The sequence below is a fragment of the Poecilia formosa genome, unplaced genomic scaffold (genome assembly GCF_000485575.1).
Source record: "Poecilia formosa unplaced genomic scaffold, Poecilia_formosa-5.1.2 Scaffold2, whole genome shotgun sequence".
In the NCBI taxonomy this organism is placed as follows: Eukaryota; Metazoa; Chordata; class Actinopteri; order Cyprinodontiformes; family Poeciliidae; genus Poecilia; species Poecilia formosa.
Window position 1 is genome coordinate 4,390,160 of NW_006799941.1, and position 61,864 is coordinate 4,452,023.

Here is a 61,864-nt window from a genome sequence, read left to right on the forward strand (position 1 = left end):
AGGTCAAGTTTAAGTCATGTTCTTCTAATCCTTCTTGTTTAATGACTAAATCATGATGCTCCATTAGTGCTGACATTTAATCCCTGTTGTAGCTGCCATCACACCTGAGCTGACTTAAGCTACTTAACTTATTACTTTTATACAAGCAGCAACAGCAAAGAACATCAAACTTTTTTTACAGGCTGAAGCCTGATAAAAATGTCTCAATCTGTAGCTCTGTTGTAGATGAGAACAAAAAAAAAAATGGCTGTGAATGAATCTTCAGTTGTTCCTGTTTATATTTAAGTTATTGCTTCATTCGCAGCAGAGACATAAAATACTAGAAATGCCTCAGATTATGGACACGAGCCATCGCTGCTGACCGGCCATTTATTTTGTCATCATAAAAAAAAACTGAGTTATCTTTTCAATGTTGAACTATGCATGGTGATATTTGCAAACTACAAAAAGTTAAAGTAAGGTTTGCATTAGCAGCAACAAATATCAATATCTTTAAAAATATGACTAAGTGCATTTATTATCTTAGTCTGATGTCAAAAAATATCCCATTTAGTCATAACTAAGTAGTTATTTGTGGATTTTTTTGTAAATTTGTGTAAGTGCTTTGACTACAGTGACATGCAGATTTCCAAATCAGTTTCTTTCAGTATAAAACTTATGAAGCTTTAACAAAAACTGCAGGGGTGTGTCTGTTTCTGGTGAATATTTGATTAAAACAAACTTGTTCTTAATTCAGTGAAGTTACTGAGAAACCAGAAATTTTACTCTAGTAAGAGGAACAGTACTTCATACTAAAGTTACCCAAGTAAAAGTAAAAAGTACAATGTAGTAAAAATACTCTGAAAAGTATTTTTTTTTCCCAAAACGTAAAAGTAATTGGGTAAATGTAACTATTGCCAGTACAATCCAATTCTGGTTTTTAGAAACTGCATTGATTATAGTTTAGTTTAATATTTGTCAGTCTTTTTGGGAGATAAGGAAATCAACAGTGGCGCTTTTTGCTAACTAAAAACGATTTTAATGAACTGTATGAAAAATGTTTCAGAATGTCTTCTTTTCCCTCCAGCTCTGTCTACTTGAATTAATGTCTGCCTGCAGCTCTCTATGCTGTATTTTATGGGTTTGTTTGACAAAAAGGCTGAAAATGTAACTCCATATAATTTTCCTCTAACCTGTTACTGGTCTGCCATGTTCTTAATTGCATCTCCTGTCACTACAGGTCCTTGTTCCAACAGTTTTTATACGGTTTGGCTTATCACAGCTGGTTTGTCACAGGTGTGTGTGAGCAGAGCTTTAAATTCACCATCATCGGACATGTGCAGAACCTCGGGTGACCAACGTGTCTCTCTCTGTTCTGCCGATGTTGCAGACGAGGTGGAAGCAGAAGTAATAGAGTCAAAAGAGAGGAGCTGCGTGATGATCCAAACCCAGTACTACTTCAGTAACCTCAGCAACTCCTACAACATCCTCCAAGACTGCGGAAACTGTTCCAGGTCATGCACGTGTCCTTTCACGCAACTCATGTGGAAAGACAGAGGCGCGGTTAGCAAGCAGCTTGAAAAGCGCTGCAGACTGTAAACCTGCGTTGTTTTTAAATGAAATGGTCACATTATTGGCTAAATGAGCCTTGTAAGGCTGTCTCATAAATCTTGCTGATCCATTAGCAAATGAGTGCGAGATGCGAGCAAGCAGAGGGAGGTTGTTGACAAAGCTGTCTTTTTCTCTGCAGGCTGATTCATGCCAAAAGGATAAACAACACCAACTTGCTGTTTGTGGTAGCAGAAAAGCTGCCGTGCAGCTCCTGCGAGATAGAAGATCTTTCCCAGGACAAGGAGGAGTGTATCCTTTCCGCAACAGTCACAGTAACAAACCTGCCTCTCCCTCATTGCTGTTGGGTTTTTAATTCTTAGAATATTTTAGATGTTCCTTAATGGAGTAATAAATCAGTCAAGGAGGAAAATCCGTGTGAAGAAATAACGACTGCACGGTATCGAAAAGGACCTTCCACCTGCTTCGACAGCAACATAGCTGTAAGAGTTTTAGATGTTATTCATTTCCGCAGCTACTGAGATTTATTCAGTCAGCCAGTTTTACCTGTTCAGGAACAACCGGACAATAACACATTTGGAAATCATAGAAAATTCCATTATTTTCAAGATCATCACTTTCCTAAGATAAGGGCACAAGTCATTTTTACCAAAAGTGATTTTGTCAAAAATAATTAAAAAATCACCACCTCTTTCTCTTTCTTTCCAAAATATTTTAGGCAAAAAATAAATAAATCACTTTTGGCAAAAACTTCTTTTAGAAAGGTAATGATATGCAGCTTCACATTATTACTTTGTAAAAAAGTAATAATGCAATAACTTGTCAACACACTGGCATAAATTGGCTCAAGAAAGCATGCAGTCTCCTGCTGTGAAAACGTTTTTATTGTCCCAAATGTGTATTAATCCACACCTGAAAATAGTCCCCTAAAATGTGTCATAATGCAAGCTGCAAAACTGAGCGCAAATTCCAGAATATGAGCAATCATTAAAGCAACAACCTTGTTTTATCATCAAAACCTGTTTTTAAAGGCTTCAGACAACCATAAAATCCTGTTATTATAGGCTCAGTTTGACAACCTAAATGTAAAAAGATATGCAAGATGAAGTACATAACATGCACTAACATGTGTAGAGTGTATTTTATTTTATGTTCTGTTGTGTGAATACAGACCACCTAATTTTCTGCTTTAAAATATTTTCCCATAAAACTGACTTTTTTTGCACCGTTTATATTTAAGCTGCATGTCATGTTTTCTTGTCTGCATGTGTCAGACTGTTATCACACATTCAACTTGAAAACATGTTTTAACGTCATCTTCTTGGGAGGAATAGACAAAGTTATTTTATGCATAACAATGCAGAGTTTCCTGAGGGAAAGGAAATGTAGGACACGTTAAAAATGTCTAAATAAACTTGTCATCACTTAGGAAAATGACACTGTGAGCTGCAGCACTAAAACAGATGTTTTTTGGTTTCCTTATTTTCTCCTGTTGTAAGGATTATGCATGAAGCCTTAATGCTCACTTTGTGTTGCAGTGATGTAAAAAAGTAACATCAAATTTGATACCTTTAATTTGAGAACACTGGACCCAGGTATTTATGGAGTTTCAGCACCGAATAGTTAAAATCAACAAATTCTTGAGATCCCCTCTAAAACATTTACAACTGTCTATTTTGATAGTTCTAACACCAAATATACTTTAATAAACGTTAATACACACAGAGAAAAAGCTTTATTGCAGAAGCTAAATGGAAAAAAATGAATGACGATCCTCAAGTAGCACTGCAGCTAAATATTTCAGCTATACAAGCTGCAATTTTCCTGATATTTAGGATGCGCTCTGCAGAGAAATCTGTGAAAAAAACCAACGTTAAAAATAATAAATAACCCAATAAACTCAACAAAATGATTCCAAAGCATCTTTTCATTGATTGATCGGCGTCAAGGAACTTTTGATTTGTACGCCGTCACTTCTTGTTTCCTTTGGGTAAAACTGTGATGCAATCCATATTTCTATTTCTCCCTTTAAAACTGGAAAGAAAAGAACCTAAATGAGAAAGTTTATAGCATCTCTAGGTCCTCTGATAAACAAGACGAGGGCGATAAGAGAAGCAAAAGTGAATTTCCACGCCTCATTACGGCGAAGAATTTGATCTTGGAGTCGACGATGTTTATTTAAAAGTTTTAGATCTTCATCTGGGGTATCAAGTATTCTATGTGTTTTTGTATTTTTCTGAAATAATTAGTCTGCAGGAATTTTTTTACACTTCATTTTGATTTCAAACGGCTGTTTACTCAGAGTCGCGTCGTCAAACTGTTCCCTTTATAGACAGAAATAGACTTAAAGCAGATTCTGACTTTACGTACATTTTTTCCAAAAAGTTATTCAAGTAAATGTAACTGGTTACTTACTACCCAGTTCTGGTTTTTAATAACCACATTGATTATAGTTTAGTTTAATATTCGTCAGTCTTTGTGGGAGTTAAGGAAATCAGCAATGGCTTAAAAGATGCTAACAGGTGACACTCATCACCTGTGACTGTGACTTTGCAAATGTTGATGTAAAACTGGCTGCAACTTTTCTATGTGAGTTTTGCTGCTCACTCAGCATTTCAGGTATTTATTATTAAAAACCTGACTTGTTCTGCTTCCCCCTGAACACTTTCCAAAAATGTCAGCTTGAAAGTAATTAACGGAAATGTTGATTAAGTAGATTCAGATACAAATCTGAAGCCAGAGAGGGCAGAGAGAGGTAATTTCTGAAGATTAGTCCAACTGATTTGGTCAAAATGAAAAAAGCGCACGCTCCAGGCTACAATTGGGGGCTATAATTTACATTTGCAGTCAGTGTTTTGGAATAAAACGGGATGTGTAAGTGTGATATCTTTTCTGTCGATTTGCAGGAGAACACGTCAGACTGTGGAAGAGGTCACTCCTTCCGTCCGCCTCTCTACACCCTCCTGCTCATTCAGCTGCTGCTGCTTTATCCAGCTCTCAGCCCCCATCATCACTCTCTGTTACATTAACTTCATTCTCCTCATCCTTGCTCCCTTCCCTTAAAAAAAAAAAACAAAAAAACCCTTCGTCCCTCCCGACTCTTCGCCTCCATACCTGCGCCCTGATGTTGTTTTAGTCATAGATAATTGCGGGACCTCCAGAAGCCCCGAGTGCGGCGCCGTCCGGCTTGGACGCTGGTCGTTTGTGTCCTCAGCCCGACCGACCCACATCTGCAAGCTGAGCTGTCGTCAAAGCACCCCAGAAAAGAGAAAACAACCCCCATGTTCTCCAAACGTTCTCCACCTTCATCTAGATAAGAGAGAGACACAGACTGGAGATTTGAGGCTGACTGTCCGCCCTCCTCCTCCGACGGCCGGACTTCTTCTTCTCCTTCATCTCAGAGTCTCACCATCTGCCTCTCGTAAGGCTGTGGACCCTCCAGCCAGCTATACCACCATAGACGATAATAATAATAAGAAGAAGAAAAAGAAAAAAACTCAACAAGTATTCAAAATGTCAAGTATTACCTGCTGAAGTGATGAGTATTTCAAACATGCCGTATGCTTAGGATTTAATTTGAAAAGAAAATTAAGTGTTAACCTAAAACGCGCTATATCTACTTGCCAAAATGAGATATACTTTCACGTGGTCTTATTTTTGTAGCCAAAAACACAAAGAGGAAACCAGATTTAGATTTGCAGCAGCTGAATTCTGACTCATTTTGTGCAGCTCTAATTAGCAGATTATTGTTTTTGTTTTTTAAAGAAGCAAAAGAGATCCACTGGGGAGGGTTGTTGTAATTACACGATGGAGTACCAGGCTTTTCTTGAAGTGTTTATTATAGTTTATCAGTGCTAGTGCTGATACACTAGCACTAGCACTAGTGCCGGGGCTTTCTGGCCCCGGCTGTAAAATCTGAATCAGCATTCGGTTGCTGCTGGAACATTGTTGATGTCGTGTGGTATTACTCTCTTTTACGATCAATCGAACCATTCTGACCTCGGGGGAAAAAAAAGAAGAAGAAAAAAACTCACCTCTTAAAGAAAAAGTACTTCACCAACCAATCACAGTTGTCGTGTGTGTGTGCTTTACTCGTGTCAAAATCAGAGCCTGTCTTTGGGACGGGCCGATCATGTCTAATTTTACCTTTGACTGACACTGTTTAATCTTTAAAACCATCCGCTGCTGGTGGGGGATAGGGGCTTATTTTTATTTTCCATCTATTGCGCAGTAGGGGCCACTAAATATGGTGATCACGTACAGTAGTAGTCACAGTTTGTCCTTTAGCCATTGCAATGTATGGATTTTCTTTATAATAATATTTTTTTTTCTTTCAGACTCCCGCGTTTAGGAGCTGTTTCATAGTGCCTTTACGCACTTTGTTTTGGCTGTATAAGAGTGAAGCTACTGTATAGTACCTTTAAGAGGCGGCCATGTTTGAGGCTTGGGACGCTGCAGGAGACTCAATCTGTCGGCTGACGCTGTAGAACTAGCTTTACTGAGCCGCAGCGCTGACCGGCTCCGCTTAACGTCCTTTTCCCCCCTCCAGAGCCTCCTGTCCGCCGTCACACGGGGATTACTATACAGTTCCTTTACAAAACCATGTATAGAGCTATGATACACTATTGATATACAGCGCGTTAACTGGCCATAGTGTGTTCTTAGGGCCACCTGACTGCTATCGTTCTGCCTGGTTAGTGTGTTTGTGGATGTGTGCGTATGTGCGTTTGTTTTAAAAGCCCTCGAAAGGATCTTCGGTTCGGTGAGCGGGTTTTGGGGGCGGGAGGCGGGGGTAATATTTGAGCTAGAGCAGCTGTTTCTTACTGTTTTTGTGTGGCAGCAGGCAAAATCTAGTGTTGTGGTGGAGAAACAAACTAAAAGATCCACCCGTTACGTTCCGGTCGCGAGTTTACATGAAGTCGCAGAGCTTCGTCTGCATATCAGATTTGGTATCGATGGATTTGAATCGTTCTTATAGGGCTGGACAATAAACCGATGACAATGTAAGTCGTAATAAACACGTGATCAGTACCAATAGATGATACGTCTGATGGGATTTCACTGAACTCTGGTCCAGAACCGCACAGCATTCTGGGAATTTAAGCAGAGGATCAGTTTTAGCCCCTCAACCTCTCAAGGACAGCTAAGAAGTGTGGCATTTAGTAACTCGCTCGCTCTTTGGTTACCTAGCAACAACTTGAGAACTTCTGGTTACCTAGCAACTTGCGGAGCAACAGTTTCAGGTTCCTGCTCAGAACAGGAACTGTCACGCCACCAGTTTGGTAGTATTTCATATATTTAAAACAAAATCTAATCAAACATTATTGATATCAATTGATATGAAACTCTCATATTGTTTTTTCAGCCATATCATTCAGCCCTACATTCTGAGAATAATTACATATCACCTCTGTGATTTTGGATGAACAATAATTCAATCTCAAATGTATTATTTGGTTACATTTAATAGTTGGTTAAACATATTTTGCACATACATTTTGCATAATTCTGCCTAGAAATGGACTTCTCTTCATGGCATTGTTGGTAGGATTTAATCAAGCTGACTGGTTTTCTGATACAAACGTGGCTTTTAAACATGGTCCGCGATGTCCCAAAGTCAATCAGTCATCAATTATTGACTTAAAACAAGCTCCTACATCTTGTTGAAATGTCACTTGTCTTCAAGAGCACGGAGGCATTTACACTTGAACCAAGTCACAAGTACTTGGTAGGATTTGGTGTTTTTTGTAGTGTGCAACAATTATGAAGAGGGACTACCTCAAAATTACTCGACTTCAGTAGAAATCAACATCTAAGTGACTGAGGAATTTGAAACAGGTGGAAGTCCCAACAAGACAAAAATCCCAAATGAGAACCAGATTTTCAATGGATAAAGCTGGCTAACAATACGTTTCTGAAATGGCACTGACATTAAAATGTGTGATCTATGCTTCTATCTAACAGTTTATAATGAGCTCTACCAATCCTGCCAAGAGGAAAGGTCAAACATCCAACCAGGAATGGAAGGAACTAGAACTAGAAAATATCCAACGTAAACTGACATGTTTAACAATCACAACGTTTTCCAGCAAAATGAATGATTCATTAAATCCATGGGATATACACAGATGGTGTGCATGTAAACTTCTGACCAGAACTGATAGGTGTCGCTCTATTTAAATGTTGATATAGAGGAGGTGCAGAATGTGTAGTTTAGTGTTTTCTGTCTGAATGCTAAAGAGTTATCAAAGCCGTTTTAAATGCCTTAGTGTTACTCAGTGAGGAGCTTTGATTCCCCACTTAAACCCCGTTTCTCATGGATATCCTAACCGATTCTAAAATACTCCCTCCACAGACTTTTCTTAGTGTTATGCATTAAGGTGCACTGAACTCTGATTTTTATTTTTTAACATATGTTTCTCTCCTAATGAATTGTTGATCGATGCATGTTTGCATTAAAACTGCTTGAGCGCGGGTGGGAGATTTCCCGTTTTAAAAGCCTCTGACCTTGGATGTTCACACCCACTCAGATCTCACTGTGCAGCTCAGGTGAGAATGAGTCATGCAACAGTTTGAACCTTCACCACACACTCTGTACAGTCGTCGGTACTATTTGATGTGACAAATCATGCTGGCACAGTAACTGCAGCTCAGCTCCTAGTAAACCTGAGACAAAAAAAAAAGAGAAAGAAAGAGACTGTTAAAGGAGCTAAATTTAAAGACGAGTATTATCAATTGGACTCTTTTGGCGTCTTTTGATGCCTGATGCAGTTTTACTTTCCTGGCATTTGTTTGTCTCTGTCCTGTGCCATTAATTCTGTCTGTAATTCCCTATTTCCACTGTCTGTAAATGAACGCTAAACACGTGCCTGTGGAAATGTACCCCCTGCTACTTCCCCTCTTTTCCAGGATCCGTACACTAAATATGAAAACCTACACTTTGTGCACCTGCACTGAGACGTTGTGCACACACACCTGCAAGCAGACGTGGTAATGACACTTATTTGTGCCCAGTTGGGAGACGCTGAGCCGGTGGGCGGACGGAAGAAAGGGACGTCGATCCATAGGTGTTTTTTGCAGGGTTCCTACCGATCTCAAAACTTTCATACTTTTCCTGTTTGTAGTTTTTGCCACATTGAAGAACAAAACCTTAACCTCAACTTACCCAAATCACCGTCTGAATTTTGATTCATCGGTACAGTAAAATGTTTAAATGTTTGTTGGGGAATCTGGACTGAATGTATTTAAATTAAGAGTTATTCGATCAGAACTAGATCATCCTGTACCAAGTCCAGAGTCTTTAAAGCCAATTCTGATCTGTAACGTTTTGATTTATCACAGTTTGGTGTCATGAGGCCAACAAACCTGTAAAATGGTGTAAAATGGCCCATTTTTATCTATGACTAACTGTGCCTTTATATGCAACTCAAAATTAAAAATCATCAAAGTTAACAAATACGGTAACACTTTATTTGAAGGGGTGTGCATAAGACTGGCGTAATACTGTCATAAACATGTTATAACACCTGTTATGAACATGGAGTTTTCATGAATGGTTATGATTCTTGTCATGAAGTGTCATTCAGTACATAATGAGACTTTAAATGCAAAGTTGGACTTTTAATGCAACTTTTAGTACAACTTTGCATTAAAAGTGTCATTATTTGCCAAATGACACTTCATGATATCAGTCATAACCATTAATGAAGACTCCTTCATGCTCATAACAGATGTTATGTCATGTTTATGACATGTCAATCTTATGCACACCCCTTCTAATAAAGTGTTATCACAAATACTCATGTTGAGATGTGGCAAAAGAAAGATTTAATATGAAAATTTTTCTCAGTAAATATGTAATTTTACTGGAACTAGTTCTCACCAGATGACATGAACCCAAGTGACCCACACATACAGTATGAATTAGCACAGGGAATAAGTATAAGACATGCCTGCTAAAATGTGCTAAAGTGAATTTCATCCCCTCTACTGTTTTATCTTTTCTCCATTCCTCTAATCAAAGTTTTTCTCAACCCCTCACCACGACGTTACTTCCTCAAAACTTCACTGTCGGTCCAGCAATTCTCCAAGAATTTGATCAACTTTTTCAAAAGCTACGCAGAATAGTTAAGATGCATAGTTTTTCTTCAGCAGTGGAGTCTTGTGCAATGACTGTAATAGAGACGATAGATGTTTTGTATGAAACCACTCCACCTACTGATCCCAGGTATTTTGGAAGCTCTCTGTGAATCATTCTTATTGTTTTATCTCTCTTCAATAATGATGTGGATTAAGGTGAAATAATTTTCTTTCTACTTTTTGATTGTGGATCCAGCGGTGCACTGGAACATTTAAAGATTTAGAGATGCAGATTAGATATTTCTTGTGCAGTAATGGTAATGGGAAAACCTTTTGATGGACCATGAATTAGGCTTAAACCAAATGATATTAATTGGCACCATCACGGGGCAGGATTGCTTTCTGAACAGTCATCAACGTTTATTCTCTGAGTCTTTATACATTTTTCACATAATTTCTAAATGAATTTGCGTTCGTTTCTTTGTATGTGTGGATTATTTGGTTTCTTACTGACATGTGGTGCAAACTTTGTCAATTTTAGAAATACAGCTCTGGAAAAAATACACTCCTGGTTTTTTCACCACATGTTGATTTCTGAATTCTTCCTGAGTTAAAACATCAGTGTTGTTGTTTCTAAATTAATATGAACTTGTTTTCCTTACATTATTTGAGGTCTGAAAAAGCTGCATCTTTTTTGTTATTTTGAGCATTTCTCATTTAAATAAATAGTAAAATTTTGCATGGAATATCAGAGACATGTTCTCAGTAGTTCATAGAATAAAAGAACAATGTTCATTTTACTGAAACATCTACATGAGTACATATACAGAGTAAAATCTGAGAAACTGATCGTTTTCAGTGGTCTCTTAATTTTTTCCAGAGCTTTATATTTAGTCAGAAAATAGTTGGGATGTTTAGTAGCTTTACAGGAATCCAGAACTTCAAATTATGGAACAATTACTTCAATTTCATATCATAGATTGAGAAAATTCTCAGATCAAATCCCATAATTTCGTGTCTTTTTTTCGAGATTGCGTAGGAGCCCTGTTCCCTGTGTGTGATGTCAGAAGTGAGCTCAGGGAGTGGGTCTCCACAGAGCAGCACGGTTCTGTCAAACTGAGGGTCACCGACGAATCCTGCAGCTTCATCTTTGCGTGAATCCCGACTGGAAACACGCATCTGATTTCTCTGGTTTGACAGATTTCCTTTTGCCAAAAATAACAAAAAAAACCAAAAAAAAAAACAGAAAAAATATATCAAATTGGACCAGCTTGGGGATGAGAGGGAGGGATCAGCTTTAAGACATCAAGCAATGTTTTCATAAAGAGCGTCCCCCCCGCGACCCTCGCTGCCTCTGTGTTGGTGCGTCTCTGTGGGGAAGACGTGCGTATGTGATTCTGTAGTCTGTAGTCTGGTGCTATGTGACCATGTTTGACAAAGAGTGTGAAAAAACAGCAACATTTAGAGAAAAAAAAAAGAGTTAAATCAGTTAAAGTGACGTAAAAAAAGTTATATATAGGAAAACAGCAGTGTTGATAAGTTTGAGATCTGACGTCGAAATGTTTTTTTTTTTTGTTCTGTTTTTGTTTTACTTATTGTACGTGTGTGTGAGCGTGAATGTTTGTGCGCGTGGAAGATTTAGCTCCTCCTCTTTTGGGCACTGGTCCATGTCGCTCCATTCTTTTGTACAGATGAAGCTTAAAAGAAAAAAAATAAATAAATAATGAAACAAAAAGAAGAAGAGGGCAAAATTTGTAAAATATTGTGTCTGTGACTCCTTGTAAAATATTTTCAAATTGTTTATTACAGAGAATCAGTTATTAAATAATGTTCATATTTTTCACTTCATCTAGCTGTGTGGTGTGTTTATTTGTCTGCAGGCAAAAAATTTGGGACAAAAATATTAAGTAGCTATAAATGGCTTTATGGATACAGACGCATCAGACAATTAGAGAGAGCGTTGTTTATGACCTAATCATGTTATTCAGGTGAATTCAAGCAACTTTTAAATTATATGTTTGCTGTCAAACTACAGCCATTAAGTTTTAAGTATCAGTACTCTTTGGTAGTGTGGGCAGGTGTCAAATCCTGCAGGAAATTAAAATCTGCATAAAGCTCGTCAGCAGACGAGAATGTTGGGCTCTGAACTGTCCAGGTATTTTCCTTACAGTGGACCAAAACCAGCAGAGGGCTTCCCAAAATAAGAGGATGTCCAGAAACCTGGATGATGTGCTTCTTTTGGCACAAACTCTGGGACTTCAGTTTCCAAATTAAATGCAAAAGTTACTTAAATCTAAAATATGAGTTTGGATCACAAAGCAACAATCCAGTCTTTTGATCTGGTAAGATATTCTTTACATCGGTTTCAGGTGTGATGCAAAGCGCAGCATCAGGAGTCCATATAAGTAAATAAAACATAATTTAAGGATGGAAACAGAAACTGGGATCAAATGACCAGAACCAAACCTACATCCTGGTTTGGTCTGTTTTCCAGTCAACCATCAATCAGTCAACCTGTTAATATATCAGATACTAAAGCTAAATAATTACAAACTTTATATGAGTTAATTTTATTTCTCATGGTTTTTAATAGACGTGCATGCTGGTATTTGTTTAGTTACAAACAGGTTCAGGTGTTAAAGCTTTCCTACAGTTACTGATGCAGTCCACAAGAGGGCAGTATGGGGGAAAAAAGCTCAAGCAGTTCATATAAATAATTAATGGGCATTGATTTGGTCAGACTGTTAACTGCAAAAGTAGAGATATCAAACTTCTGACATTTTTCTTAGTGGTCACAGAAGCCGCTGACTTTCTGAATGTATTAAACATCAAAACCTTCCAGTGATTTGATTTGCAAGCGTAGTTTTGTAGTGCATTTATATCTTGTGAGTTATTTGTTTGTTTGGCTCCTTTCAGTCCTTTGCGTGTTAGTTGGGAATTTCTTTGTTTGAAAGTGAGCGAAGAGCCTCACAGAGTCTCCAGGAAGTTGGTAAGCGCTTTGTGCCAGGTGTCTAGGTCGTCAAGGTAACACGGGTGTCCCGCCCCCTTCATCACCACCACCCTGTGGTTCGTCAGATTGCTCAGGTTACGGAGCGACGCCTCTCCGAGCTGAGTGTCCTGGTCGCCGTAAACGATCAGCGTCGGGACCTAAACGCACACACAGAGTAAATTTTTTTAGATTTGAAAAATCCATATTTTCTGCACGTTCTCGCATAAATACCTTGACGCTCCGGTACTGTTCTGCTGTGAATTTTTCAGTGCAGATTGGCGCCACGGGGACGTAGGCTCGTATTAGAGGCTGATGCTCCAGGAGGAAAGGGAGGGAGTACATCCCACTGAGTGACGGGCTGATCACTACGACAGGGCACAGACTCAGCTGCTCACACACTTCCTTCAGGAACGCTGCGGGGGCCGGTTCTCCCACCGACGCCGGCGCTTTGGCCAACTTGGACCGGCCGAGTTCTGAGGACAAGAAAGTTCACAGTAGACTTAGAAAAGACTCCTAAAGGAGATTGAAATTTGTTTTGTAGACCAACAAAATAGAAAACATTCAACCAGAAAAGTTAGCAAGATGCAAACCGTTTTTGTTTTTTTGTTTTTTTTGCAAAGGCAAATATCTAGAACCCTTATTTGGACTAATAGTAATTTAGTCTTTTCTACTCTGTTTCATGTGAAATTTATTGCTGCACAGATAAAATGATTTTGTTTTAAATTAGGTAAAGTTGACCACTGAGGTGCCAGCGTCGTCCCAGTGGAAAATGTTTGTACATCACTGGTCTAAACGGTTTGATATCCCTTTACTTTTCTGAGTTTTGTTGTTTCTATTTCTAAATAAAGATTAAGTAAACTCAACTTTTTGAGCTTTCCATCATGTTATGTTATTCCCTCATCAAAAACATGCATGGACTGTTGTTTTGATTCTTTCATGCATGTTAGAGAGATCCTTTAATCTCCATTCAGATGTGCAAAACGTCTGAGTGGACCTAGCTCCGCCTCCGAGACGCAGCTCCCCTTCAGAGCTGCAGTTTCCAAACTTCTGCCTCACAGAGCAGTCCTCCTGTGTAACTCCCCCTCTCAGCTCCTCCAGACTAGCCAGCACCAATTAGCTGGTGTAGCTGCACGTTAGCCTAGCTCATTATACGAGCTGCTTCTCAGTGCAATGTTGGTAAAAATGTTGCTAAAGGCTTAATAGTGGAGCAATATTGTGTTGACTTCCTGAACGTGGTGTCTCAAAAACAGACAGAGGTCCAATTTCAAGGCGTTAAATTACAAACCCACATTGATTTCAAGTCATATTTGGCTTTTTTTTAATAAAATCTGCAGACAACAATTATTTGATTATGTGATGAAATGGCTCTATGTGCCTGGAAAATACATAATACTGCCCCTTTAACTTTTATTGTCTTATATTCAGTGTATTTGTATGCATCCGCATGACAATAGTTTTAGCATTTGTGAAGCAACTACCGAAGTGCTTTGACTGACTGATCTGATGTTTGTTCACACTGGACGCACCTGGCAGGTCGAGGGCGACCGCTCGGCAGCCGGCTTTGGCCAGCGTCTCCAGAGTGCCGATGTTGAGCCAGTTCTCCGATGAGAAACGAATACCATGAAGGAGAAGAACCGACATCTTTGCTTCTCCCGCGGCCGGCTCGCTCTGTCTGTAGAAAAGTGGAGCTTTGCAGCTCTCCACCTCCACACTGCCCTCGCTCATCTTTACAGCCGACATCCTGGAGAGGAACAACCAAATCCAGCCGAATTAAACAGGAAACCCCATAACTTTAGGTTGCACAGTCTGAACTCTGACCCCTCTGAAAGAGAGGAGTGTTTCTGCTGGAGCACACCTGCATGAATGGTTGAAATATCAGCTCATCATTTTCTGCAAGAACCAGTGGCTGATTAATTTAAATCTATGGGGAAACAGTCAAACGTGCAGAACTGGAAGCACAGAGTACAGATTTAAAATAAAAACCTTTTCTGTCCCCAGGAGGACTTATTTATGGTATCGCTACTTTCTAAAGCAAAACTCAATGGATAAAAATGATGAAACAAAAACATCTTAAAACTGATAAGCGGCCATTAAGTCAGATTAATTTGTTTATTCATATTCTTTAATCCTTCTGTGAGAAATATTCTTTAAAATTTAAGTGACATATCAGCATCTCAGATTAATTGTTACCTTGAATAGCATTTTCGAAAACAAATTATTTTCCCCTTCAAACTTTTATTTTTTTGCTTTGCTAAATTTAAATGTTTCAGATCTTCAAACTGATTTTTACCTGAGTAAATGCAAAAAGCATTTTTTTAGTCATGATTTCTTTTATTTATTAGGGAAAAAGCTATGCAAACCTGCATCGCCTTATGTTAAAATGTAACATAAGGCGTGTTACATTTTAACACGCCTTATTTTTAAACTTGGATACATTTCTGTTTTTAACATCGCTGTGGAGACATCTTGTCCCACTCGTCTCTGCAGAATGCTTTTATTTCAACCATATTGATGAGATTTTGATAATTAATGGCTTAATCAATAATCTGTGCTTCGTTTTAGTAAAGGCTTAGACTAGACCAGTGTGCAACTTTAATCTTTTTCTGTTTGTTTGCTTTACGTAACTCAGAGGTGGACTTCGACGTGTTATGGATCATTGTTGCAGATTTTTTTGAGCTCTCACTGGGATTTTACAGCCTCAAAGCCAAAGAAAAGGCTTTGTAATCCATTACAGGCTGTAAAAAACTACGGTAGTGAATACTTTTAAGAAGCAATAAAGTAAAATGACACAAATCTATATAAAAGTAGGGTAAAAATGAGAAATATTTAATGGATGATGTGGAGCATGGGTCAACACTTTCCAGCACAGAAAGACTCCAGACTCAGTGGAGCCAAAGCAGAAATTAGAAAAGCTCTGATAAGTGTTGGAACACCTGTTGAGACTGCATCAAAAACTAAAGTATTCCCGCTGATACAGCGGTGGAGAAACAATAGGATGAAGTGACTTCCTGCTGATTTATAAGGGATTGGCAATAAAATCACAGGTTGCAGATTACCTGCCGCGCAGGTAATCTGCCGTTCACACACAAAAAGCAACATAGTCTATCTGCTTTATGTCTCCATTTATTGTTCATCCACATGTTTTTCTTTCTACTGCTTGCAGCTGATGTGTGATCGCTGCACCGTGAAAAAGTTTGCAGAGTTTCGGAGTTTGATCAAAGTCCACTTTAACTCATTTTCCATTTAGTTCGCGCAATTTGCACCTTCATGACAACCGCGGTGAGAATGTGAGCATTTCTTACCCGAACAGCGATGATTAATCTGGAGAAAATAAGAAGATGCGAACAAGGAAGCAGCAGCAGTTTCACTTTAACTCCCCGGGAAATGAGAAGAAGGAAAACACAGCTAAAAAAAGACCCTACTGCCCCCTAGCGGCTTTCTGGACAACTACAGCCCACAGGGCGATGTGTCACTGCTTATTAATGATTAATAAGCTTATTGATTAGCTGTTTGGGGGATTAAGGCTACTGTTTGGTTAGCGGCTTAGTGCTCTGCGCTGGGCTGTTGGATTTCTGCTTTCTGACTTTCTGTGAAGATTTTTGACGATTTATTGAACCTTTAAGGGTTTTTATTGTTTTTAAAATTATTTGAGGTGGGCTTGTGGTCAGAAGTGCAAAATTCAGACTCACCTCATTGTAATTAAATCAGAGTTGATAATAGCATCATTACAAAAGAGTGCTATCTTCCTCAGAAGCAAACAATGAAGCCATTTCTGCTCTGTATTCTCCTGATTACTGGATTGACTACTGGTAAGATCCTGGGTTTTCCCAAATTTAAACTAAGTTAAAACCTTTAAATGTATTTGCTTTTAGAGACACTTTACCAGATTTACGCTGAAATTAAGCTGCATCACAGACAGAAAGTAGGATTTAGAAAATTGAAATCAGAAAAAGTAATCGATAATTCCCAGTAAATAGTTAGAAGATTGATTTGTTTTGGGTATATGATGAAAAATGACAAAAGTATTAGGTGTGTTTCAGCAGCTAAGTGCAAACATGCAGCTATCTGAAGCTCTCCTTTGTCACAATACACAAAACAGCAGCAGGAGAGTCTTGGTCCAAAGGTTGCATGTGTGCAGGGTCATGTCCGAATGTTCCTGATGGTGCCACTGATCTGCTGCTGACCGTTTCTATCAGCATCAACACATTCACATCTGCATTATGTCTGGGGTTCTGCTGTACGTGAACAGCGCTCCGCAGCTCTCTCAACGACTACCAGCGCTCCGAGGGCAGGGAGCTCGTACCCACCGCCTGGAACGCAGCTCGGATGCAGATGTTGCCGGGTTTGAACTTGGAGGAGTGCGCAAGCCGCTGCTCGCAATCCCAGGACTGCAGGTGAAACCGCACCGTCTGCAGACAAGAATTGCTTCGCATTTCTCTGAATACACACCATCCCTTGTCTTCAGTGTGGTAGCGGCTGCATCATGCTGTGGGAATTGTTTTCTTTGGGAATATGGTTAACTACAGGAAATTTATGGAAAGTAAAGCTTGTTAGAGGCTGCAAGAGACTTACACTGGGCTTGATTTAGTTTTTATTTGTTTACTTGTTTGTTTGTTTGTTTGTTTGTTTTACCTAAATATAAAACCAGAACTACAAAGTAGTAGTTGAATGGCCTAGTCAAAGTCTAAACATAAAACCAATTGACAATACTTTACAAAAATGTAAACATTATGTTCACAGACTCTCTCCTTTCAATTTAGTTACACTTGTGCTGTTTTGACAAGAAAAATGGGCCTAAAATTCAGTCTGGTAGATATATAGTATTTCTTTTTTGGTATATTTTCAGATATAATATGAAAAACACAACCAGTGCTTTCTGATATCCCCAATAAAACACATCAGAGTCAGTGGTTGTTACCAAATACAAAAGAAGTTTAGTGTGGTTGAAAACCTTTGCAAGGGTCAATATATTCAGTAGTATTTATATTAAAACCAAAGGTTTTGCTTTCAGATATCAATGAAGTCAGCAGAGATGTGAAGCGCACTTTTCTGCCCAACTAAACCTTCATAAAGCTCATAAATTAGGTTAATTTGTATGAACGTATCCCTGTTTGTTAGTTACACTGGAATTTTTCAGAACAAAATAACAGTAATTTGAACCTCTTTAAAAAATTTCTCCAGTCTCTTTTTATGCTCACTTTAAACATAAATATTCTGGATTTCTGCAGCATTTTCTAGTAAAATTTTCCAGTAAAATTGCAGCATTTTCTAGTTGGGTTTTCTAAAAAGTGAGCAGAAAACAAGCGCCAACATAGCCTGCATGTGCAGAACGTGTCTTGCCATCAGCCTACACTAAACGCTGTCCTCTTCCAGGCTAATTTTATCTCCTGCTGTCACTTTAAACATCTTAATTGCTGCCCAAAGAGAGGAGAAACTCTATCCACGCACACTTTCCCCCCCCATGTTACATCGTGATAATCATGATGCAAATTCAGCATTAGACCCCTCATCCATATCTGTCAGAGTTGGAAGTTTGAGCAGTTGCCGAAGCTCCTAAATAGGGAAACAGTCTGTGAGATATACTTTTGTCCTCAAAGTTACTTTTTATAGCTTTGTTTGTGACAAAAAGATGTTTTATTTGCACACATTTCCTCCCTGATTTGCAGCTAGACACTAAATCTCCCACACCCGATAACATCGCTCACAGTTTCCCTCTCCAAACATGCATAACTAGTAATTTATCTGGTTGTAAAAAACACTGAAAAACATTTCTCATCTCCAGAGCTTTCAACTATGAGATTCGTCCAGTTGGCACCTGTAAACATCTGCCCTGGGTGGCCGACGGAAGCAACGCAGAAGTAAAGAGAAACGTCAACTGTGATCTTTATGAAAAGAAAGGTGAAGAGGTGACTGGTGAAAATCAGCTTTGCAGAAATAGTTTTTTTTTGTTTTGTTTTTTTAAACATAACTGCTTTGTTTTTTTTTGTTTTTTGCAGTTTATGTAAGGAAGTGCATTGTAGGTAAAGGGGAAGACTACCGGGGGAAAGTTTTCACCACAAAAAGTGGACTCACCTGCCAGCAGTGGTGGTCAAAGTTTCCTCATGATCACAGGTGATTTGTTTCTCTTGTGCAAGTCAGTAAGTATCATAAACATGCTTCGAATAGAGGTTTTTTTTTTAAAGACATCACTTATTAAGAGTTTATCTCTAATATTTCCTTCTGTCAATTTGATTTTACAAATGATTTATTTAAAGATACCAAGAATATTCACTTTCTTTCTTTTGCCAAAACTGATATTTGCATAAAAACGAGAAAAAAAAGAAAAGGAAAATTGCTGTTTTTATTGCCAAAAGATGATTTAGATGATTAAAAAAAACTTTGGCAAAAGATGAGATGAACTGATTTATTATCACCACATTCAGGATTTGATTTGTTGACAAACTTAATTATTAATTATTTTAATTATTATCAAAATTAGAGGTGTCACTATTATTTTAATTATTATTATTAATTGTGATTGAGGTTATCTTGATAAATAATTAATAATTTATATTTGAATTGAATAAAATATTAAAATACCTTTAAACTCCAATGTGACAAACAAATAATTTAAAAAATGACAAATCGTCATGTAGTCAGTTCTTTACTGAGAAATGTCAAGTTGTATTCCTTATATATCCCTATCTTATATTTATTTAACAAAAAATAACCTTCTTTCAAACATTAAAAATATATAAACACAGATAAAGGATACTCTACTCTATGGTTATTTTTGGAAGATCCGGTTTTTGCTTTGATTGCTTAAAACTAAATACATCTGTGAAGGAAACAGAAAAATATTAACTTCAAACTAACAAAATAAAAAAAAAATAGAATATCTAATTCCTGTTTCTGTTTGTAATATTTATTAAGAAATAAGTGTACATAAATCTGTTTTTTACAGCAAAATATCAAAACTTGACAGTAAACCTGAATGATTTCCATAGAATGCACTGCAAAAACAAAACATGGGCAACAACTAAAATCTTAATGTTAAGTTGGCACAACTTAAAATATTTACTTAATTTGTTGCATGTAATTGAATAAAATTGGTCAAACTTAAGTTATTTACATTTGTTTAATATGGCAACTTAAACTTAACATATTTACTCGGTTAAACTTGATTTAATTACTTCTTATTAACTAATTTTTTTAAAAGTTGGATTATCTGTTTTCTTTTTGCCGTCAGTTTCCAGTCTAACCAATGTTAACGTCAAAAAGATGAGAGAAAGAAAGCAGTTCAGAAGCAATCTGGTCCCGGTTTTCTTCATAAACATGCAAAAGACACATCAAAATAATGTAAAAAGAAACAGATATCATAAATAAAGATGGTCTGATTACTCTGGTTAAACATTTGAATAGTTGTTTTCGCCACACTGTGTGCCAGCCTCATGGGAAACCCAAATTGTGCAACTGCAGGTGAAACGTCCAGATCTCTGTAGATTTTACTAAAACAAACATGGCAGTGACTCATCAGAGCGCTGCGGCTTTTCTCTCTCAGTCCTGTTTATCCAGCCGCCGTGAGCGTGTAAAGTGAATGTCACCACCCACACTTTATGTGGGTCAATCCGTCACCCTGTTTGTCTCAGATGGACTCCTTCGCCTACCAACGGTCTGGAGCTGAACTACTGCAGGAACCCGGATGGGGATCGGATCGGCCCGTGGTGCTACACCACCGACCCGGAGCGGCGCTACGAAAGCTGCAACATCCCACAGTGCAAAGACGGTACGACTCTGACAGGATGGAGAACCGAAGAACGCGCAGCTGAAATGTTGTACAGAAAATATGGTGCAGCTTTGAGTGCAAGTTTTTGCATCTTTGTAAAGACATCTGCCTGAAAAAAAAAAAAAAAAAGTCGTTGACAGAAAAATTCTGGTTCTCACTAATTTTCACCGAATAAGAAAAAGATAATTTTTGTAAAAATCATGTTTTTGCAAAAAAAGATTGTTATATGTACGACTTCAATGGGAAGAGAAACTAAAAAACACACTGTTGATCTGTTGAGCTTTTGATTTGTTGAAATATCATATGCACTGAAAACATGGCTGCAGTTTTCTGAGTTTCAGCATCTTTGTAAAAACATTTGCCTAAAAAAACCCAGATCCTTAACAGAAAAATTAATCAATTCCTATTCCTTTTACGTTGTTTTACAAATAGATTATAACAAATTTTTTAAAAGTGTAACTCTATTAGCAACAAATGATGTACTGGTTTGCTTATTTTTGAGGAGTTTTTCTCATTGCTTGTATAAAAATGTCTGCCTGTGTGTGCAGAGGTGTGCATCACCTGCAATGGAGAAGACTACCGAGGCCAGGTGGATCACACTGAGAGCGGCAAAGAGTGCCAGAGATGGGATCAGCAATTCCCTCATCAACACATCTACCAGCCTGAAAAGTACATGTTCATGCATGGCTGCTCTGCAGTTAGTGAGCTTACCAAATTGATTGGCTTCTTTGCTGCAATGCATTGCTATTCTTTAGATGCTGCTGGTCACCGATAGGGAAATATGTTGTGGTTTTGCTATTTTTCCAGGTATTCAGTTTTAAATTTTTCAATCAGGATAAACAGTCAATTTAAGCTTCCATGTGCAATATCCTTGGATGACATCACAAAAGGTAGAAGGCAACTTATTTGAAATCCTCTGCAGAAATGTCTTTCCTCCCTTTTTTGCATGTTTTCAATCAAATTTCTCCATTTCCATTTACCTTATAGCCGTAGCAAAACATTTGTGCGCTAGGAGAAAATTTAACATGGATTTCAATAATATCGTCCAATATAATAATAATAATAATAATAATAAAAACCTAGAAGCAGTTTGTGAAAAGGCCAGATTTCATTGTGGAAGATATTCAGCCATTATTGTGTCATTATTAGCTGATGGATAATTCCAGGCAAACTAGAGGAGATAATAAATAAAAATGTTCCATCCTCAGATGAACAGAGAAGTTGCTCTGGGAATATGAGCAGGGTTCAGTCTACCTGCAGTTCTTCTTACTGTAAAGGGAAATAACGTAGCTGTTTAAGGTGATATATGTAGATTAGAGCGTTTTCAGAATCAGAATAACACCAGCTGTAGTTTAAAAAACTACCTTAGCTTTAGCTCTGGCTTTTACTTTATCATCAGTGGCAGTATCCTCCAAGGCGCGGGAGTCATCAGAGTAAAACTTTGGTTCATTTATGGTTAAACTCCTTCACGTGCAACTTGAATGCATTAGTCTGTCAAATTCAGTCAAAAATCCCCCAGGTGTTAGCTAACGCTATGCTAGCTGAACCTTTGATTCATGTGCCTCTTGTGATGTCACTGAGTAAAATACACGCACAGCAGATGAAGTAATGATCTTTAAAGTTTAAAGTTTAGTTTAGTTTTACACTCGGCTGTGTTTGAGTAGTTAAGAAATGCACCTCAGGGTAGAAATTTAAGGTAAAGTAACATTTTTATTAGCATAGACATGGGGGCATTATGAAATAATCTTGTTTTAAATCATCTGCACCTTTTGGTAGCTCAAATAATTTACTTTTTTCAGGATAAATGAAACTGGACAAATTTTAGATTATCTACCTGCTACCGTTTCATGTTCAGTGTTGAGGAACTTTTACTTCCTTCAGAAATGTATCCAGGCATTTCTGTTTTTGTAGGATACAAAATTGAAACCTATTTCTTTGTAGACATTGTTTGAAATGGAAAAGACAAAACATGTCTTCTAAAGTAAACCACATAAATGTAGAGAATAGCTGCTAAACTGAACTGACCAATATATTCAGTCAGAAAAATAATAAAATCTTGTGTAGAAACGACAGTAAGATAAAATATATCTTTGCAAGAGGTGCAAATAATTGTGGTGGCAGTTTCATCATCGCTGTTTAATATTTGGTTTTAATATTTTATTATGTTTTAATGTAATGTGTTTCTTTTTCAGGTACCCTGACAAGAGCTTAGATGATAATTACTGCCGTAACCCGGACGCCTCTCCGGTGCCGTGGTGTTACACCACCGACCCGGAAACAGAGAGAGAGAGCTGTGACATCAGCAAATGCAGTAAGAAAATATTCATTTTTCTGCACAAAACTCCTAAGCTTGTCCATGTTTTCCATGTTTAAAGCTGAAAATACAGATTTATGTCACTGAATGCAAAATGTAAACATTGTGGAAAACATTTTTTATTCTAATAATTAGACTGTGGATTTAGTTGCAATGGTTTCTGTCTTATTATAAAGTTTAGTTTAGTGTTTTCATTTATTTATTTGCTTTAGTGTGGAAAGAAAAAACACTGATTCCTGGAAAACACAATGGGACTGGGTTGTGTTATTAATTCACAGTAATTAAATTACCTTGTTATTGTTTGGCACATTAGCTTCTTAAATATGACACATTTCAGGGTTGGTGCCGGTGTGTCGGGTTCAGCAGAACCAAACAGATGCTTGTCAAAGATTTTAAGTTTGACTCTTTCGGTTCAGTGAGGGTTAATTGAAGCCAACTCCCTAAAGCTATTTTATTATTCATGCAACTTGTTAAGGATTAAATTAGTTTTTATTTATTTGGTTTCTTATTTGTTCTTTTTCTGCTGCTTTGTTTTCACTGATCAGTGGAAAACTAATAGAATTTAATGTGAAGGATTATTATTATTGAATTGTTATTTAAGCAGCAGTTCAATGTTTTCCCCAACATTCAGCATGTGTAATGTGTCAAGAACAGCATGAACTTTTCTGGTGATAAATCAGATCAATGGCGCAACAAAAGCTTGAATAGAGCGCCATCTTGTGGTGAGATAATTGATGAAAACATTACACGCCACTCTCTTAATACTTTATTTTACATTATTTAATTGCTTTGTATATTTTATATTTTCTTGATTCCCTTTTATTGACTTTTTTAGTCCTTTTAAATCTATTTGGAAACGCTGGTTATGTTTAAATAAACGTTTAAAAGTTTCAACAAAGAAAGTCTCTGGTAGAAAAGTAACTGTTTTCATAGCAACATAGAATGTTTTTTTTATTTCTGTCAATCTGGATTAATATGACCTTTACCTATAGCTAGACCAACACAGTTGCATCTTTTAAACAGAAATATAAGATATCCAATCATTAGAGAGACTGCTGTCTTCTTTAATCACTGAATAATCGCTGAAAAAAGTTGGCTGTGATAGAGCACAGAAAGTTGAGTGGAAGGAAAAATGTGGCAAAAGATAATGCAGAAAACATGGAGATAAATGTGGACTTGAGAGTATTGCAAAGGAAAGAACATTCAAAACTTCAGTTGAGACAAACCATGAGAACCACAACAGAAAGATGCGATTCAGAAAGACATGGGCCACACTAGCAGTTTCCACCGTTTGAGATAATTTGAGGAACCATGTAACCAGCTGGGTGTTAATTCACTGTGTTTCATCAAGTCCAAAGGCTGAATTATGCAGCGACATGTCTAAAATATGACTGAGTTTTATGTAAAAATCAACTTTTTTGAGCTTTACGTCATGTTTTAATGCTCGATTCATTCATGCATGTTTGAGAAAGCCTTTAATCTCCATGGCAACCATTCAGCTGTGCAAAATGCTTGAATGGACATAGATCCACCTTCAACATTCATCCTGAGAGCTGCAGTTTCCAAGCTACTGAACTTCCGCCTCACAGAGCAGCCCTCACCCTCTCAGCTCCTTCAGACTAGCCAGGAGCAATTAGCAAACGTCAGGTGGACAATCAGCTGAGCTCGTTATAGGAGTTACTTCTCAGTGAATCGCTAGTAAAAGCATTTGTTAGGTTGCATTTACACTGCAGCCTGAAGTGACCCAATTCCGATTTTTTGACATAATGCGACCTGTATCCGATCTTTTCATGGCAGTGTGAACAGCACAGGTCGGATTCTTTTACGAATGTGACCCATATCCGATACGTATCCGATTCAGATGCAACCTAACGTCCAGGTCGCATTCATCTGAACTGAACGTCACTGATTCTCAACAAATCTCACTATTCTGCGCCCTGATAAGCACAAGCGAGAAGAAAAACAACAACCATGATGGACAATATGAGGATTAAGTTGTTAATATGCTGCTCCGGCCGGACAACAACTTCAAATATGTAAGCTAAGCTCCACCGTTAGCCTCCATGTTTACTTCTGCAAACACTGAGCACTTCTTCTTTTTATGGCGGTTGGCAGAACACTTAGAACGCTGACGCTATTGCGCCCTCTACTGCGCATGCAGGACACTTTCAGGTCGTTTGCCCGTTCACACTGCAGAACGCATACAGGTCGCATTTACTGGCAGTGTGAACGGCCTGGCAAAAAAATCGGAATTGCCAAAAAATCGGAATTGGGTCACTTCAGGCTGCAGTGTGAATGCACTTTTAGAGGAGTCATGTTGTGAGGACTTCCTGAAGGCGGAGTTTCAAAAAGAGCAGGAATTTCTTAAAGAGACAGAGACCCAATTTCAAGGTGTTAAATCACAAAGTTAAATTCCTTTTAAGTTATATTTGGCATATATTGCATTTTTTATAACAACTAAAGGTAACATGATTGTGCTATAAAAATGTCATTACATTCCATGGAAAATACAAAATACTTCCCCAGCAGCTAAATAAATTAGGTTTCTTCTGATGATAGCATCTGTCCTCCATGCGAAAGCTAATTTTTCTTCAAAACACTTCTCCCTGATTTTAGCTGAAGTCCTGGTGGAGAAGAGGCAGCGCTCCAGCTTCACCACCAACTGCTTCAGAGGCCGGGGCGAAGACTATCGAGGCAAAGTCAACGAGACGGCGTCGGGCATCGCCTGTCAGCGGTGGGACGTCCAGGTTCCTCATCGGCATCCCTTCATCCCAAACATCTATGAGTGCAAGTAAGCACTGCGTCCATTTTAATGGCGGGGGTAGTATATTAGGATTAGTGCAAGTGCAGCTGCAGGGAATAACTTGCAGTCTTATTTCTCTGCTAACACTTGCTAGCAGGTTATTAGCATTTCGTGTTTTAAGTTTTCCTGAGACTTTTTGTTCAGCAACGATTTACTTAATTTCATTTAGTAAATGTTGTTCTCCAGTTATAGTGTCTTGTAAAAGCGATCACACAGGTTAAACACAAACTCCAATGTCCTTTATTGGGATTTTTAGTGATCGATCGACACAAAGTAGTGGATCATTGAAGGGAAATGTTACATCGTTTACTTTTGCCACCTTTACAACAAGTTTTTAACCTTCCCATCAACTATTCTTTCCACAACACGATGCTGCCATCACTGTGTTTTGCTGTGAACATGGTGTGTTCGGGTGGAAGTGCATCATTAGCTTTAGCATTAAAACACAAACAGGTAGATTTAGGGAAAATGAATGATAAAACAAAGAAATGGCTGAAATGGACTGAAAAGATCTAAAACCAAAATGGATATAAATACCAATATTCAAGAGAAAGAAGAGAAGAATAGGATTAAAATGTATGGAAACACCGTATAGGCAATAATGATGAACTAAATGTAGCAAGACATGTTGAACCATAAGAAAAAGATCAAAGTACAAGCACTATTTTTTATTTTTGCCAGCAGTCTTTTTATTTCACTATTCTGTACTACTGTATGAATAAAATCCCAATAAAATATAGCAGACTGTGACTGTAACAGGAAAAATGTGAAAATATTTAAGATGTGAGAACACTTTTTGCCAGGCACTGTGCAAATTTGGTGGGCTGTCTAATTCTCTAAATTAGCAGGATCATTGGTGTGCTAAACTGATTCTTGGTTACGTCTCGTCTAGGGGTCTAGAGGAGAACTACTGCCGTAACCCAGACGGTTCTGAGGCTCCCTGGTGTTTTACGTCGGTGCCAGAGATGAGGACTGTTCTCTGCCTGCAGATCAAACGCTGCGCTGACGACATAGAGGCCGAGGGTACGTCACCTCGATTCAGAAATGATCTGAGAATAAATGCAGTGAAGGTCTCAATGCACTCCTCCGCTTCCATGACAATTTTATTTCACTTATAACTGGGGCTAAACAATAAATCAATAACAGTATATACTGCAATAGACATGTGATCAATATCAACAGATAATACGTCTGATACAGGTTGATGAAAGTCTTTAAATGCTCCATCTCTCGCAGCCAGCTAAGCAAGGTTGATGGAATCAACTAACTCACTGTGCTGTTTGGTTGCCTGGCAACTCACTCGTTCTTTGGTTACCTAGCAACAGTGCAACAGTCTGTTGAGTAACTTTTGTAGCAGTTTAAGGTTTCACTCATTACTGCTTACAAATAATAAACAATTGCATGGAGTGAAAGCTATAAATAAAACTTGAAAGGTCATGCCACCAGTTTCGCAGTATTTCAGAAATTTAAAACAAAAAAAAAAACAAATCAACAATAATCAATATCAACTAATATGAGACGCCTGGATCGTGATAAGTTCTGTATCGAGACGCCTGGATCGTGATAAGTTCTGTATCGAGACGCCTGTATTGTGATAAGTCGTTCAGCCATATCATCCAGCTCTACTTATGACAATAATCTTTTTATCTTCCCAGACTGCTACAATGAAAATGGGAAAAACTACAGAGGCGTCGTCCGCAAAACTCGCAAAGGCATCACCTGTCAGAAATGGAACGTGAACACACCTCATCAGACCAGGTGTGGTGACACTTTGGGGCATTTACACAAACAATCCGCAGTAAAAGACAACCTCCTCCTACAAAGCATTTGTGTGATTTTTATTTTTTTTAGGATAAACCCACGGACGCACCCGGATGCCAACCTGACGGAGAACTATTGTCGTAACCCAGACGGGGACCAACACGGGCCCTGGTGCTACACCACTGACCCCAAAACTGAGTTTGACTACTGCGCCATTAAACAGTGTGGTACTTACCTCTGCGTTTTGTGTGTTAAGTTTAAACTAGTTCAAGAAAACCATTTATCCAATCCTCTTTTTTTATTACTTTAAATTTTTTTTTCTGTTGCTTTCAAACAGCTGGAGAGAAACTGCCACTGACAGAAACAGTAGGTTAGTTTGCAAATTAACATGGACAAAAAGCTGCTCAGAAGACGCTGCGGTTTTCTTGCGCGGTCACATTGTTTTCTTTTTGTGAACGCAGAGACGGTGGAGTTCAGCGAGTGCGGGAAGAGAGACGACCGTCCCCAGCCGACCAGGTTGCGTATCGTGAATGGAATCCCTGGGAACTCGCCGTGGACTGTGAGCCTCAGAGACAGGTCAGGCTGACAGCTGACGGCGTTTGGTGATGAACTATCAAAACAGTCTCTGTTGCGCTGTGAGTAACCTCTGACCTCTTTGTGTGCAGGAAAGGAAACCACTTCTGTGGAGGATCTCTGGTGAATCCCAGATGGGTGATCAGCACAAAGCAGTGCTTCTCCTCCTGGTAGTTCATTTAGGAAGATTTTACGCGTCAAACGTGGAGCTGGCACAGCAAGCTAATTTTTTATGTATTTAATGTAAAATGGACAATATAATAACAGTGAACATTGCTCAATTGAAGCGATAATGCCAATGTACTATGGTTAATTTATTAGTTAACATATAAATACATATCAGGTAGAAAAACCCTTTTTTTAGTCAGTGAGTGTGGTACACCAACCTTTACTTTTAGTTTATAAAAGTAAAGGTTGAGGACGGTCTCATCTCCTGTCCCTGAAGAAACAGCGACAAGAAAACTACAACTGTTTTTTGTTTGTTTTTTTAAGTTCTTGTCAGATTATTAACTTTGAAAATACAGAAAAGGAAAAGAAAATCTAACATTTTACTTCAGTTTGGTTTAAAAATGGCGTCCCTTTCTCGATGCATTCGTTAGCTGGACCTTGTATCCTAAGATAACTCAAACGACGATTGGCAGATGCAAAAAATAAAATTAAATAATCTTTTATTGTGGTAGTGTATTCTAACACAGGATTTTTTTTCCAGAAAAATATAACCATTTATTTGTTGTATTTATACACAAGCACCGGCCTGTATGAGATTTATGATAAGCTTGGGTTACATTACGACCCTTTTGGTATTTACAGAAAAGATTTAAAACAAAAATGCATGACATGATGTTATTGTTTTATTTTAAACACTTAAGCAGCAGCTTTTTTGATGCTTGTCTTCATGTTTCTTTTTTTTTTTTTTGACAGCTATGTGGACCTTCCTGGGTACTCCGCCATGATGGGAACTCTTTTCCGGGACCCGCAGGAAGGAGAGCCTGGCGTGCAAACCATTCCTCTCACCAAGATTGTGTGTGGACCCTCTGAGTCTCAGCTGGTCATGCTGCAGCTGGAGTAGTGTGTATAATCGTGCATCAGGACACATCCTCACACACAACCACTTGCACATAATAGCTGCCAAAGTTTCTCCTTTGACTGTGCGTTCTTTCTGTCTCAAGTCCGGCCCAGTTCAACGAGCGCGTCTCTCAGATTTGCCTCCCTCCTGAGCGCTACATAGTGCCCGAGCACACAAAGTGTGAAATAGCCGGATGGGGTGAGACAAGAGGTAAGAGAGACTCTGGACTCTACGGATGCGCCTCCTGCAAAAGATTAAAACTTGAGGTTAAAGTAACGTTGCATGCAAATGAGAGAGAGAGCAAAATTTCTGCACCTTTTCTAAGCGTACTGCTTGCTGTAGTTTTCTTGTCGCTGTTTCTTCAGGGACAGGAGATGAGACTGTCCTCAATGTTGCACACGTGCCGGTTATCAGCAACACTGAATGCAACAGATACTTCAGAGGTCGCGTTCGAGAAAATGAGATGTGCACAAACTCTTTTCAGGCTGGAGTTGGTGCCTGTGAGGTAGGTGTCTGCAGTGAACCTGTCGATGGCTGCTTTCTTCTTAGTTCATGCAGTTTTCTTTATGTATACAGAAATAATGGAAACTATAAATACAATAAACACACTTTTTGACTATCATGCAAGCGTTAAGCTGACCCCTTGTGGTAGCTCAGAGGTAGCAGTGTCTTCTCCTCAAAGCTTCAATGCACTTTGTTATGGTTTAAAGTGATAAACCAGCAGAGTGATTAATTGAAAAGAAAATACAACAAAGTTTTCAACTTTAACTACAAGTGAAAATTATAAAAAGCATTTTATGCATTTGTAATCCAACCCCATGCACTTTGATGCCCCTAAATGAAATCCGGTGTCACCAACTGAAAACTTTAGTGGACAAACAGCATCCTGGAGATCATGAGGTTGATTTTCTAGATGTTAAGTTTATTTTGTGGTTTAATTAAATAAACATTCCTTTTCTAATATTTCTTGCATCGTTATTGTCAATCTGTTGTGGAAATTCTGTGCAAAAATTACATTTAAAATACACTTGTGTTTTAAATTATCTTCTCTATTTAGGAACGGTGTTAAAAGCACTGTTGTTTTTTCTTTTTTTTTTTTTTTTTTTTTGGTGGGTTACGAGTCACTGTGAAGGGCCCAAAGAGCCAAATACTTAAACTCTGTTTTAGGTCAAGTAATAATATGTTCCCAGAGCTGTTGGGATGGCAGGGAGAGGAAATAAACCTTATGTTTACTACACACCAGCATATATAACACAGAACATTGGGCTTTGCCCACTGCCAAGCCCACAAGACAACCTAAACTCTTAGCATCTTCTTTAATTCTTACTAAAGTCTCCAATAGCCCTAAACAATTATATAACAGAAAAGAAGCACTAATAGAAATGTCACTCCAGAAAATAGAAGCTAATAAATAATGCTTTCCAAATCTTTCATAAAAAGTGACTAAATGTGAAAACTAAATACGAAACTGTTCCTTTGACAAGAAGTAAAGCATGTGAACTGCTGTAGATTAAATCCCCTCATACAGAAAAAACCCTGTTGATTTATCCTGTTTTGAGGAGAGAACATACAGCTATTTATAAGTTCCTATAAATCAAACACATCCACCATATGGCCAATGTAAGTGAACTGGCAAGATGTGACTGCAAGATGTTTCCCACCTCGGCAGTGACACTCAGTCATAACAGAGACAAATAATGACTCCGGAGTGTTGTTGCTGTGTGTCTGCAGAAAGACTACGGCGGCCCTCTGGCGTGTCAGAACGCCGACTGCTGGGTGCTGGAGGGCGTGATCATCCCCATGAGGCGCTGTGGACACCCGGGACAGCCCAACATTTTCATCCGCGTGTCTGTGTACGTAGACTGGATCAAGAAGGTCATGGAGATGGCTTAGCCGTCTAGGAACTGAGCAAACGCTTCAACATTCGCAAGAGATGCACATTTTTACTTGTGCTAATCAAACCGTACAATTGAGGTTTATGTCCAGGGTTTTATAGCTAAGATGCCACAGTGTTAATGTTTACTGTAAACACAGTGTAATTTGTTTTTGTTTTTTTTTTGTATCTGCTCTAAGTTCTTTTATTGCACTTAAACTTGGAGATAATTCATTCTGAAAATGTTGGTGTTTGCTAACATTTTTTGCTATGCTTTACATTATGGACTCCTTACGTTTTAAAGGGCCAGTATTTTCAAGACATATAGTGGCATGTGATGGCACATTACTTTCAGCTGTTATAAAAATACTGCATATATCAAACACAACGTAAAAGAAATTTTGCTTCCTATTTTAATGCCTTCAAATTGGGCCTCTGTCTCTTTAAGAAGCTCTTGCTCTTTCTGAAACTCCGCCTTCAGGAAGTCATCACAACAACGTTCCCCCATTAACCCTTTAACAACATTTTTACCAGAGTTTCACTCAGAAGTTGCTCCTATGATGAACTGAGCAGATGCAGATTCATCTGGTGTTTGCTAATTGCTGCTGGCTAGTCTGAAGGAGCTGAGTGCTGCATCTTGAAACGAGGAGAAGCTGCAAGTACATATTGACCTGTTTTAATGCATTCAATCCCTCCAACAACACATTTACTAACAGAAGTCGCTATGTGTGTTTTGGAGTAATTGTATGACAAAGGGACAGACAAAAGTGTAAGAGGTGAAATGTTCAATTTCTAACCACATTTTAGAGGAGCAGAAGAGGCATTTCTGACTTTCCAAGTTGGAAATCCAACTTTTTGGTGCGTCCTCTGGGATTTTTCAGTCCTTCAGAGTCAAATTTGTATAGAAATGTATAATATGCTAATGCATACATCTCCATGATTAATTTAAGTACATCTACACTCTGACTCCTGCTCTAATAAATATTCTTCCTGATAATAACTACTGTTTTTTAAAGTTATATAATGTAGCCTCATGCCAAATATGAAAAGATAATTAACAAAAAAAAGGGTTTGAAACAAGAACAGCACCTTGAACATGGTATTGTCTTTTATTGAGATTTTGTTTGATAGACCAACACAAAGCTTCACACTTGGTTTGTACAATATTACTGCAAACTAAAATCTAAAATGTTTGGCTCAAAACCTTGAATCAGCTTTCACTGCAATCACGGCTACAAATCTTTTCAGGTATTTTTACCAGCTTGGTAAATTTAGAGACTGAAATTTGTCCTCATGCTTCTTTGCAAAATGGTTGAAGCTCCGTCAGATTAAAAAAGAACAAATTTGTGAATTTTAGGTTTCGATTGGGTCTCAGCCACTTTTACACGTCAATATGTTTGTAGCTAAACCATTTAATTGTTGCTATAAGATTAAGATTTCTGTCTTGCTGGAAAGTGAAGCTATTAGCAGGTTTTCATCAAGGATTTTCTTATGTTTATCTCCATCCATCCCCAAAGAAAAATATCCCCCCAGCATGATGCTGCCTCCACCATATTTTACTGGAGGGAGGGGATATCAGTCGTCCGCCTGCCCCTTGCAAGAACAAGCTGGTATAGACGATGGATGAATACATATCCACACCGAAAATCATTTTCTTTACACTTTCAAATTCCCAATTACAAAATCCCAGTAAAGTTAAAGAGGTGTGAATACCAAATGAGTTGTTTCCCATCTGGGTGAGATAAGACGCACCGCAAGAGAAGAGTTTTAAAGATCCGAACGTTCACCCCCTCCCTGTAAGTACTCCCATTACTACAAAACTGTACGCCTCCCCCTGTCTCGCCTTGGCATTGAGTGGGAGCTCCAAAATACATTCTTTGCCCCCAGCCTCTAAAAAGAAATCCCTCCTCTGCCTGTCTTTTGATGCCTGCCCCCACCTCCAAAGACATGCCTTTGTGCCTTATGCAGAACTGTATGCGCTGCACATTCTTTCTAGTTCTATAGGAGGATTTTTGTAACCCGGTCCTGATGAGCCCACGGAATTCAGCTTAAATAAACCTCAAGATCAGAGTCCGACCAAATCTCCGACTGCAGAGGGCCACTGAACTCTCACACGTGGACACGCTACAAAAAAAAAAAAAAAGCTCCCTGCAGTGTCTTCCTCTTGTTGGTTTTGGCACCAACGTTTTACCTGTGCATACGACAACTTTGTTTTGTTTTTTTTCTGCACAAGCAGAAACTAATAGAGGCTTATTGTGGACGTTGATGGATGATTTTTCTTCACTTTCACTTAGTAATATGTAAAGATGATGACAGGTCCAGTTCTTAAATGAGTACAAGTTCTCAGCAGCACTTGCAGAAGCTTCTGGTAACACTGACTGAAATGCTGAGAAAAACTGCCACAAAAATATGCAAATGTTTTCCTCGTTACTCTGCTTTTTGCTAAAATAACTTGAGAAGTCCCGTGTATTATTAGTGAGTTAAACGCTTTACCGTATTGGTTTCTGACTGAATGTAACGTTGTGTAATATTGTGGTTTCACTGGATATTCATTCTGGGTATTTCAGAATTACATCATGAAACTGTCACTGCCGTGGTTCCAGCTCAGCGGTGGGCTCCATCTTTTGTAACGTACAGCTTTATGTCCTGGGCTCTTGCCAGCAGGCTCACCTGACATGACTCCACTAGAGGTCCAGCATTAGCCGCCGCCGGAATGTGAGCTGCAAACTCTTTTCATCTGAATTCATCACTTTGTATAAACTTCCACATAAAGCTGAAGGAAAACGAGTGAACTTTGCTGTTTGGTTCAAGATAGCTCCAAAATAGATCAAATAAAATGTTTTAATATGTTTAAAAACACTGTTAAGTGCTGTAGAAATCTTGTCTTGGAGCACACATGCGTATTCAGCTCCCTTTGCTTGGATTCTCTAAATTAAAATGCAACTAATATGATGATGATGTCATAATAATTATTGATATTGACAATTATTGATTCGCTTTTTGTTTTATTTATTTATTTATTTTTAAATACTGCCAAACTGGTGGCGTGACCACAGTTTTCTTTGTTGTTGTTATTTTTAAGCCGTTGTGTGGCACAGAAGCAAAACCTGAAACTGTTGCCAGTTACTCAGCGGGTTGTTGCTAGGTAACCAAAGAATGACTGAGTTGCTAGGTAACCAAGGAATGAGTGAGTTAGTTGATCCACCAACCTTGTTTAGCTTGCTGTGAGCGGTTGATCCACCAAAGCTTTTCCTCTGCCTACATCCCCCAGAATGCTGTGCGGTTTTGGGTCAGAATATTTTATTGAATATTGAATAATCTGTCAGATTTATTATTATTGATTTTTTTTTCTTGTCGAGCTCCATGTAAACGTAGCCTGAGAGAGGACTCTGTTCACTAAAATATCAGAAAATAAAAACAGCAGTGCACAACTGCAAAAGTTTTGGTGCACCTAAACTGACAGACCAGGTGGGGAAAAAAATAATCAGAGAAGCATCCAAGATGCTAATAGTAACTTTGGAGAAGGTGTAGAGATGCACAACTCAGATAATTATTCATTTTGAACGCCACAAATCTAAAAAATGTACAAAAGAGCGGCAACAAAACAGAGGAAAACATGTGGAAGACGTTCCTCTGGCAGCTGCAGCTGAAGGTGATTCTCCAGAGTACTGACTCAGAGGTGTTGGATACGTTCTTACACGCCACACTTTTCAGTTTTTTTTTTTTTTTTTAATAAGGAAATTGTAAACCATGCGTCATTTTTCTTCCACTTAACAATTATGTGCTACTTCCATGCAGATGCCACACTAAATACACTGAAGTTTGTGCTTGTAACATGACAGTATGTGGAAATGTTCAAGACGTCTGCAACACATGTTTGCAGAACAACTGATTAAATAAAGCATGCATTCTGTATTTCCCCCCTCTAAACAATAGCACAACAGTTTACAGCCTCAGCAGATTAGGTTCCCATGAAGCCCTTTGATATAGCGGCCCTTTATGACTTACAAGGTTAGTGATACTGTGTATCTCTGGCCATGTAGGTGGGGAGATAACAGCAGGGAAAGTGAGTGAAACTCTCTGCTTGAAACTGTGCAGACTGTCTGCTCTCACTATGAAGCAAACTGAACCTTTTCCCTCCCTTCTTCTTTTTTTTTTGGGGGGGGGGGGTGGGGGGGGGGGGGGGGACTTCCCAGCCTCCCCCACTTCTTCTTCTTTTTCTGTTTTTTCCTTGTGAACCCCGGAACCAGACCCTCTAGTCTGGTAATACCCCTGTCTTCTTTCCCCCTCTCAAGTGGGTGGTCCGGTGGAGCAGCCCTTGGGGCGGGGTCCTCTGTTTTCAACCCTCCTACCCCCGTTCTTTCTTGAAACATGCTTTAATAGAGAAAGTATGCAATGCATACTGCTCTGGTGCAACCCCCCACTATACTGCATCTGGGGTATTCGTGACTGGACGTCTGGGGGATCACACACATTTCCGATTAGGAAGGAGAGAGAGAGAGAGAGAGGGAGGGAGTGAGGGAGAGAGAAACAGAGAGAGAAAGAGAGAGAGGGAGAGAGAGAGAGAGATTACCATTTCAAGCCAGCCAATGAGACAGGCGATACACTAAGATTTTCATAGTTGTGCAGGAGCACAAAGTCAGCGGAGTGTGTGTGAACTTCCAGGTAAAGCTGCAAGCCGACCTAAGGTAAGGATCAACTTCCTCTGCTCCCCCCTCTGTCCGCCTCAGTGTGTGTGGCTGCATGACTCCTCAGCCCGAACATGGAGCCTATATATCTGCATACATGCAGGCTCTGAAAGGAGAGATTTTGCACCTGTGTTTCTTTGCCTTTTGTCCTATGGAAAGTTGTTCTTTTTTCGTCTGTCTCTTTAGCGCGACATTTCCCCAATTTTCTCCCCCCATGCAGACCTGCTGTGTTATCGCTCCTAAAAAACAAACACACTTTAGAGAGAGAGAGAGAGGGAGAGAGAGAGAGATGGGTTGCGCAAGTGATGGAAGCAGGGGGATGTTGTCGACTTTCTGCCTTTTAAAATAAATTAAAAAAAAAAATTAAGAAGAAAGGAGACGTAAAAGCCGATGGCTTCTACTTGTTATTTTGGCGTCAGCATGCGCCAGCTACTCAACAGGGGATTCGCCTTGTTTCCTACTGTCGAGTTCGGCTTTTAGTGTGTATTTCTGCTCACTATGGTACTGCCGCCCATATGCAGAAAGTACATTCAGTCCCGTACTGGAGAGCCAAACACCGAGCGGTCTGAGTGGACGCTGCGCCGCCGATCACATCACATCAGATCGGCGCGTACTGTTGTTGTTGTTGTTCCGAGAAGTGAGTTTTGCGAACGACGAAGCGACGTCGTGCGTCTCGTTTGGCTTTAAATTCGTCCAGCGAGGACGCATTTCTCGAATTACTCCGACTTCCTGCTTCGGTGCGGCCGTTTTGATAGGCTGTGATGGCAATTAGCGTTTGGCACATTCCTCACAGAGCCAGGCTCTGAGTGAATGACCACCTTGGGACACCTAGTTTCTGCGAGATATATGGCTCCCATTCGGATTTTCCTGTTACCGAAAACTTTATAAATCCCTGCAAATAAAGTTGTTATAGGTTACATAACACAAGGACGCATTGTTCACCATATCACTGCATGCTGGAGATAATAATAATAATAATAATAATAATAATAATAATAATAATAATAATAATAATAATAAAGCTCCAGACTGAGCTGTTTTGATAATTAAGTTATCCAACAGTTTCTAAAAGGAAACGGGCCATTTAAAGCAAACAAAACATTGTGATATTTATTTTTGAATACTGAAATCACGATGCTGGTGCAATAAACCCTAACCATTACTTCAAAGTTCAAAATATGTTTTTCATAAAATATGGATTCAAGACAGAAACCAATGAGCTTTAAATAGTTGCATTAATTGTTTAACTAATTTTTTTATGTCAGTTTTCCTTTTTTCATAGGAAGCCCTTATAAATAAAAGCAGCACATGAGTATTTAGTTATCCTGAACAATGTTTATTCATTTATTTATCTTATTTAATGAACTCATATGTCGTCTCACTGTAAACATGTCTGATTTATTTAATCAAAATCAATCCAATCAGATTCAAATTCAGCTACATACATTTTGGTTGAACTCATAAGAAATTTCAGCAGCAGCTTTGGGTTTTTTGTGCCAGTCCAAGATTGTTAGTGGTTCCCTTTTGGTCTTCCCTTTCAAAACTTCCTGGATGTTCCCGCTCTACTTCCTTTTTCATCATCTCAACATTCCCATAATTCCCTGCAAGCTTTAGCATCCTTGTCACTAGAACTTCCTTCAGGTGTATGCATCGAGGGAGGTATAAATCTGTCCAGCTCACCAAATGTAAGTTTGGCACTTCAAATGTTATAATCAATTGGTTTCAAGCGCTTGTTTGCAATTGCAATTCTGCAGACTTTGTTATTAATATGACTTTATAAAGGATCATATTCAGCTGCTGAAGTTTCAAGGAGGTCACCATTTTCTGTTATTTATTAAATCCCTGTAATATGCTTCTCATTGTTTACCATATTAATACAAGCTGGTGGGAATGCATGACACTAAGCTAGTATTGGCTCATAATATATTAATTAGTTGTTTGTTAGTTATGCTTTAATGCAGTCACTCATTTTAAAGCTTTCTGCATGCACCTCTGCTCTTCACTTTGTTTTCTTGAGCACATCATGTTAATTTCAGTCATTATTGTTTTATCAATATGAGAAATGTTTCAGCTATAAATGGCTGTGCGGACGCAATATTTGGAATATTTCTAGGACCATCCATTAAAAGTTTACTTTGCAATAAAATATTTGGTTATGTGGATAAACGTTTACTGTCCGTTATGCCAACACCTGCAGACTCTGTATTTGCTGATGCTGCTAGATTTCAGTGACCAGGACTGATAGTGGAGACACATTGTGATAGTGGAAAAGAAGGAAAAGAGAGAGAGGAAAATGTGGTCTAATCTGAATCAGCATCATCATCACAATTTTCCCATCACTCTTTTTGATCTTCAGCAGCTTGGTCACTAACATCCATTTCAGGTGATGGCAACAAGAGACATAGATGTCCATCCAGTTGATCAAATATGCAATTTTCATGGCATTTGAAATGTAATAATGTCCCACATATCTGACCCCAACATTCCTTTACATTGGCAGTATAAGAAACATTGACATTGCCTTTATTATTACAATTCAATGCTTTACATAAATCCCAAACCAGTGTCAGAAACTAAAATAAAACAATCATTAAAGTTGTCCACATAATAACAAAACGGATCAGTCACAGCAGTCCCAAACACGCTTTTGTCTGGTTGTTTCTCAGTTTTGTGTATTCGCCAGTAGGTTTGTTTGTTTTCTTTCTTCCTCCTGTCTGCGTATTTGTGTGTCACTGCCACAGCTGTAAGTTAACCTGCAGCAACTTTCGCTTCTTTCCCACCGAGAATCAGCTGGACAGGCAGACATCAGTGCAATAGATGCAGATCTTGAATGGCAGATTGAGTTGTGAATATCTGTGCTACTTTTAGTCTCTGCACACCATTCTCATGTTTCTCAACATTTGCCAGAGTCTATGTTCCGATGGTCCCAGTGCCAAGGCTTGAGCATGAGTGGTTCCCACAGTTGCTCTTGGAAAAATTTCCTGCATGGTTCTCAATTATACTTGTTATTATACAGTCATCTCTTATTTAAACACCTTTGTCTGAAACCTCTCAAAAAGTAGACGATTGAAAGTGCTAATATTTGAATAAGCAATTTGGCAAAGGTTGTTGCATCGCTTCATTATATTCAGTTTGTTATTTCGTCTTGTTCTGCTATTAAAAGTCACTTCTTTCCCCTGGTAAAGCCCCAGAGGCCTCTGCTCCAGGCTTTGATGCCAACACCCTCTAAAGCAGGTGGACAGACGCAGGAATGAGCGACAGCGGGACCAAAGACCCGTCTCCTCAGTCGAGCACAGCCCAGTCGCCTGAGGAGCCCCAGCGCAGGGGTCGGGGTCGACCTCGGAAACAGCAGCAGGTAAAGCTTCAGAGGCTGCACTCGCCTCCAAAACCTGTAGTATTTAGCTTTACGTTATAGCTGAATTGTCTTTTTTTTGTAGAGAGTGGGTAGAAAATGCATTTTTGATTGGTTGAGATGTGATCTCTCTCCAAAGGAGCCCGTTGGACCACCGACCCCAAAGAGGCCGAGAGGACGACCAAAAGGCAGCAAGAGCAAAGGCCCCAGAACTGCACTGAAGGTCAAAACTCACCACAACACTTTCATATTTATACACAACTATGTACCGATGACGTCAAAAGATCAACAACGTTTTTTTCTTTACCAAGAAAGTATTAATCTGTAAACTCAGACGTTTGTAAATAGTTCAGAAACCGATGGTGAAATCATGCATGTGATGACAGTCGCTGTAGTTTTTGACATGGAATAGAAATACTTGCATTTTGTCACGTAACACAGAGGGAACGGGCGATTTTTCTCGTTTTCTGTTTTCAGTGCATCTGGATCAGTTACAAAACTGCAATAAATATTTCACCTTACAAAAGTAGAAAAAACAAACTCATACAAAATCAGTTATCTGTTTGAATCTGGTCTGTATTTTCAGCCACTTGCTGATGGACTCTGCAGGATGAAATGATTGGAAGTCTTAGTCATCATTTTCTTGTGAGTCGTTTCAGCTTGTGGCCTTCATCAGGATTGTCTGAAGGGCAGAAGTGACTGGCCTACAAATAAAAAAATGTTTCTTACCACTTCATATGTTGCTGGGATCTTCAGCTTAGCAGATCTTAGACCTTCTCCACACATCTTTGGAGTCAGTGAAGGTGTGCCAGAAACTTTCCCCAATCCTATCCACACCAGCTGAATCAATAAAATGTAATAACTAAATTATTGCAGGAAGTATATGCATATAATTCTATATATATCTATATCTATATCCATAGATATAGATATAGATATATATAATATGAGCTGGTTTAAGTGAAAGCAGCCTTTTTCTTCTTCATTCGAGTCGAATGATTTCCAGATTATCAGTGGCCGTCCTTAATAATCTGGACAGAGTATCCCTGGTAATCCACTCAGTCAGACACAGGAGCCAACGTCCTGGAGACGTTGGACAAGAAATAAAATCATTTAAGATTCAGATTCATGTAAGAGATACATGCAACGAGAGATGACACAGTAATACTTTTCAATTAGTACAAAAATGTGCTCTGAAACTTTCACATGTGACAATATGATATCAGTGTCAATAGTGTTTAAGGTTTCAGAACTCTGTTTTTAAGACAGAAACTCCATAAACATTATTGTAAGTGTCTTTTGCATCTATTAATGAATTTAATAAGAAAAGATTAAAAATGTTTATTTTATCAATGCTACTAACCAAAAACTAAAGTGATCCAGGAAACAGATAGAGACAAACATAATTGCGTATCATCTCTTCACTGTTCTTTAAAGCTTCTGTGTAAGGGAACACATTGACTAAAAGCACAGAAGCCCAGGATTGAACCTTGGGGGACTCCATAGATAAATGACAAATGTTCTGAGAAATTTGGCCAAAGCGCAACAAATGCTACCATTCGGTTAACAATAACGTAAAAAAAAACTTGTATTGCTGTCAGGACAGTGTTACCTGTTCAGTGTGATCCCACTGTTGACTTTAAGAACTGCTGAAGACCAGATAGAAATAACCCAATTAACAAAGCAATTATTTTCTGAAAAACAATCTCACACCTGATTGCTAACTTGTAAATATCCAGATATTAATTGATTTGCTGATAAATGCTAATAAATCCTGTTATAGTTCACTTTGAACGCTTTTGGAAGCTGTCATATAAATAGATGCAAATGCTGAGCTTCTGTTTAAAACCTTCCTTTCACATCTCTGAACCGTGTTAAAAGGTAGAACTGTAGCTTAAAACAAGTTTTTTTCTGCTTTATGGATGAGTTTTGCTGAGTTGCACTTATTAAACCTCCAGTGAATAAACTAGTTTGTTGTGGATCAGTGGCTCTGAGGTAGCAATTATTGCCAGTCAATTTAGCTTCTAAAACTTGTTAAAACACAGCAGATTGAGGTATTTAGTGGATGCAATTAGACATGCCGGTCACACAAATCCATCTTTCTGTGGAAAGTTCAGTTAGAGAAAACATCAACATGAGTTCACGAAGGTTTTACTGTTTGATTAGATGAAATCTTTTTAACCTGTGGAGTTGTTTACATCAAGGTAAGCGCATCTTTAGCACTCGAAATCTGTGCAGGTGCTCTAGATGTCGACATGCTGAGGAGGGATTTGGCAAATTACTTTTGCTCAGTATCAACGCAGCTCTTTACATTCAGGAAGCAGAAGATTGCATATTCCAAAAGTTAGCTCTGCATAAAACCTCCTGGGAGGAATGTGAATACAGTAGCATGTAATCTAAACTTTTTCCACCACTGATTTGGTTTCTCCTCAGAAAGTAGAGCCTGTTGGCCAGAGGCGACCACGAGGGCGACCGAGAAAATGGGTATGGCGTTCTCACTGGCCCATATGGATCAACTGAAAAATGTGCAGGTTTTTGCAAAAGTACTCAGACCCTTTGAACTTTTTCACACTTTTAAAGATCCAACCACACACTTTTAGCTCTAGTGGCCTTTACTGAACTGTAAACTGGCAGGAAACAGGGTGAAGAGAGAGAGAGGGGGGGAAGACATGCAGTAAATGTCCCGGATTATGAATCGAACGCAGGACGACCGCGTCACGGACGGTGGCCTCTGCACATGGTGCACAATCTCTGCCAACTGGACCGCCCAGCGCCCCCACCTTTTCAGAATTTTACTGGGATTTTATGCAGTGGACCAACATAAAGTGATTTGGAATTGTGAAACGGAAAGAAATTATACATAGTCTTCTAAGTTTTTTTAATAATAAATATCTAAAAGGTGTGGAATCCATTTGTTCTCATCCTCTGAGTCAATACTTTGTGGAGCCACCTTAAAGGTTAAAGGGAATGTCTTTACCAGCTTTAGACAATTAACATTTAGACCATTCATCCTTTCAAATCAGCCCAGTGAAGTTAATCTGTCAACTGGGTTTGATTGGAACTTTGATTGGGATATTTTAACACTTGAATATGTATTAATCTAGTTGTCCTGATATATGGGGACTCATAGGATCTAACAGATTTTATTTTAGGATAGACCTATATTTGGCCCAATCCAACTTTTCCAACCAGGCTGTCTTTCCTTGTTAATGAGAATTATCCCCACATCACAATTCAGCCACTACCATATTTTGCCATGGGGGTGAGCTTTGCTAGTTTTATGCTACACAGTGTTTTCTACAGTGACTTTCTTCTTGCCGCTCTTCCATAAAAGCTAGATTTGTGTCGATTTCCCAGATGAATAGTGGATCTTTGTAGTATTCCCTCTTTCTTTCTTACTGACTATGTGACTTTTAAATGCCTATAGTTGCACTGGATTGTGTCTAGATGTTCACTGCACTGCTTCAAAAAAATCTTCAGATAAAATCCAAATAATTAAAATCAAAGTTTGTGGTTGAAAGTCCAAGGGGTAGGAATGCTTTTGCAATACATTTTGTGTGTGTGTGTGTGTGTGTGTGTGTGTGTGTGCGTGTGTGTGTGTGTGTGCTGGAGCTGTTCAGTATGAAACTCTCATTTTCCATCAGTCTTTAATGGCTTCTACTGTCTTGTGTTTTATGTTTTGTTTTACAGCCCCGGAAAGTTGTTCCAGAAGTGACTGAAGAGCAGCAGGTGAGGAAAATGCAAAGGTGTAGCAGGGTGGTCTAGTTTTGTTTTAATGCAGCTCTTTAAGGCATTAAAGCCTAGCTGTTTGGCAAAAATAATAAAATAATAATAATAACCTCTCTCCCCCTCTAATATATAACATTTTCAGTATGTTTGCTCTTCATTACTGAGGCCTCAACCCATACATACCCTTTAGTAAACTCGTCTTTGACTGCAGCTGCACCAAGTTGCATTTCAGCATATTTTTTTGTTGCCACTCTTTTATAGTCTAACTTACATCTACAATCAGATCAAACTAAAGGTGGAGAGAGTTCTTGAGAGTGCCGCCTCAGTTAAACAGAAATTTCACTCTGTGTCACACGTTTGCCTTTTGACTGGTGCCAGTTTGCAAGTCTTCTTGTGTCAAGCTTTGATCACATTTAAACCTACATTCAGCTGCAGAGTCACTACGTTCTGCGAATCCACAGCCGTGCTCTGTAAAGGTACAATCTGATCTACAAGCTGTTACAGTAAATACGTGTCAGAGGTAGTTAGTGATCAGACTACTCCTTAGATGTTTAGCGTAACTGCAGCATCTCTGGAGGAAGAAAAAAACGCTCAACTGGAAACAGATATTTACATGTGCAGCTTATAAAGACGCAACTTTTTTTTCTTACCGTTTGGCATTAAGTCAGTCAAAACTTTTTCCCTGTTTATGTCAGGACTTGCAAAGTTATTTCTGTTCCCTAAATGCCAGAAAAATGATAGACATTTCTCAAGAGACGTTTACATTTGTGTCATTTGTGGTTGTTGAAATCGGCTTTTCCTTCCTCAAGCTTCTCACAATAGATTTATGTGTGATTTGGGCCCGTTCCACCTGGCTGACACGATGGGACTTGGTCAGACTCACGAACACGCTCTGCGATGGCCGCTCCATCCTTAAGCCACTTCGTCTCTAATTTGGTGGCATGCTTAGGGTCATTGATCCCGTTGGAAGATGCTTTACCCCCAAGCTTTCTCAGATGTCTTGTGATGTGCTTCAATATTTCCACGTCATGTATTTTATAAAGTTCACCAGTCCTTTCTTTGTCAGAAAAAAAAAATCATAATGTTGTTAGATTCCCTGCACCCCGGAGTTTGGGATGTTGTTCTCAAATTTGCAAGTTTCCATTTTCTTTCCTCCAAAGGTTTTGATGCTTTTGCTTCTTCAAGGTCATTTCTCCAAAAACTGCAGCTTTTGTGCAGGCTGCTGTCTGGCTTTCTGTGTTGCTTTTGGAGTATCGGCTTCTTCCTTTCAGCCCAACTAGATACAGGACTGATCTCTCTGTCCATAATGGCTCTCTTACCATCTTCACCCAGCATCTTCACAAGATCTTTTATTTATGTCCTGTGGTTCATGCAAGCTGATTTCATACAAGAAAACATGTTGATCTCAGGGAAAGAGAATCCATCTTCTTCCTAAATGTTATTATGGCTGGACATTGCCATGCTCCCTTTTATAACTGAATGTTGCATCTAGATATTGGCAGACATCTTGTTGTTTGTCATTAAACTTTGATTAATTTAATGCCAGACACTAAGAAAAAAGGCTATGCAAATATCTGGCTACGATTATTTGAGTTTTTTTAATAACAAAACATAAAAATACTTAAAGTATTGCATCTAGAAGTATTTTAAATAAATACATAGTATGCATAATAGATCAAGTGCTTAAGATGCACTGTAGCGATAGAGAATCAAATGATAAGTTATGAAAGTAGGCTGTCGTTTGGCCCATCTGATTCATATCATTTCACTTTAAACATAATACTAATACAGAAAAATGAGTAGTCATGATATGATTGCTGAGACTAGAACACAAACCTGTCTTCACAATTTGAATATTAGCTTTCCTTTTTTTTTAAATGTGATACTTCGAGTCATTTAATTGCTCATTGATTTAATCATTTAAGAATTTTAGAGGTTTTAAAAAATCACCTTTTGGGGGAAATCTTATGCTGACATTTTTGGAAATCTCCAGTCTGATCTGTGTTAAGACATTGTTACTGCATTTATAAATGTTTTGATTTTGACACAAAGACAAACATGTCACATGTTGTGTTTTTTAAGTGCTTATTCTGCAGATTCTGTATTTGCCGCTCTGCATTATTAGCTGAGATTAGCTGGTTAATCAGTCAGTCTGTGTGCTCTGTTAGAGCCTTGGCCAACTCTAGTTTTAAAACAGCTTTACCTTCATAAGTGTGGTAAAACTTTTAGTTTCCACACTGCGTTTTATGGCCGTATTTGTTTTTCCTTTGAGCGAGGAAAAAGTGTAGTAGCTAGCAACAGGTGGGAGAGGGGCAATACTCTGAAACTCTGTGCTCTATGTAGTGAAATAAAACTTTTACATTTTTGTGTTTTATCTAATGAAGAGGAGGAGATGGCAGAAGTTTTAAGTAGTTTAGAAACAGCAGCTTGGTGTTCCTCAATAACGGTAACTGGTTCATGACTGGTTTCAGCAAAAAAAAGAGCTTGGTTAAATGTCAGTGGTTAGGCTGGGGTTTAGGTCTAATGTCTACCACTAATTTAAAAACCTTAAAAAATGCTGTAATCATCCCTCAATATTCAGTGGTTCAATTGAAGAACATTATCAAGTAAGTCTTTGTAGAATGACTGGAAACGTCGTGCTGATCCGGAAACATCTCCCTCAAATCCTGATACTGGAAGACAGGAAAAATGCGCCTGGGCTTTTTATCCATTAAGCCACCAGGAGCCTCAGGTTGTTGCATTACAATGATTAAAGCGTCAAAAAGTCACCTGTTAACCAGACTCGCATGTTAGTTAACAGTTTACTTGTTAATAGTTAATAGTCTGGGTTCATCTCACTTCCCTCTGAAACTGCTCCGAAGCAGAGGCGGATGAAGAGGCAGATCGTCTCTCCTGTGGGATTTTTGTTAATCTCCTGCCATCTGCTTCAGGGCATCACCCTGTAATACATCTTCACTCATGTTTTATGCTGTGTGTTTGGGTTATTTTATAATAAAGATAAGGGCATGTATAAATGTCACAACATTTCATCGACTTTCTAGTTTTACTGATCATTTTGGGCAAGAAGGTTTTCCAAGGGTGACCAGATAAGTCTAATAATCTTTTGGTGACTCTTCCTATTGAGAATAAAAGTGGTTCATAAATATAAATGACTTAAAAAAATAAAAGAATGTTGACATTTATTGAGACATTCTCTCTATCGTCTTAGATTTTACTATGAATACAGAAAAAAACTAAGAGCCCACTGCATTGAAAACCTCCTGGTTGTTTCACCAAATGTTGATTTCTGAACTCGTCCTGAGTTAAAACATCAGTATTGTTGTTTCTAAATGTATGTGAACTTGTTTTCTTTGCATCATTTGAGGTCTGAAAGCTCTGCGTCTTTTTGATTATTTTGACCATTTTTCATTTTCTGCAGATAAATACAACATTTTTGCTTGGAGTTTTGGAGACATGTTGTCAGTGGTTCATAGAATAAAAAGCTCATTTTACTCAAACATTACATATAAAGAGTAAAATCAGAGAAACTGGTCATTTTAAGTGATTTTTCCAGAGCTGTATGTCTATGCTAGTGTCATGCTGTTTGGGTTAATGGGCACTAGTAAAACCAGACATAGCCTGGTTTTAGCTATGCAAGTTTTGAAAGTTGCTTGCTAATTAATTGTTTGTCACATAAAGTGTTGTTTTTACCTGAACTCATGTAGAAAGATCAGAAAACAAAGGTTAACAAAAATTAGCCTACTCTTCATTTCACCTTTAAACTTGGATGTTTGGGATATCTTTAATTTACTTTTTTTAAGCTTAGCAAAAAAGTGAGAAACAACTAAATTAGTAGATGTATGAATATCCAAAAGTGAAGCAGCAAATTATAAATGTAAAAAAAAGTTTTCAAAACTTGTTTTAAGTAAAAAAAATATATATACATATATAATTATATGATTGTTTTTTTTTTACTTTCCATTCCCCAGACCCGTGACAGTTTCAAAAGTTAAAATTAATCACCCCTAATATTAAAAATGCAGGAAGCGTTGTCCGTTTTTTGCACACAAGCACAACTTTCAGTAAGTCGTCTCTGCACAAGCTTCGTTGTTTTTTTGTTTTCTTTCTTCTGAACTGACTTCATGCTGATGTGGCGAATTCTTGGAAATTAACAGACTCTGGTGCCGAATTCCCCACATGGCATAAAGATCCTTTGGTCTCATCCACCTTTGGAGCGTTTCTCAGAAACCTCGGGCTGTTTTAGCCATCTTGTCGAGAGCGTTGCACAACGGCGTTCACCAAGACGATGCCCCTCGCCTCGCCTTATCGCATCCTCTGCGCTGAGCAGTTTGTCAAAGAGGTTAGGGCGTCTAAAAGAACTGAAACCATTGAGACAGACTCCTTTCTCAGAGGCACGCACACGAAGGGGAAGAATGAGTCAGTGTTGCGAGGGGAAACCTGATCTAACTGCTCTCTTCCCCTGTCTTCTTGGTTTCCTGATGTAACCGTCGTCTTCCTCACATTTCTAGGTCTGACGGCTGGAGCCTCGCTCTCTCGCACGCAATTGCCCCGTGAAGTTTTTGCCACTCATTCTTGTACTCTCGTGCTCTTGCTAGCGTTGATTCAGAACCTTTTTGAGCTGTGTGAGTCACCGCTCAGATAATAACTGATCTCTGTCCTCTGTTTGCTCCTCGGACGTTCCAGGGCCCTTCGGAGGAGGCCGAGGAGGGCCCCTCGTCATCTCAGGTGCCTGCTCAGGAGGAATCGGAGTAGATGGGATCCCTCTCTACCTACCTCAGTGTTTGGCCTCAAGCAAACAGGGGTACAATCTGACTCCCTATCTGTGATGGGAAATCAGGAACACACACACTTACACACACTCACACCCAAAAAAGAAAATCCTCGCAGACAGCAGTTTCCTCTCCTGATCTAAACAGCACCATGGCTTTGTTGTTGCTTTGAGTATCTGATCGTTTGAGCCTTGGTAAAGGCATGGTTCCAGCTTTTGGGAAAAGTATTCGCAGAGTATTAAAATTTGTGTTTATATATAGACAGGAGGCAGAAAATAAAATAAAAACGTACGCTTCCTGTCTTGTGACAGCATGAATGTGCCTTTTAAAGTGATATAGCACAGGTTCTCCAAAACCCTCCATAGTTATTGGTAAAAGAAATTCAACAATATAAGTAAAAAAAAAACAAAAAACAACCGTCACAACTCCAGAGCTTTAAAACATAAAAAAAATTCATTTTGGAACTAAATATTTCAGTTATTTTCTTGCTTCTACGTCCATTTATAATTATCAACATACCTTAATTGACTGACATGTTCTCTTGTTTTTCTGCTTTGAATGGATGGCTAGAAGAAATGGGCGTCTTTAATGAAATACTAATTAAAATTAGTAATTAACATTCAGCTTAAAAAGTAAATCATTGAATAAAATTCTATTTGATAGCTTTCCACAGGGTTATTTTATTAAAAACAATTGTTTTCTACCGTGAGATGTATTTTTTTTTCCAGACAAAGTAAATATAGTCAAATTAAAAGTTGTATTTTTCTAAATTGTTTGAGATTATGAGATTATGCTTCTGCAATAAAAGATAGAGTTTAATTATTTATAAAGATGGAGGGCAGTGTGTATATAACTAGAGGTGCACTAATTAATCAATCAGAGATCAGAATCAGCCAATTTTCCTTTGATCGGCTCCGATCAGATCAGAAGGCCTCATGAGATTTACTTTATCTACTATTCAGTCCTTTAGGTTTGACGCTTTAATGCTTTAAAGCTTGATTCCCTCATTCTTTGTTGGATTCAAAGCTGCAGCCTGTTTAAAAAAAAAACTGCTTCACAAATGCAGTCAGTCAAAAATCTAAGAATTGATCGGTATCAGGAAAAGCCAGATGTGTGCATCTCTGACTATGAGCTCTATGTAAGATTTCTAGTAAATGTTTAAGTTCCTCCTGTGCCTTCTAGCTCTATATCAAGCTATCAGCTCAAAGGTATGGAATAATTAGTGGTTTAATACCCCACTAACTAAATGCACCCAATTTAACCTTTATGTCTCACATTTAAAAGAGAATTTAAAAATGTAATCGCCTGGATTGTAAATTTTTAAACCCATCTGAAGTCCTGAGAGAATGCTTCTCCCTTAAAGTGGAACTGTCCCTTTATTTTGCCAGCTGTCCTGAGCCTCTCAGTGAGACTTTGTGCATGTGTGGAAACGCATGTCTGTATGTTTTGTGTTTGTACAGAGAGAGAGATGCGGAGAAAGACAAAAAGAAAGAGGCAGAATTTAAAAAAAAAAAAAGGACAAAAGGAACCAAACTGAACCGCGTTTCAGCTGTTTTAAACTTGATATTTTTAAACCAATGTAACAACACAATCATGGCAAGCTGGACTCATTTTTGTGAAAGCTGGTGTGATTTCAAATTGAAATATCCATTTTCAGAGATTACTTCTTAACCTCAGCTGAGTAAATCCTTCCAAGCAGAAAGTGACTGATTCAAATCCAAAGGTTGAAATGGATATTTCATTTTGGAACAAAAAAAGAAAAAACTAAAACAAAACCTTCATAAATACTTGAGTCGACCGCAGTGTTGACGTGTCATTTTTTTTTTTTACCACTCTCAGGATTTCACTTTTTTAACAGTGCTCTTCTCTTACGTCATTTATGAAAACCTCAGGTACATATCTATTCAGGAACATGATATCTACTCAGTAATAATTGTGGTGCTGTGTTTGTTGTGCGATTCTGATCTGTATTTGACATTACCAGTATGCCTTGACTCAAAGACCTCATGTAAAAACCTCAGTCAGCCTCAGCTTCTTGATCTCTCATTCTACCTCAGCGACACAAAAACACAGAAGATCCTCCTGCAAAGTTATCCTTCACTCCCTCAGAAGTGATACTGTATACGCAAACACACACACACACACGCACACGCACGAACACACACAACCACTCGCATGTGTACCAATGCAAATCAACAAGTTTCAGGGCTTAAATGCCAACAAATCAACAAATACACACAAGTAACAAGAGGATGTTACACTCCAGCGGAGGTGTACAGATAAAGTATCAATATCATTTCATAAAAATAACTGTATCTGATTAAAAAAAAAACAAAAAAAAAACTGAAACGAGACTCTGATCTCCTGGGAATTAAAGTGCAGCCAATAGTTTACAACAACTTGATGAAATACTTGCCTTTTAGAGTGTAGTACCTTATGAAAACCTGTATTTTTTTATTTTTATTTTTTTTGTGGGACGGGGAGGGGATTGTTATTCTTTTTCTTATTTTTACTACATCATGTATTTTTTTCTCTGATTCTTACACTGTAAAATGTATGTGTGACACTTAATTCTTGGCAGCAAAATAGCCGCAACGTGCTGAAATACATTAGATGAACCTCAATGTTTGCATGTACTTGACCCAATTGTGCTACAATAACACGACACGATTGTACTGAACTGATAGTGTGTTTTATTGCTTATGAGTTCTTTTCTTTTTTTACTACTTCGAGGTGAAAACAGTTGGGTCTTATAGATTTTTTTTTTGCTTTAAAGGATAATATTTGCTTCTGAGCATACAGTGCCTTGCAAAACTCTTCATAACCTTTTAAACTTATTCATACTTTGTTAAGTTTCAGTGTGTTTTATTTGGACTTTATGTTTTTGACCAACACAGTGAAGAGATTAGAAGATGAAGAATCACTTTTTACTGCTGCAGGCTTTTAAAGTATGTCTTTTTCCAGCTTTGCACGTTTTCTTTAACATTTAGTTCAAGACAAAGCTTCTCTGAACTTCGGTTTTGTACTTTTGCCACATCTCTCTCTGGATCTCTGCAGCTCCTGCTTTCCTCGTGGTGGTTTAGGCCATGTTTTGGTAGATTTGAAGTTGTGCCATACTCTATTTACAGATTATGAACTGAACTGATCTCTGTGGGAAGTTTACAGCTTGGGATGTTGTTTTATAACTTTACAGCTTCCCACTTCTCCACAGCTTTATTCCTGCAGTGTTCCTCGGTTTAATCCCTTTGGTTAGGTGGCTTCTCAAGGCAATTGGTTCCATCAGATCATCTGGGTTTAAATGCAGATTTGTATTTTAAATACATTTTAAAACATGCATCCATCCAGTTTATGCGTATGCATCGCTTCCAGTTGGTCTACTGCATAAAAAGCCCAGTACAATACGTTACCATTTCTGGTTGTAATATAACAAAATGTCTAAAAAGTTTAATAAGTTTCAATACTTTTGCAAGCCACTGTATTTAAGCATCAGTTAAGCACAGAGGATTTTATTAGTCGGGCATAAAACACTCATTAGTTTTCATTGAAGTGATTCAATGAAATCCCTTAACTTCTAAGAGGTTTGCTGCTTTTTCCGGGTAAGACGTTTTGTTTCCGTTTACTTTCATGTTCACAATAAATAAAATGCAACTTTTTTTAACGGTGTGTTCAGTGCTGCCAGAAATCCCAAGACATGAACGTTAAACCTGCATGTTTCCTGCAGGGGTGTTGATAATTTTTAGATCTTATATTGGTGAAGTTAGAAGAAACAAGAAGAATAGAAAAATATATAATTATAAAATTAGGCATATAATTACAGGAATTACCCCTATAGACAAAAAAAAATGGTTGATTCTTCGTTAATAAATCAACTTAAGAGCAAAACTCTCAGGTTTGTACCCTGGTCAAAGCTGAAAATATAACATTTTTGGTTATTATAGGGCAGAAAAGTCATTGATAATGTCACTTATTTTCCATACATACGTATTTGATCTGGTTTTTATAACAAATCATAAATGTACACTGTATAATTACAGAGTTTTCTTGTTGCTGCCAGTTTCATTACCAGCCTCGTCTGGTTACACGTTGGTCAGCTCTGAGTGAGAGCAGAAACACTCACAACATGTTGATCTAGTCTCTCCATGGCAGACTAAATGCTCCTTCAGCTATGTGTGCCTCCAAATACCAAGTGGTCACTATAGATCCACATTATTACCACTGTTAATTATCATCAGATCATCCTAAACATGCTGTAAGGACACGGTTCTGATATTTTATGGGGGTTCTGTTTGGTGTTTACTATCAGTCAGAGTCGTACCTGTTGCAGAATGTCTGAACTACTTGAGTTTGTAAAAGAAGAGATTAGAGCTGAGAACTTGTGAATTTAGTTATTTGCCTGTTTTTCATGTGAAATGTGTTAAAATAGCAAATCAGAGTCAACATCCAAATGTTGTAACCAGTCCTTCTGAGCTGCTGGTTTTCTACCTCCTTGAGATGTCTTCCTGGTTGAACACACTTGATTTAAATGAATGGGTCATGCTTTTATTTTGAAGGGTTTGATGACAGACTAAGGAAATACTGAACTGTCATCAGGTTGGAGCAGGAACCCATTTACAAAATGGAGCCCTTTTGAGAATTTAGTTCTAGTAAAAGCATAATTTGAACCAAATAATAATTTCCAACATGTAGTCACTATTACTGATTAAATTAACACTATTTGTAACGTTATCTTTAAGAAACGCTGAGCTACTAGCGTTTGCAACCTCACACATGATAAAAAGTGTCTGAGTTTTTAGTTAGCAGTTGTCTGACGTCTGAAATCTTCAGACAGCTCTCTGCTCACGATAAAATACTGATTGCTGATCCACAGAACCCTTCCTTAGAACTGCGTCAGCAGCGGATAACAAACCTCCAAAAAGTAATTAATCTAAAAGTAGTTAATCTAAAATATCTGGACACCTTTTCTTGCTGGGATTTCTGTTCTTACACTGACATATCAAATTATTCCTCATAACATGAGAATTTTTACAGATTTTTAAAATTATTTTTGTAAAATCTCTCAAAAATGCATCAAACATGTCATTCTTGCATCGCTTATTACTTGAAAATCACCCATTTACTTTATATTCAAACACTTTTTTTTCTGTTTTTACTTTTAGTACATCATTTATTTTATGTATTTCAGCACCGTTGCCTAAGCTGCTGCCACATTACCGATTTATTCAGCGTTGCATTGACTTTACTTATTTAGCCCTCCTGGACTACCTCTGAAGAGAACCAAGCCTGGGCCATTTTTTTAGGGATATATGGAGATATATGGAGACTTCTGGCCTTTTACGGCCCGAAGTCTCCATCAGACCTGCAGGCAGAGTGGATCATAAAATCTTGAAATAACTTTTGAATAGTACTGCAGTAGTCCACACACACATCTCATCTCACTATATTGATGTGACCAGAAGTGAATGAGAGTTAGCCTGAAAGGCGCCTCTTAATTTAACTCCAGCTAAGTCAGTGTGTTATTTTACACGAGCTGTGTTTGGATATTTACTCTTTCTGTAAGGGGACAATGTCGTTTTGTGATCTTACTGCTAGTGATATAGTTACATACAGTACTTGATCTAGTTTCAACTATTGAAAAGTTGAACTGTAACTTGAGAAATCATCTTTAATGCCTTACCTTTAACACAATGTAATAGTTATGTTATTGATATGTCCTCATCCACTTCTTTAATACAACTCACAGACCTGTGATATATATTTTGTTATGATTCTTTACGTTGTGATTTGTGTTACCTTGCTTCTATATCGCTTATCAATAAAAATATCACACTCTTCATTTGTTGCCATGGATTTGTGCTGTCTTTTTTTTTTTCTCCTCTGGATTTTTATTTTTAATGTGTACAGATGGAAATGATATTAATCCACAGTCTGTAAAGAAGACAAATAGGGAGGAAAACAGATTGAGGATGGCGACACATCCAGCATACGAGGCGTAAGACCACAAAATCACTAGAACAGATTCACAATTTCCTCGTATGAAACAGAAACATAGATGCAAGAAACTGACGAGCTATTAAATATTTTAACAATGACGGAGCATAGTTTTTAAAAAAACAAGGGTGCCACACTTAATTTGTGCCCCAGTGAATAATAATAATAATAGTGCAAGATCATTACTGACCCTTTGCATTGTTCTCAGAGTTTTTTCTTTGATACAACCACTTGACACGTTGTGAAGACAACATTTATCAGACCTCCAGCTTAAGTCTAGCTTCCCTTTGTTTTCCCCTCGTTAGTGACAGTCTGTGTCTGGGTATGTGGTCTGCAGCTCTCCTGCAGGCTGGGGCTGACCAGGCAGGGCAGAGGGGCCATTAAGCATTGAGGGCTTTGGCAACATCTGTGAAGACCAGACGACTGGGTCGCTGCGTCGTCCCCTGGGAGGTTGTGAGAGTCTGCAGAGGAGAAAGCAGAGGAAGTTTATAACGAGTCCACTGTAACTGCTGCTGTTTTGTCTAGAAATGGTGTCGATGCGGACAAAAGTGTAGGTTTTTATTTACACTGTAAAACGTTTGAGACGGATTTAGTTGTGTCTACTGTCTGCTACTCTTTAAGCCAAATAAATTTAGTGAGTTTTAGATTTTAATCTGAATGTGAGTTTGTGAAAGATAAACTTACAACAGTAAGGTGTTAACTTCTTATTCATTTTGTCAAACCTCCAAAAGTTGAATAAGCTAGAGTTTTTAGGCTAGCACTTAAAAAAACTGCAGAAAAAGACAGGAGTGGGAACTATTTCCCAGAATGCTTAGCGGCGTGTTTTTGTATCTTGAGATGGAAGTGCGTTACATCGATCTGACTCTATTTGTTATTAATGCAAACGTTTATTTTAAAGCTTGAGGATAATGTCCTGTTTTAAACGATTCATTTTCATGTTTAATAAAATTCATTATCAGATCAGAAATTTTGTTCATGCAATTTGAAACTAGAATTTAAATTATTCTAAAGTGAAATAAGTAGTTATTTTAACTTGATACTGTGAATGAAAATAACAGAGAAATGTGACTCTTTCATTAGGAGAAAGCAGTTTTTTTCTTGCATATTATGAAATAATTATTTGGTTTAAATTGCAGCATTAAGTTAAAACTCACAATTCAAGATTAAAGAACTTAAAAACAATGTTTACGCAACTCGTCTCTTTGTTAAATCAACTTCATGAACTTTAATTTCTGAGTTAAAACCAAAACAATTTTCTTGTTGACTTAAATTACATTTTCAAGTTAAACCACCTCCAAACGTTTTACAGTGTAACAATTATATGTAGAGAAAAGACATGTTAAATAGTAATTAAAGCTCCTGCTCTAATCCTAACATTCAGATTTTGATCAGTTGTACAATTAACACCAGATGCCACAAACGTAAATGTAGGTAAATTTATTGTTATCCCTGATAAAGACGAGTAAAACTTAACCAACTTTTGTTACAGCAACAAAATCTTAATTTGAAAAGCTTGGAAAATACAACCTTGACTTTAATGTACATTTATTTACTTATCACTTTGGTAAATCAAATACTAATTCACATTAAGGCACATATTTACCTGGGGTACAAATAAATTTCTCCAGTAGTAATTAAACAGATGAATGAATTGAGGGCAGCTGAAAACCTCTGTAAGCAATGCTTAAATAACTTTTAAAATCAGATACTAATTTTTTTATGTGTCCAACTAATAAAAATATGTAGATTTTTTTTGTCTAAAACAAAAACTTACACCGGGTGATTTTACTTGTACTGCATGGTGTATGTTAGTTTTCTTGTTAGTCCCACATTTTGCATCACAAGGCTCCATTTTAAAGGTCTTTGCTCAGTTTTGTGTGGCCTTCAGTAGCTACATCTTCTACGAATTCATGGATGAAGGATAAATAATGAAAGTCAGTGATAGATTATAAGGGTGCAGGTTCACAGAAAGAGACTTTAAGCAAAACCGTTTATTTTATGTCAATTTTCTTTAGATTAGATTTTTAAAAATGTTTCAAACGTTTTGCCTTCTTGCCGTTACTATGGATACTGAAACAGGGACAGCATGAGGGAAGAACAGTGAGGTTAGAAAAAGGGGTTCAAAGGTCATACGGGTGATACTTTACCATGTTTGCCCTTTTGTCAAAACTTTAAACAGAAATAAAAAAAAAGGAAAAAATTAACACAAAGACAGAATAAATCATAATAACCTCATACTAACCAAATGAAAGTTTTATACACAAGTACACATTAACAACTAAAAAAGAAAACCAAAAAGATCACGAGGTTTAGTCATAATTATATGTAGCTTAGATTAGAAATGTGCTGATGTTTTCTCGGCGCCGTCCGGCCTACCTTGGCGTTTGGACCTGCGAGGCTGCCGTCCCGTCCGTGATCCAGTAGTTCCTGTTCCAGCAGGTCGTCCTGTTCTTCAGCCGGGTCAAAGTTGTACATGGGCATGAGCTGATGTCTCAGCTTCTCTAACCTGAAACACAGACAGAGTCTGGTTCTGCTGGAGGTTTCTTCCTGTGAGAAATGAGTTGTTCCTCCCCACTGTCACCTCGTGTTTCCTACAGGACGGCGAACGCATCCAAAAGGACGTTTGATTTCATAAATAGTTCTTGTTTTACAAACTGCTCTTGTTCTGGTTGGCGTTGGAAATTGTTTTAGCTGGACCGAGTTGGAGTATTGATGAATAGATGTGAACCTGATAGCATTTTTCATATTGCAATGGGAAAAAATTAGGTGACCCTCTTTGTGTTCTTTCTAAAGGAATATTCACATCGACATCTTTTAAATCTGTCTATGAAACAGAAAAGGATTTAATTATAGGAAAACATTATAGAAATTAAGCTTGTTTTGCTCAGTTAAAAAATATTTGGTTTACGCTAAAACTCCTCTGTTCTGGTGTCAAAATAATTCAATTTTAGGCTTAGATGTGCAAAGAACATCCTGACCCTTGTCTATACTCTCTCTGACAAACTTCTCTCTGGCCTTCATGCCTTTCTTAGAAAGCAGAAGTTTCCTCCTTTCTGGAAAAGTCAACTTTTTTTGTCTCTTTCTTTCATATATAATAGAATGGCTGTTTTTGTAAATCTTTTTCAAACTCAAAAGTTGCAAGTCTTTCTTCTGAAGGCCTCAGGCTTTCTTTGGATCTCACTATGGTGTTCTGTCTTTCTTCAACAGTCAGCAGCGCATCAAATTAAATGTTTTAGCAGGGCGAACCTCCCTCAAAATGCCTCATAATGATGCTCTCAACATTAATATACATGTCTGGTCAATCAGCCATTTTTCTTAGAGGTTGCATAAAGATGATGCAAATTGCTAAGCTGATTTGCATGCAAATCCCCCCCCCACACACACACATTTGTCCATCTTAAGTTACATCTTTAGATGCAAATTATGCAACAAACTAAAAAAAAAAAAAAATTCCTCTAGCCTCTTGTAGGGAAAAATGTAAAAAAAAAAAAAATGTAAAGACTTACCGCTTCCGTTTCCGAATGTACAGCATCTGTATTAAAAAGACATTAAAATATCTATTAACTAGATCATCAAAAGGAGTTAAGAGCAACGTAGGAGAATCTTGAATCAGTTCCTTACTATTGCCACCGCTAAGCCAATGAGGGTGATGATGCCGAAGGGCACCAGCAGCATTCCAACACCGGAGCCCTCAATCACCACGTCTGCAGCCGCGGTGGCGTTGAAGCTGCTCTCGTTTGTTGTTGCTGCTGTCGTTGTTAGGGTAACAGTCATAAATGTTCTTGAGGTGATGTTTTCTCTGGGTCCGAGGCTCGTTGAGAGCAACGGGTCCGTGGCGGTTGTTGTCGAGAGAAAACTTGACGCCGTCTTGGCAGTGTTCACAGCCATGGTCGGTTTCTCAAGCAAATTTTCTCAAACTTTTTCCCTTTATTTTGGTGTGGATGTTGACGTGTTGCTTAGTTTCTAACGTGCCTCATGGTCAATACAGCCATCCTGCCGTCGGTTTATTGTCTGCTGAGGCATTGATGGTTCTTCCTCCATATGAGCTGCAAAAGGAGACACAAGTAAAAGATGCCTTACATCTGTCTGTTGATGATATGCTTAAATCATTTTTTTTTAGAAATCTAGATTTTTATTTAGCCCCTGGCTGTTAGTACCAGCAAGGTTGTGGCGGGTGTTTCTGTTTTTTTACTTCTTCTTTTTTTGTGGTAGGATGTGGGTAACAAACGTACAGGAGGAATCTGGTGTACATACTTCATAAAGTCAGAGGAATACTAACCACTCTAACTGTAACGTTCACCTCTAGGAAATGTGCTGGCAGCACTTTCAGACATCAAACTCAACTTACACCCACACACACACACACACACACACAGTGGCTCCATAAATATCCACTGCATGGCTTGAGCCCATGTTCCTCCCACCTACTTGTGTACTACATGCTTCCCATGAGAGCGAATAGCACTTTTTCCCCAAGATTTACACATATGAAGAGGTTCCTTTTTTAAAAGAGCATGCTTTTTATAGTGACAGGAAGGCACAGACATATGATCCATTCCTCCCTCCTCATCCTGTCTGCTTTTGCTCTTAATGAGGAACATGTGCAACTGAAGCCAACCAATGAAAAACAAAGGCTGGTTTTAGTCGGCTGCTGTAGTTCAGTCTGCGTTGCCCTGCTCTGCACAAAAACAAACGCTCGCAGCTCTTTGCATGGGATCATGTCATGCTCCTCTTGATGTTATTTTTAGTTAAGATGTGCTGCATCTCGGCTGCTAATCCTGCCAACATGAGCAGGTCTTACCCTCAGATTAGATAGGCATACGTACCTCAACATACAACATGCATGTTAAGAGGTGAGCAGCAGCAGGACTGGGGCTACCTAACAGCAGGAAACATTCATAGGAAGAGGTAACATTTGCTCCAGTGTCTGTGCCGCCTCCTCCTTCTCTTCTCCTTTCCCCTTCAGCAATGCAGGTACTGCACAGGCTGTTTACACTGACACAACAGCCATTTGCTCTAAGGATGAACTCCACAAATCAAAAGTAACCCTATCCTGGCTGCCACCCCCCAAGAGATTCCACCCTTCCAGTTCTTCGAGTTGCTTCCTTGGATTCACTGCCGCTGTCTTGCCCTTTTTCTTGTATTTCACACAACAGAGGCTGCTCTTGGGATGCTGCAAACAGAAGATCAGTGCTGCGAGCTCCCTCCCCCTTCACCCCGCAATTGGTCCGATGGTTTCAAGATGGTGAATGTGGTTGGCTGCGTCTGCTGCCCGTTTGGCTTTACAGGGATGAGAATGGGATTTAATGGCTGTGACCACCAGATGCTGTCAGAGCCATGTGAATGACTGCATCCGGGTGGTAGGTCTGAGGAAGTTAACCCTGTGATGGCTAACCCTCAATCCACTGACTTTACTCACACAAGCAGGAGATACAATACTATTCAGGTTTTCTTTCTTTTTTTTTTTTTTTTAATAGTCATAACTTTTTTTTCAAAGTCATTTCTAGGCCAAATAGTGTGCTTAGCAACAACAAAAGGAGAGTATCAACCAAAATAAGTTTTCAGATTACGTGTAATTTGGCAGAAATCACAAACACAAATATGTAAAGTGAAGCAAAAAGTAGATACCAAAAAATGTTTTAATATTTTTTTTTTATTATTTTCTTGTTTCTGAATTATAAAATTTATACGTGAAGTTTGTAAATCTTTTTTTTTTTTTTGCGACTGACAACAAAAACATAGTTGGGGAAAAAAGGTTTTTTGTGTACGCTCATCTCTGTCAAAAAATTGTGCTATAGACCATATAAACTTTAATCTAACAAAGTTAGCTTAGGATGTTTAATAAAAGCTATTTTTTTTATTATATGGACCCTGTGTAGAAAGTTAAAGTCCTTTTAGCCAAGAAAAGCATGCAGAAAATTTAACATTAGCTACAGCTCAGATTAAAAGCAAAGCAATTGTTTTTATGTCTAAACATAAAAATGTATTTCATTATAAATATGAATGTAAATGTATGAGATCCATTTCTAAAATAAGGGATCTTTCCTAGTTTGGTTTGTGTTCATTAAATATTATAAAATACTTTAAATTAAATTAGAACACTAATTAGTACTGCCTAGCATTTAACTTGTGGCCCATTTGCTCAAAGACTTCCTTTAAGAAAGAGGCTAAAATAATGTATTTAACAAACAAGAATAGAAAAAAAACCTAAACTTTTAAATCTGTGCATGTACAGAATTTTTTCCCCATCAGGTAGCAGTGACACAAAAACAAATTGGTTTCAAATAGCTTACAGTACATTCAGTAGAAAGATATTTTTTTATTTTTGTGGTTTAAAGGAGAATAAATTTAAATGTAAGATTTTGTTTACAAAATTAAAATGATTAAATGAGAAATGGAAAAGCTGGATCGTTTTCTTTTTATTTTATTACCCTATTACCATGTGATAATCACTTCCCATTGTACATTTTTATGATCCACAAACCGATTTTCTTTTTTTTTCTTTTTTTTTTTTGCTGGGAATTTTATTTGAAGTATAAAATAAAATACACAAAAATCAAACAAATACACTTTTTACTCCTCCAATGTTGATCACAAAAGTCCAAAGACTGCATTACAGTTAAATATGCTGTTTTTAAAAACAAAAATTAAAATCTGTTGTTTTTCATGAGTGGTTTCTGATGAGGAAGATCCAATTGCCAAAACATGCTTGGAATTTATTCCAAATAAAAATATATCTGATATATCCTTAGTTCTGACACAAACCCAGAGAGTTAAATGATCTCAGACCTGAAATTTGATTAAAAAAACCCACTGAAAATTTATGTTTTTATCAGTGTTTTAAATTTAACTTTGAAGAGCACAGAAGAAAAAGAAGATAATAAAACACTCTTAGGAACCTTGAGTTGTAGTTAGTTAGTATAAATCCTCGTTGGGATTAAATGTCGTTTCACGGTTGTCCAAAATGGGCAGCAGTACAGCAAATGTTACAATTAAACTACTTGTGCACACACAAAAAATGATTTCGACTCTTATGAAAATCAGTCAGGAAAGGATCTGCAGACATACTGTTCATGCCATTTACGATGCTGAGGTGTTATTTAAAAAGGTCAAAAAGACCCTATGTCAATTTTCAGATCATTCTGCACCAATTTATTGAAAGCACAATGTTTAAAATTCTTGAAAAACATTTTAAAAATTATTCAGGATCATTTAATTGAAAAACTTTCTTTGTATTTTAGAAATGCAGAGCTATAGCATATTATGGGTTTCTGATTACTCTGTATGATGATGAATCTAGTGAGGTTACACCAAACATATAGAAGTGTAATGTCTACCCGTTTGTGTTGTGGGGGTTCAGCAAAACTGGAACAAATTTAGGGGGTGCATTGTTTACACAACATTAAAATATATTTAGGAATCCATGTAATTTTCTGTTGGTAATGCCAGCAACATGCAGAGAACTGAAAACGGCTGAGAATCATGGGCCACGCTGCATAGCATGAAGAATACACTGCTGTACAATGCATAGGTTATGGCCATGCATCACAGGTTCACAGTAGAACGTCCCACAATCGTTGCCAGTAAAAGGAGTTCATTGTTGCGTTCATATGGCACAGTTAAACCGCTATAGATGTAAAAGAAACATATATAAAAGAGATCCAGGACAACTGACGGCTTCTGTGGGCCAGAACGCTTTTAGCATGAACCGAGGTGAAATGAAGCGTCCTGTGGTGTGACAAATTAGATTTTAAATTTCTGCTGGATATGAAGGGCAAAGCACCCTGAGAGCAGAAGAAGCATGAGATCATCTGGTTTATGATCTGCACAGGGTAGAAGCAGCTAGAGTCTCTGATGTGAATGGATTAATGAAATAATAATAATAAAAAACCCTGCAGATCTGCTTCATGTATGCTAACCTGTATTGATGTTTTCAATTTTAAAACTCGGTGGTTCTGTAGTGAAGGTGACTCGCCTGCATTTTGTTCTATGTAGAAGAATTAGCAATCAAAATTAGGCAGCGCAGTGGTCATGCCTTATCCTCCCAGCATGAAGTTCGAACCATAGCTGAACCTTTAACCAATAATGCCTGAAGGACTCTCAGAATGGATTTATCCTTTTCTCACAGTGCCTGCATTGGTGTTCACAACTCTTGAACTTTCTCATGTTTTGTCATATCTGATTCACACTTAAATTATTATTATTATTATTATTATTATTATTATTATTATTATTATTATTATTTATTTATTTATTTATTTATTTTTTACCTTAATAGAACAACACAAGGTTATGCATAATTTTGTGTGTGGAAGCAGAGAGATTTTTTTTTTTTTGGTACAAATGGAAAAAGTGTGGTCTCCATATTTATTATTGCATGTCTCCTGCATCTTTGTGCATCGAGGTTGAATTTCTCCACAGTCTTCTCAGTAAAATAGATCAAGCTCAGTCAGATTTGATAGATAATATTAATAAAAATACATTTGTGAAGTCATGCCACAATCAATTTTCTTTAGGTTAATCTGTAATTTAATCTGGTCATGATTTGAATAACACCATTCCTCTGT

At 38.1% G+C, this 61,864-nt stretch overlaps 5 protein-coding genes across 14 annotated transcripts in view; 3 read left to right on the plus strand and 2 right to left on the minus strand.

Annotated features, from left to right (window-relative positions):
- Positions 1–5,306, plus strand: part of cacna2d2a (calcium channel, voltage-dependent, alpha 2/delta subunit 2a) — a 234,507-nt gene extending 229,201 nt beyond the window's left edge. For all 8 annotated transcript variants that reach the window (XM_016670882.1, XM_016670865.1, XM_016670866.1 and 5 more), the window contains 5 exons: positions 1,220–1,275; positions 1,370–1,493; positions 1,730–1,839; positions 1,948–2,030; positions 4,455–5,306. In XM_016670882.1, the coding sequence (XP_016526368.1) occupies positions 1,220–1,275; positions 1,370–1,493; positions 1,730–1,839; positions 1,948–2,030; positions 4,455–4,577 (496 nt within the window). In that variant the 3' untranslated portion in view covers positions 4,578–5,306. The remainder of the gene's footprint in view (positions 1–1,219; positions 1,276–1,369; positions 1,494–1,729; positions 1,840–1,947; positions 2,031–4,454) is intronic.
- Positions 5,307–9,885: 4,579 nt separating this feature from the next.
- abhd14b (abhydrolase domain containing 14B) lies at positions 9,886–16,027 on the minus strand. Its single transcript, XM_007550507.2, has 4 exons — positions 15,919–16,027; positions 14,143–14,357; positions 12,848–13,089; positions 9,886–12,774 (listed from the first exon to the last, which is right to left on the minus strand). The coding sequence occupies exons 2-4, from the start codon at positions 14,354–14,356 to the stop codon at positions 12,595–12,597; spliced, it is 636 nt and encodes a 211-aa protein (XP_007550569.1). The 5' UTR covers position 14,357; positions 15,919–16,027; the 3' UTR covers positions 9,886–12,594.
- Positions 16,028–16,146: 119 nt separating this feature from the next.
- Positions 16,147–33,268, plus strand: mst1 (macrophage stimulating 1). Of its 2 annotated transcripts, XM_007550525.2 has the most exons (19): positions 16,147–16,268; positions 16,368–16,425; positions 16,866–17,010; positions 18,399–18,514; positions 18,613–18,727; positions 20,245–20,381; positions 20,930–21,050; positions 22,574–22,692; positions 25,312–25,486; positions 26,391–26,521; positions 27,154–27,256; positions 27,350–27,486; positions 27,597–27,629; positions 27,721–27,835; positions 27,925–28,002; positions 28,754–28,900; positions 29,002–29,108; positions 29,264–29,403; positions 30,630–33,268. In XM_007550525.2, the coding sequence occupies exons 2-19, from the start codon at positions 16,377–16,379 to the stop codon at positions 30,789–30,791; spliced, it is 2,130 nt and encodes a 709-aa protein (XP_007550587.1). In that variant the 5' UTR covers positions 16,147–16,268; positions 16,368–16,376; the 3' UTR covers positions 30,792–33,268. The 2 variants fall into 2 exon arrangements, with proteins under 2 accessions (XP_007550587.1, XP_007550580.1); XM_007550518.2 differs by having other exon boundaries at positions 16,147–16,425.
- Positions 33,269–35,136: 1,868 nt separating this feature from the next.
- On the plus strand, positions 35,137–47,418 carry si:ch211-161c3.6 (high mobility group protein HMGI-C). The gene is made up of 6 exons (XM_007550529.2): positions 35,137–35,459; positions 38,645–38,814; positions 38,951–39,034; positions 41,245–41,295; positions 42,502–42,540; positions 47,224–47,418. The coding sequence occupies exons 2-6, from the start codon at positions 38,710–38,712 to the stop codon at positions 47,290–47,292; spliced, it is 348 nt and encodes a 115-aa protein (XP_007550591.1). The 5' UTR covers positions 35,137–35,459; positions 38,645–38,709; the 3' UTR covers positions 47,293–47,418.
- A 1,522-nt stretch (positions 47,419–48,940) lies between these two features.
- Positions 48,941–58,579, minus strand: cunh3orf18 (chromosome unknown C3orf18 homolog). 2 transcript variants are annotated; one of them, XM_016670906.1, is made up of 6 exons: positions 58,124–58,579; positions 56,919–57,343; positions 56,804–56,829; positions 55,674–55,803; positions 55,445–55,466; positions 53,678–53,758 (listed from the first exon to the last, which is right to left on the minus strand). In XM_016670906.1, the coding sequence occupies exons 2-5, from the start codon at positions 57,183–57,185 to the stop codon at positions 55,461–55,463; spliced, it is 429 nt and encodes a 142-aa protein (XP_016526392.1). In that variant the 5' UTR covers positions 57,186–57,343; positions 58,124–58,579; the 3' UTR covers positions 53,678–53,758; positions 55,445–55,460. The 2 variants fall into 2 exon arrangements, with proteins under 2 accessions (XP_007550601.1, XP_016526392.1); XM_007550539.2 differs by lacking the exon at positions 55,445–55,466 and having other exon boundaries at positions 48,941–53,758; positions 58,124–58,572.
- Between the last annotated feature and the right edge of the window lie 3,285 nt (positions 58,580–61,864).

What these genes read in the sequence shown, in the direction of transcription:
- abhd14b (XM_007550507.2), bottom strand. Translation starts at nt 14,356, where the DNA reads ATGTCGGCTGTAAAGATGAGCGAGGGCAGTGTGGAGGTGGAGAGCTGC. An exon ending in GGTCGCCCTCGACCTGCCAG is followed by an intron (nt 13,090 to 14,142) that starts GTGCGTCCAGTG and finishes TCTTGTCCTCAG; the next exon opens with AACTCGGCCGGTCCAAGTTG. An exon ending in AACAGTACCGGAGCGTCAAG is followed by an intron (nt 12,775 to 12,847) that starts GTATTTATGCGA and finishes GTGTGCGTTTAG; the next exon opens with GTCCCGACGCTGATCGTTTA.
- mst1 (XM_007550518.2), top strand. Translation starts at nt 16,377, where the DNA reads ATGAAGCCATTTCTGCTCTGTATTCTCCTGATTACTGGATTGACTACT. An exon ending in TGATCTTTATGAAAAGAAAG is followed by an intron (nt 18,515 to 18,612) that starts GTGAAGAGGTGA and finishes TGTTTTTTGCAG; the next exon opens with TTTATGTAAGGAAGTGCATT. An exon ending in CCAAACATCTATGAGTGCAA is followed by an intron (nt 25,487 to 26,390) that starts GTAAGCACTGCG and finishes CGTCTCGTCTAG; the next exon opens with GGGTCTAGAGGAGAACTACT.
- si:ch211-161c3.6 (XM_007550529.2), top strand. Translation starts at nt 38,710, where the DNA reads ATGAGCGACAGCGGGACCAAAGACCCGTCTCCTCAGTCGAGCACAGCC. An exon ending in GACCTCGGAAACAGCAGCAG is followed by an intron (nt 38,815 to 38,950) that starts GTAAAGCTTCAG and finishes CTCTCTCCAAAG; the next exon opens with GAGCCCGTTGGACCACCGAC. An exon ending in AAGTGACTGAAGAGCAGCAG is followed by an intron (nt 42,541 to 47,223) that starts GTGAGGAAAATG and finishes CGGACGTTCCAG; the next exon opens with GGCCCTTCGGAGGAGGCCGA.
- cunh3orf18 (XM_007550539.2), bottom strand. Translation starts at nt 57,185, where the DNA reads ATGGCTGTGAACACTGCCAAGACGGCGTCAAGTTTTCTCTCGACAACA. An exon ending in TTGGCTTAGCGGTGGCAATA is followed by an intron (nt 56,830 to 56,918) that starts GTAAGGAACTGA and finishes TTTTTAATACAG; the next exon opens with ATGCTGTACATTCGGAAACG. An exon ending in TCGCAGGTCCAAACGCCAAG is followed by an intron (nt 53,759 to 55,673) that starts GTAGGCCGGACG and finishes TCTCCTCTGCAG; the next exon opens with ACTCTCACAACCTCCCAGGG.